Consider the following 72089-nt stretch of genomic DNA (forward strand, 5'->3'; position numbering starts at 1 on the left):
AAGATAAATGTCACCCATGCACTGCAGCAAGTTGTGCTATCCACTAGGCTGAGAAAGAAAACATGACTCCAGGCCTACCTGTGTAGCCTGACTCTTGCAGCTTTTAAATATGCAAGCCCACCTGTTAAAATATCAATTTTAGATGTGAAAGAGCCCTTCTTTTAAACATGAAATAGGCCACTCACAATAGGCCTTATAGCCAATAAAGCAGTGTGCCCAGTATTTAAAAGTGGTACATGCACAACTTTAATGTTGACATACCTCTACAGTGATTAGACTGCAAAAGCTACTTTCACTTTGAAAGGATGTATCTGTCCTATGAAAAAACAAAGTTCAAATAAAATAATAATTCTTCTCTGTCTGGTTTTGGACAAGCTACCAAAATAATGCAAACACTATTTTTAATGTTTATTAAATCTCCAATTGAAATGTTAGACTTTGTCTGCCTGAACCTCCAATAGGCTAATTAGCATTAGCCTGCCAGCAGCTGGCCTGTCAGTGCTTCCCCTTGATGAAGTGTGAAAACTGTTCTCAGAGCAGAAACAATGGTCTAGGCTTTTTAGGCAGGAAGACCTGATTGTGAGGTATATGACACACAGCAGCTCAGAAAAAGCAGATTGGCAGGGTTCAGGGTAAGACCTGCCCAATCATTGTTAAGTGTAAACTGAAACCCGGAGAAGTGAAGTCTTTCATCTTGTGAGCTCCCTGTAGCAAAATTGTCACCAGCCCAGGCGGAGGTGCTCCTAAAACTATTTTGGAGTAGTTGAGGAGGAGGAGTTGAGTCCTTATTTAGAATAGTGCACAGTTGGATAGTTTGCAGTAAGGCAAACAGGAAGTGCTGCAAAAGTGGGAAAGTTTGTCCTTGGGAATATTTTCCTCATTGGGGAGGGAACAACAATCACCACCACCAAAAGCTAGAAAGTGTCCAGGGGTCACCCCCACCAACCTACAAAAGTGGCACCTCGCCCACTGCTCATCAGAACACTTCTGTTGTTCTATATCCATAATGGGTAAGGATTGTTCAGACTTAGTATTCCCCAGCTGGGAGAAAGAACAGATTGAAAAAGCAGTCCTTTCTCTTTGACTGATGTAGTATCACTCTTGGTTATATTGCATCATCCCGCAGGAGCATTAGCCACATCAACAACAGAAAATGAAGTTTTGTGTGAGTCGCTCAAAGCAGTGGTAAGGAACCATATAAGGCTCCCCTTTTTGTCTGTTGGGCTAGAGATTGAGTGGCACTGATTACATTCTTGATTTTGTCTTGCAGTTCCAAACAGTTTTTTTATACCCTTAGGTGAAGATCCCAGTGATCTAGCAGCCTTTAGCTCTTTAGAGGATTCTGGAGTCATATCTTGCAACAGATCAGCACTGGGTAGATTTCGTGGGGCTAATGGCTTCATAAATGAAGGGTACATAGTTACAAATCATAGCCCATGAATAAGGGAGAATGCAGCAAATAGAATAATGCAGAAGGTAGGGGAGGCACATTCAGTCAATGGTCACTGTGGATGCTGGGCAGCACACCCACACCATTAACTTTCCACTTCCGGTATCCATGGGAGCACAGCTGCAGCCAGTTTGACTTGGCTTACTTAATGACGTATTTCGAGCAGTGGCGTCTGTCTCTTGAATCACAGCCAACCCACCAGCTGTGATAGTCGCCTTATCAGGTCACTTTAGAAATTCATCTGGCAGCATGCACTACATTCATTTAATTACTTTAAGTACATTAAACACTTTATAGTCTTTCTAATTTATGGAAGGAAAAGTATGGAAAAGCACTTTACTATGATATTTATTGCTGAGACTTTTTGTTCACATATAGTCAAGATAGTTATCTAAAGGATGAAAATTCTCACATGCATTTTAGCATCCCTGCAGTAGTTTTAATATATGTAGAAATAGCAGTAAGCATGATTAAATCAGAAGATGCATTTGCCATAAAGTTACTTTGCAATCATCACGACTGATAGATTGCACATTCTTTCTTTTAATGCTATCAGGTTACATAATACTAGAAAAGCGCTGGCAACTGAATCATCGATATTGGTCCATCATCCCTCACTGAATTTACTGCAGTTTATTCCTACAACAAAACTCAATAAATGTAAGGGCAGATTTACAAGAAAGTGACGCATCTGTACAGATGCGTCACTTTCCCTGCACCACCATTAGAAACCGTTGTGCCACCATAGATGCGCCATATTTACAATACGGCGCACTATGGCGCAAGGATTGACAGATGCATCAGAAATTCTGACTCATCTGTTGGCGGAAAAGTCACGCATTGCTGGAGTCGTGTCGCAAGCACGCCGCAATTCCAGCAATGCGTGTTGAGGCCTATTCCCACTACACTGCATCACTACTTACGCCTGCTTGAAGCAGGCATAAGGTTTTATGCAGTGGCGTCCTAAAAGTGGCGCAGTGAAATCTTGTAGATTTCACGGAGTCACTTTTACGAGGTCTTCCTGCATAGGAACGCCCACCCTGCATACATTATACCTGACGCAGGTATAATGTGATGCAGGGCTTTACAACGTGACACATCTCCCTAGATGCGTCACATTGTAAATAGGCCGCATTGTTTGCGCCGCTGTTGCATCAAAAAGTGACGCAACTGCAGCGCAAAAGTCACGCAAGGGGCTTGTAAATCTGCCCCTGCGTATGTTTAAAACATGGGACGGTTTTAAATGTATCTCTTCAGCAGGAGATGCGCACAGAGGTGTGGTAATCTTTATTGCAAAGAGTTTTGCTAGACAGACTCAGACTTGGCAACATGATAACGAAGGTCAGTGGGGCTGGACTAGTTGCACTATCACTTCCACCTATCTGAGGATCAGTAGCTCTGGGCTAGTTGCACTTTCGCTTCCACCTGTCGCACCCTAGTGAGCTTCTAGGCCCCGACTGAGGATAACCCAGATTCATTCCTCTTCTTTTCCAATCAAATTTTATAAACTCCAGGAGCAATAAATATAGGTGGAGATTTAAATTTTCTACAAAACCCTACTGTAGACACTACACCTTTTTGTTAGAGAGAAGTTAAACTTAAAATAGTTAGAGTAATCAGTCAATATTAGGAAGACTTGCTAGTGGATCCCTAAAGAGCACGGTTTCCCAATAAACAAGAGTATACCTGTGCCCCGACAAGATTTCGGTCAGCCACTCATATCAACTTTTTCTTGACCACCACTGCAGTCAAATTCGATCATATGATAGTATTACCGAATGATTTTAGGATCATTTTTCTTTGAAATTACAAATAAAGGGGTTTCGTAGATCTTCGACTCCTAGAAGATTCGTTTTTAGTAAAGCACATTTAGAAAATAAAATGTGAGAAAAAGAGAAAAAGGTAGATATTTCTGAATTTTCTTGCCAGAAATCAGGGTACTGCTTCCCTAGAAATGATTTTGGTGGCTTTTAAAGTCTACTTACGATCATTAATACTATCTAAGGCAGTGTTTCCCAAACTAGGGTCCGAGGACCCCCAGGGGTCCGTGGCACATTCCCAGGGGGTCCGCAGTCAGCAGTTTTAAAAGCACTGCAATGTTCCTTGTAAAATTAGCAGTTTTCGAGCAACTATAAAAGTGTCAAGAAAATGCCAGTGATAAATGTACCTGCTGGAGAGAGATGAGAGTTTTGTCTAGTGGCAGCTTTGACTTATCTAATGTGACACAGAGGGTTAATATGCCTACTGCAAAGAACGTATACAATGCATTTTAAAAAACAGTATTTTATGTGCATAGGTCAGTGGGCTGCTGATTTTGTCACAGAGATTCTTTTGTCACTGTGCAATTCATAAGGAACAATCGTAATCTAGCACAGTGTCCTATAAACTGTCAAAGAGCTGCTTGCAAACTGCATGGTAAATGTTAGCAACATATGTTTATTCCCAGTCTATCATTATCCTGATGCTGCTATGTTCCCACTTCCTGCACATGAACAATTTTGTAATGCCTTTTTGTCACTTCTATGTGTGCTGCCTAATGCAGCACACATGGAAGTTACAAAACGTCATTTTTTATTAAAGATTGTTTATGTGCAGGAAGTGTCACCATCCTGAACATAAACAATCAAAGATGTTTTGCTTTTTCCGTTGGAAAAAGCAAAAACGAGGAGAAATAAGGCATTTCTCCTCATTTCGCCAAGTTAAGACCAGGTTTTTCATGGTCTTAATTCTGGTGCTGTCTCCTATTTAGGCTGACCTTGTAAATAGAGGGCAGCGTCAAAATCAATAGGTGTTGGAGTGAAACGCCCACTGCAACTCCCACTGCCCACCTTTTGCACGCCAAGCATTGCGTGAAAGGGGTCCTTATTTACAAGGCAGCGTTAAGCCACAATAAGTGGCTTAACTGTGCCTAGTAAATAAGGCAAAGCCCCTATTGCCACAGGAACATCGCAAAAAGTGACGTTCCCATGGTGATATGGACTTGTAAATATGCCCCTAAAATCCTTAGTAATTTGAGAATTTGTTTTGTGTGCACACGTTTGATTATTTTTTTCAAATTACTGTTTTAATGTTTGAAATTTAAATCCTACAAATTGCTTGGGGGTCCCCTGCTTCCAGTGGTGACTCGATGGGGGTCCTCAGGAGTCAAAAGTTTGGGAACCACTGATCTAAGGATATTAGAATTAGAAAGAGCCAGAGAGCAGCAATATTAAATCTAGAAACTTGGCCTAGAAGAACCTATAAAATAGTTTTGTGGCATGATGCTAAAGAAAATCGAACAGTTTTCCAAAAAGCTAAACCCACTCTGCATGAATACTAGTTTGCTGTGAATTACTGGAGTAATTCCTCTTAACTTCAAAACATATGAGAAAAGCAATTAAGTTGGCAGATTTATGACCTGACAGGCTTGTGAAATGTCAATTGGAAGGCTATCAGTAAGTCTAAAACCTGGAACTTGTTTCACTATATCAGAGCAAATAAATATACTTTTCCTGGAACATTTTAAGCAAATATATAGCCATGGCCCGGAAGTACCTTAAAACAAATTGAATGAGTTTTTCGAGCGGTAATCTGTTTCCAGACTAGCGCAATAGAATATAGCACTCATAATAGCATCTTTTACAACGCAGGAATTACATCAGGGGTTTACTAGTTTGTCCACCAGGACGGCGTGTGGTCCTGATAGTTCCCCTGCTGAGCTTTTAAAACATTTTCTACTTCTAAATAGTTATCTTTTCACCTCTTTACATTTATTTTGTCTGGAGGTACTATTTCTGCCTCCTTTACTGCTGCGGTCATTGTAAACTTCTTGAAAAAGAGCAAAATATCTGCAAGATCTCAACTCATATCGTTCTATCACTCTTTTAAACTCCGATTGTAAGATCTTTATTTAGCACCTGATTTAGATCTTGGGGGGGCTCCCGTCATCCCTCCTTGGTGGTGGTTACAAGTACTCCGTCAACTGATGGAGTGCCATCCGCCATATTTCGATGTGGGCTGGTTGAACCGCCATCCGCATCAACAGACTGTTTTACCATTGTGCTAGTGGCGCAACTCCGTCGACGTAGCAGACTCCTTTGCTGGCTAATAGTACTCTGTCTCTTTCAGAATGCGCAAACCTGCAGAAAGTTACCCCAACCCTTAGGGTAATTCTATGGAAGTAAATTTCTGCTTTGTTTTGTGAATCTTGTCCTTTGTGTTCAGTTCTCTTGTTTCTTTGTAGAGAAAATATTGTTGATTTACAGGGGATTACTTATTTTGTCCCCCACCTAACACTCCATTTTTACATATTCAATTTTTTCTTTTTCTCACCATTCAGCAATCCATATTCTTGTTGACACTCACTCACATGTTCATGCAGTCACACACTTTCTTTTTAAAGATAACCTTCAATAGCCGAAGGCATGCAGAAAGTTGCAAATCTCTGCTTTGCCATGGGTTCAGTTTCTCCGTGCTTTAAAACAGTTTTTTTGCCACCTCTTTTGTAGTATCCCTCAATGGAGTAACTCACCATGCCAATAATAGGCCACAAGTCTTCTTTATCCAGTTAAATGCTAGAACAGGTAATAATGCTCTAGCTTCAGTGTTTATTCAAGGATAACAACTTTTTTACCACTATCAGACATAGATTAGGCATTCAAGGCATGGAATATTAAATGATCTATGTTGAGATATTGACATGGGAGACTGTCACCCACATATTTTAAATCACTCTCCTACCTTGACGCAGTATATCATTCAAGTTTCATTTACTGCTTGGCTTCGTACGTATTCAAGGGGAAGGCGCCTGGAACAGTGCTCGATGGGGTACACCATTTAGGTCCAACTTGTTTCATCACACCGTAGAATCCAAGAGGTCTTCACAGTGCCATCACTTTACCTAATGCATGTCGGCAACTCCTTATTCCAATCTTGTGTATTTTGTTTGATCAGTTTACAATTATGGTGATGACTTCTAACTCGTGCGCAATCTGGGTTGGCTGCAGGAGGAATATCCTGAACATTCTTAGCTATATTGTAGGAAACAGATTTCTCAATGGCCATTTCTGGGGATTGTTCACAAACCTGAGAATTGTTTCACAGTTCTAACTCCCTAATGAGAAATTAACTGAAGTAAAATGTTACATCATGTGCCTATTCTGACACTCCTACAGTGTTTTATTCATCAAAAATTGCACAGGGCCAGGAAAGGACATTTTTGAGGCCCAGAGTTATTAAAATTTTGTGTCAGGGTCGTGTCACTTTTTTGGTGCAGCCCTGATGCAAAATCTATTTTGGGATTTACAAAGCCATGCAAAGCATCATTTTCGCAGCCTTGTGTTGCCATACGTCATCGTTGGAGCATGGGCATTTCCTTGCATCCACCCATGTATTTAGATGCAAACCCATATTAACAAAGATTTGTAAACCTGGGTTTGCACCAAAATGGTTCACCTACCCAATGCTGGCATAATGAAATAACTATATTTCTCCTTGTGTTTTCCTCTTTGCATGTTTTCTGCATTTTGTAGCACAAGTGCAAGGAGGAAACAGCCTCAAAGGATAGTTTTTGAGAAGACAGGTATGACTTCCTGCACAAAAACTATCCTGACCTCAACTCAGGCACCCTTGCGACATGATTCACGGGTGTCTACATTGGCGCTAGGTAGCCACAAGTGCCCCAGCCCTAGGAGAGCGCAGAACTGCATCAGATCGTTGTAAATATGGTGCAGTTCTGCTCTCTTCCTTTCACGTAACGCAATGCAGCAACTTCACTTGCTGTGCTGTATTGCATGAAATCACTGTAAATCCGGGCCTTGATGTTTTTGAAAAAAGAAAGTTTTTGATGTCAAGAATAGAGTGCTTCTCGACACCAGTTAATAATTCTATATGAAGTACCCTTTAACTTATGGGAAGAAGGTTCTCTTCTCACCTTCCCTTTCTCTCTGTGCACATCATGTAGATAAATTGATGTATTGTGAATGTGTCTAGTGTTTTATCAATTTTCAACAACTGTGTGTTTAAAATCATGCTGAATGCTGAATGATTACTAGAATTTCTCCTTCTTAATATTTGTTCAATACAGCCACTACATCATAATGTTTTGGCAATCAATAATGTATTTCTTGGAAAGTGTGAAAAATGACTGAGTCATTTCATACTTTGGGAGTGCAGATTGTGCAGCTACATTCTTTGACAAGATGTACATTTTATCCATGGTCATTGGGCAAGCCTTTTACTACAATATAGTATTCATTGCCTCCCCCCAATGTGCCTTGCAGGGCAAACCCCTTCTATATATAAAAATATTCCTAATAACATCATGTGAGCAAACACTGGATACAGCTAAAACACGCACAAGCAAAATCCATCAAGATGATGGTTTTTGTTGTGGGACAAAATTAATCAATTGTGCCTGGTCATTCAATTCTCTCACCTTAATCATTGCCACTATCTTAGACTGCAGATGTACACATGCAGAGTTCTTTTTCACTAGGATTCATGATTCTGCTTTGAATAAGTGTTTTTCACTTTCAATCCACCAGGAAGCAGTGCCTGTATCCGGTATAGTTAAAAATAGGAGCTACTGAGAAAGCTCTTGTGCTGTCAAAGATCAACTATTCCAAGTGCCTGTTTCTTAGTCTCTGAAAGCACCTGAAGCATTGCCTTTAGATATTTTTTACTGAGCCTGCATGTCTGTTTATTAGGTGCCCACTGCTGGGGCAATTTCATGTATATCCTTAAATTTCCCCAATTTTCGTCCAGTTTGGAAGTCATTGTGCTTAGGAGTATCCATACTGTATGTTAAGATTTCTAGCGACAAGGCTCTTCATCCAGAGGAAATATATCAATATGCTCCAAACAGAGCCATGTGCACTTTGGTACTTCTTCTGAAAATTTCAGTGCCAACAGAGACCTTTCTAGCTGCTGATCCTTTGTTGCATTGACCCCCAGATTGTGGAATGCTATTCTACTTGTTCTTCTAAGAACAGTGATGGCCCGATTACGGCTTTGGTGGTGCGGCATCGGGTCTGCCGCCACACCGCATAAGCCGTGGTCAGACCACCCGCCAGATTAGGGGTTTCCTCCTGTCTGGCAGGCTGGATTTTTGCGTTCCCATGGTGGTGTCTCCGAAAATGGACACCGCAATGGGAATGCCAAAAACTTTTCCTGCACGACATGGAGTGATAAGTCCATGCCGTGAAGGAACTGGGGTGCCCCCTGTGCACATCCCCTAGCGGAGGAGGCGCAGGTGCCCCTTGCAGGGCTCCCTTTCTTTCCTTTCCACCACAGTGTTCATGGAGTAAGAACCTCCATGACAATGCCGGCAGATGGGAAACTCGTAATATACTTGGCGGGACAGCGGCAGTTTCGCCAAGCATGTTGCAGCCTCCTGACCGCAGCAACACCGCCAGGGAAAAGCCTCCCTTCTCGTTATAGGATGGTCAGGGGACCGCCACCACAGAGCCCCTAAGACTCTGTGGACCGCTAGACTCATAATCGTGCCCATAGAATAATTTGAAATTTAAGAAAGAAGCTCAAACACTTCCTCTATCCAAAGTAGTGACCAGACACATTTCTCGTCTCATCAGTCGTGTTGGTTTTCTTAACCCCTTCGATGCGTGTGACGGAGCGGTTCCGTCATGCGCGTCGGTCGCGCTGTGTGCATGACGGAACCGCTCCGTCACGGCCCCGCCCGCACACGGAACCTTCAGCACGGCTAATTTCTAATTTTAATGGTCATTAAGCCTATGCTTTTTTCTGTGATTTTAAATTATCATCACATTCTCCACCTAGTGAAAACTGCCGATATCGCCAGATTTCAAGCGATAGCTTCTGCTAAAAAAATCGGCACAAACGAGAGTGACAACTAACGCTAATTATATGCAGAGTAGGTGTTCTCGTGCAAAAATAACTCGAAAACACCACTTCCCGATATTTTCAATGACCAGCTAAATCTGCGATGCGATACAAAAACAGGCGAAAAGCTGCGTTAGCAATAAGAATTTAAAACCTGCCTTTTACTGGTGTAAAGCAGGACGACTACATACAGTATAAAAGGGAGCCCAGCCCAGAGCCACATCTGAAGACCAACACATGTCATAGAGCTACTGATCATACAGCTCCGACACCCAAGAATGCCACAACACCCACCACCACCACCCCCAGGACCTCCCACCTGGACCCCCCCCCCCCCCACTACCACTGAGGCAGCGCAGAACAGGACAGCGGACCTTCCCAAAATGGCATGGCCTCTCAGCCACACAATAGCTGAATGTTGGGAGATGTGGCAATCAAGTATGTGTGAAGGATGCAAGTCACCCATCAATAACACTGCACACAATGCCAAGTGTAGCGGTAATGTGCTAGACAGATCTCACTATGCAGAGCACAGACCTCTCCATGTGTATATATACTGCTGGTGTTTGTAGTGTTGTGGACGCAACCATGTTACCTCAGGAAGTGGGAAAGATCTCGGTCATGTAGCTGTGTTGTCCACCCCTGGTAAGCGGAAGCGGAGTCTGCTGGTCCAACAGACACTACTCCAGCGTAGGAGTGTGAATAAATAGGCCAGGACTCTGGGTGTGGTTCACTTCTGGGAAGGCCCACGTGTCTGCCACAGTGGCAGCCCTCACCCTGCCACAAGGCCGCCGCCGTGACTGCCGCCCTCCTCGACACAGGCCCCCTGGAACTGAGTGGCACAGCACCACAGAGTTATGTTTGTGTAGACTACTGCCTTCGATGTACACTGCGGACAGAAGGGCTCACAATTCAGATCGAGTCCAGATGACGCAGTCCAGTAGGCAAGAGGCATTGCTCCCAGTGCGGCCTGCCCGGACCACGCATCATCGCAGACTGCGCACACGCTGAGTTCTTCAGGTGCCACTAACTCAGTGCACCACAAGTCATCTCCATGTAGCCTTATCAAGGCAGAATTCATTAGGCAAAAGACATTGCTACCAGTGCGGCCCGTCCGGACCACGCATCATCGCTGACTGCGCACATGCTGAATGCTTCAGGTGCCACTAACTCTGTGCAGCTCAAGTCAACGCCACGTGGCTGTCTGTCCTTGCTGACCGCTGCCTCCGGCCTACACTGTGGTTAGTAGGGCTGACAATTCAGATAGAGTGGCGATTGCAGATGACGCAGTCCAGTAGGCAACAGGCATTGCATCCAGTGCGGCCCGCCCAGACCACGCATCATCGCTGGCTGCGCACACACTGAGGGCTTCAGGTACCACTAAATCTGTGCAGCTCAAGTCAAAGCCACGTGGCTGTGGGACCTTGCTGACCGCTCCCTCTGGCCTACACTGCGGTCAGCAGGGCTCAGAATTAAAATTGAATCTTGATTCTTTCATTGCACAGTCCAGTAGGCAACTAAGTATAACATCCCTAAAACCTACATAATATCCTTTTAGTATCCTTGCTTCAAGAACTTATTTTATATCAGTTATAGCTTTACTACAGTGACCAAATTTATCTTGCAAGTCCAAAGGAACACTGAATGGCAGTCTACACTGCGGACAGCAGAGCTCACAATTTAAATTGAGACATGATTTTATTAATTCCAGACAGAATTGTACTCTATGTCTCGGATTTTGTCAAGTGGAAGTGACAAAAAGCATTCCTCGATGTCTGTGCTGACTACTACCTGTGATCTACACTGCGGACAGCAGGGCTCACAATAGAAATCGAGTCGTGATTGCAGATGACGCAGTGCAGTAGGCAACAGACATTGCTCCCACTGCTGCCTGCTCGGACCACGCATCATCGCATGCTGCGCACACTCTGAGTGCTTCAGGTGCCACTAAGTCTGTGCAGCTCAAGTCAATGCCACGTGGCTGTGGGCCCTTCCTGACCACTGCCTCCGGCCTACACTGGGGCCAGCAGGTCTCACAATTCAAAATTAGTATCGATGCAAATTGTGTAAGAGACTATAATCGGTTAAGAAGACCAAATGCCCCTAATCTGTGCAGCTAAAGTCAACGCCACGTGGCTGTGGGAGTTTGCTGACCGCTGCCTCCGGGCTACACTGTAGACAGCAGGGCTCACAATTCAAATTCAGTCTTGATTCATTAATTTCAGAGTCCAGTAGGCAACTAACTATAACGTCCCTGAAACCTACATATTTCAACAATGTAGTCCATACATATTTCGTCTTTTGTTCCATACACCCACACTGTAGTCAGCAGAGCTCACAATTTACAGTGAGACATGATTTATTAATTGCAGACAGAATTGTACTCTATGTCCTCGGATTTTGTCAAGAGGAAGTGACAAAAAGCATTTCTCAATGTCTGTGCTGACTACTGCCTTCGATCTACATTGCGTACAGCAGGGCTCACAATTCAGATCGAGTTGCGATTGCAGATGACGCAGTCCAGTAGGCAACAGACATTGCTACCAGTGCGGCCCTCCCAGACCACGCATCATCGCTAGCTGTGCACACGCGGAATGCTTCTGATGCCCCTACCTCAGTGAACCACAACTCGTGGACCCTTTATGATAGAATCTTTTGTGTATGATTTCAAATCTGCTGCCCCTACCTCAGTGTACCACAAGCCATGAACCCTTTACGATAGAATCTTTTGTGTATTACTTCACATCTGGTGCCCCTACCTTAGTGTAGCACAAGTCATGGACCCTTTATGTTTGAATCTCTGTGTGTGATCCGATGATTACTGTTGTACTTGTTGCCAGCACCAACCATTCCCTGAGGGCTGGCTTACACTCACCCCACACGCATCCATCACAGACGTCACTGGACATGTGACCCTGGTAATAAAAAGGGGCAGAGTGCACGTGCCCGTACCCAGTTCCACTATCTTATCTAACTGTGTCTGTGTGTTTATTATGTATGCATGATGCTGCCCCTGGGCCCTACCACATTACATTCTGCTGTGGACAGTGCTTGCAACCATGTTACCTCTTGCAGTGGGGAAAACTTCGGTTAGGTAACTTTGTCTCGGTCATTCTATAAGTACATAGGTAGAGACTGGATCATTAGAGCACTGCAAGGAGAGTGTATAGCAAATTTATAAGTGCTTCGGAATTGGCGGACTGATTGGACAAGTACATATGTTGGTGGAGCTTAACACCCGAGCATGAGCTTGGCTCTAATTGGCTGCCCTCCATGTGCCAAAAATGGAAATTTGGGTTTTGCATGGCCCTGTATTGCTACAGCTACAACACTCCACTGAATGTGCAATAAACATTCATATCCACACAGATATGTCATGTGCACGATCTTTCATTTGTGGAAGTATGGATGAATATAGGGTCAGTGATTCCCCCTACCTTCCATGTTGGCAATGTCTTGGGACTTGGGTCACAGGGTGACACATTGGCGCTTGCAGCCCAGGTGGCGGCATCACTACAACAGGGGCACCCACATCAGTTGATTACTCATACAGCCCAGGACGGAACCACGCCTAGAGCTCCAGAGTCATTGTTCACAGCCACACACAGCACTGGCACAGGTCAGCCCACTCCGCTTACGCATACAGGGAGGGACAACAACTCTACATGGCCCAGATTTTCAATGTAGTTATCTGCTGCTCATAGGTCTAGTTGTCAGTACGCCACAGCCACTCCTTGATGGTTGGTTTACACCCACACCACACCCATCAAGCACAGGAGTCACAGGACATGTGACCCCGCCAATAAAAAGGACCGGGCGCACATGCTCCACGCCATTTCCATTTCAGTCATGGTGGCACCGGATGCACTGCAGCCGGCACAGGCACACTTCCACTGGACAGTGACTTTCAGTGCAGTGAGGTAGGGGCACTGTAAGTGCTGAGCAGGTGTGCAGCCTGTGATGATGGCCCGTCCCGGCGGTCCGGACAGGTTAGGTTTTTTGTGCCCTGCTGGACCGCAGTGTACGCCTGAGCCATCGAACAGCGGGGGCCTACCACCATGTGGCATGGCCTCATTGGTCACAGAGTTAGTGGCACCGCAAGGGCTGAGCAGGTGTGCAACCTGCGATGATGGCGGGTGCACTGGTATGTCTTCTGCCATGGTAAAATCAAGACGCAGCACCATATGTGAGACCTGGTGGCCTGCAGAGCGGGGCTGCATGATGTGAAGGGTGCCCTGTACGCGGGCCCCGGGATTGGGGCTTGCAGCGGCACATGGTGGGCCCTCTTTTCTACACGCAGGTGGCAGAAGGTGAGCAGTGAGGCCTGGGTGCGCAGGGGCGGGCTGACACCTCTGGGCAGTGGGAGTGGATGGTGTGCAACAGCCTGGGGGCGTAGGGGCGGGCAGTTACCTCTGGGCGGTGGGAGTGGATTGGGTGCAACAGCCTGGGTGTGCAGGGGTGGGCAGTCACCTCTGGGCGGTGGGAGTGGATGGTGTGCAGTAGCCTGGGTGCGCACAGGCACCTCTGTGTGGCAGGAGTTGATGGGGTGCAGCAGCCTGAGTGCACAGGGCCGGGCAGACACCTCTGAGCAGCGGGAATGGATGGGGTACAGCAACCTGGGTGCACAGGGGCAGGACAGCGATGAAGGCGTGTACAGTTGTATGTACTCTGCCATTACTAATTCTATACTATGTTTCAGGTGAGTGATCTTGAAGGCTGCAGTATGTCCCGGCATGTGGTTGGAGGCACACCGATGGCGGAAAGGTGAGGTGTGGGGGTTTTGTCCGCATTGTCGTCCCTCACTCTCCCTCTCCATCTCTTCCTTTCTCTCTCTCACACTCTTTCTCTCTCTCTTCCTTTCTCTCACTCTTTTTTCCTCTCTCTCACACTGTTTCTCTCTTTCTCTTTCTCTTTCTCTTCCTCTCTCTCTCACTCATTTTCTCTCTTCCTCTCTTCCTCTCTCACTCTCTTTCTCTCTTTCTCTCTCTCTCTCTCTCCTTTGATGGGCGCATGACGGACAATCTTATCTTGCTTTTTGTCTTGCATGCTGTGATTCACAGATTGTAGACCCCCCGACACGGGCTTCCCGGATGACTTGAGTTCCACTGAGTTAGTGCCACCAGAGCTGAGAGGGTGCACAGACTGCGATGATGCGTGGCCTTCATACACCATCCTGGCATTCAAGAAGACCCGATTTCAATTGTGAGCTCGGCTAGACCGCGTGTATGCCACGGCTGAGGAGGTTGCTTCAGCACGTGGTGGGCCCTTTTGGACACACGCCTGTGGCGGAAGGTGAGCAGAGAGGCTTGTTTGTGCAGCAGCGGGCAGTTACCTCTGGGCAGTGGGAGTGGATGGTGTGCAGCAGCCTGGGTACGCAGGGGCAGGCAGACACCTCTGGGAAGCGGGAGTGGATGGGGTACACCAGCCTGGGTGTGCAGGGGTGAGCAGACACATCTGGGCTGTAGGAGTGGATGGGGTGCAGCAGCCTGGGTGTGCAGGGGCAGGACAGCGATGAAGGCGTGTGCAGTTGTATCTACTCTGCCATTACTGATTCTATACTATGTTTCAGATGAGTGCGTTTGAGGGCTGCAGTATATACCGGCACATGGTTGGAAACACACCGGTGGCGGAAAGGTGAGCTGTGAGGGTTTTGTCCACAGTGTCAGCACTCACTCTCCCTCTCCATCTCTTCCTTTCTCTCACACTCTTTATCTCTTTCTCTCTCTCTTCATCTCTCTTTCTCACACTTTCTTCCTCTCTCACACACTGTTTCTCTCTTTCTCTCTCCTCTTCTCTCTCACTCTTTCTCTCTCTTCCTCTTTCTCTCAGTCTCTCTGTCTTTCTCTCTCTCTCTCCCCTTTGATGAGCGCATGACTCACAATCTTATCTTGCTTTTTGTCTTGCAGGCTGTGATTCACAGATTGTCGACCCCCCCCGACACGGGCCTCCTGCCACATGGCGATGACTTGAGTTCCACTTAGTTAGTGCCACCAGAGATGAGTCAGTGTGCAGCCTGCGATGATGCGTGGCCTTGATACACCATCCTGGCAATCAAGACCCAATCTGAATTGTGACCTCAGCTGGACTGCGTGTATGCCACGACTGAGAAGGTTGCTTCGGCATGTGGTGGACCCTCTGGACACACGCCGGTGGCGGAAGGTGAGCAGAGAGGCTTGTTTGCGCAGCGGCAAGCAGTCACCTCTGAGTGGTGGGAGTCAAAAGTATGCAGCAGCCTGGGTGCGCAGGAGCAGACAGACACCTTTGGGCAGTGGGAGTGGATGGGGTGCAGCAGCCTGGGTGCGCAGGAGTGGACAGACACCTCTGGCCAGTGGGAGTGGATGGGGTGCAGCAGCCTGGGTGCGCAGGGGTTGGCAGAAACCTCTGGGCGGCGGGAGTGGATGAGGTGCAGCAGCCTGGGTGCGCAGGGGCAGGACAGCGATTTAGGTGTGTGCAGTTGTATGTACTCTGCCATTACTGATTCTATACTATGTTTCAGATGAGTCAGCTTGAGGGCTGCACTATGTTCAGGCACGTGGTGGGAGACACACGGTTGGCGGAAAGGTGAGCTGTAAGGGGTTTGTCCACAGTGTCGGCACTCACTCTCCCTCTCCATCTCTTCCTTTCTCTCCCTCACACTCTTTCTCTCTCTCTTCCTCTATCTCTCACTCTCTCTCTCTTCCTCTCTCTCACACTGTTTCACTCTTCATCTCTCTCTTCCTCTCTCACTCTTTCTCTCTTTCTCTCTCTCTTCCTCTCTCTCTCACACTGTTTCTCTCTTTCTCTCTTCCTCTCTCGCGCACACTTTCTTTCTTTCTCTCTCTCTTCCTCTCTCACTCATTCTCTCTTTCTCTCTCTATCTCTCCTTTGATGGGCGCATGACGTACAATCTTATCTTGCTTTTTGTCTTGCAGGCTGTGATTCACAGATTGTCAAGGAATGACACGCCATGGCTGTACCTACGTTTATTTTGTTGTTTTGTTTTAAAAAAAGGTTTTATATGTAAATCCATAGATGACTGAGATTCTCATTTGTCGAACCTCACATGCATCTTTTTTTATTATAATTGTGCGACATCACCCAATTTGTTATGTTCCAGATTTCAGAAGAAATGTCACATTTGTTTTTCAGGGGGGCCAAGGGGGGATGGCGGACAAGGGCCTGGTGGCGGAGGGTGTCAGGGCACTGTTGGATGTCTGAGCTGCAAGATCGTTGGCTCCATTGCATCTGTTGTCATTCAGGTGTAGCTGTGGGTTGGGCTCCCTCTAATGTTGCAGGTTGTAGTCCGACTTTACACCAGGTCAGAGCACGCCTAAACTTCCTGGGGCTAACGCACCATATTGCCTGTTTTGTACTCTCTTCGCCGATCTTGCTGGTGGTTGAGAAAGTTGCAAAGTGGTGTGTTTGCTGCTTTTTGCACGGGAACACCTACTCTGCATCTCATTAGCAATATTTGCTGGGGTCATCCGTGATGATGCTTTTTGAGGCTGCTATCGTCGGTAAACTGGTGATATGGGCTGTTTGCACCAGCTTGTGAATGGTGCGCTAAATTTATCACAATTTTGGCTGCGATAAAGTGCTGTTAACTTGGTGATGTGTCCTTGAGAATATGCTTCTCGGTGTTTTAAAGACCTGAGAAGTACTTGAGTGCCGTGCTGAGAGCCACGCACCCAGTGAGTTCCCACTAGGGGGCCATGCTGAGAGCCATGCACTCTTCGTATTCACACTAGGGGGCTGCGCTGAGAGCCGCGCACCCTTTGTATTCACACTAGGGGGTAGCTCTAGGGTCCCGACTCCAAACTTTTTTGAAAAATAAAAAGCGTTCACTTTCATTAATTTACATTCGCCTCGGAGACCCCAACCCCCGAAGCATGCCCACATCTACATTTTTTTTTACAAGGGGAGGGGTGCTGCATGGCCCTCCTCCCAGGCCACTTCTGGCCCCGGGGACCCATCTCCTGGGGCCTGCCTCTCTGTTGGTGACCGTGGGGGGAGCCCCAATGCCCCATGGTCCCGCCGGCTCCCCGCCTCCTGTGGGTGACGGCATTCCTTTTGGGCAACGGGACCTGCTAACATACAGCTCCCCTTGCGCAAAAGCAATCCTGCTTTGCTTCATTGAACTGAGAGCAGATTTTCCTCCTCTCTCTTCAACGAAGCAACCAGGGTTTGCTATGACAGTGTGAAGCAATTAAGTTGGCAGATTTATTACCTGACAGGCTTGTGAAATGTCAATGGAAAGGCTATCAATAAGTCTAAAACCTGGAACTTGTTTCACTATATCAGAGCAAATAAATATACTTTTTCTGGAACATTTTAAGCAAATATATAGCCATGGCCCGGAAGTACCTTAAAACGAATTGAATGAGTTTTTCGAGCGGTAATCTGTTTCCAGACTAGCGCAAGAGAATATAGCACTCATAATAGCATCTTTTACAACGCTAGAATTACATCAGGGGTTTACTAGTTTGCCCACCAGAACGGCGTGTGGTCCTGATAGTTCCCCTGCTGAGCTTTTAAAACATTTTCTACTGCTAAATAGTTATCGTTTCACCTCTTTACATTTATTTTGTCGGGAGGTACTATTTCTGCCTCCTTTACTGCTGCGGTCATTGTAAACTTCTTGAGAAAGAGCAAAATATCTGCAAGATCTCAACTCATATCGTTCTATCACTCTTTTAAACTCCGATTGTAAGATCTTTATTTAGCACCTGATTTAGATCTTGGGGTGGCTCCCGTCATCCCTCCTTGGTGGTGGTTACAAGTACTCCGTCAACTGATGGAGTGCCATCCGCCATATTGGGCTGGTTGAACCGCCATCCGCATCAACAGACTGTTTACCATTGTGCTAGTGGCACAACTCCGTCGACGTATCAAAGACTCCTTTGCTGGCTAATAGTACTCTGTCTCTTTCAGAATGCGCAAACCTGCAGAAAGTTACCCCAACCCTTAGGGTAATTCTATGGAAGTAAATTTCTGCTTTGTTTTGTGAATCTTGTCCTTTGTGTTCAGTTCTCTTGTTTCTTTGTAGAGAAAATATTGTTGATTTAGAGGGGATCACTTATTTCGTCCCCCACCCAACACTCCATTTTTACATATTCAATTTTTTCTTTTTCTCACCATTCAGCAATCCATATTCTTGTTGACACTCACTCACATGTTCATGCAGTCACACACTATCGTTTTAAAGATAACCTTCAATAGCTGAAGGCATGCAGAAAGTAACAAATCTCTGCTTTGCCATGGGTTTAGTTTCTCCGTGCTTTAAAACTGTTTTTTTTGCCACCTCTTTTGTAGTATCCCTCAATGGAGTAACTCGCCATGCCAATAATAGGCCACACGTCTTCTTTATCCAGTTAAATGCTAGAACAGGTAATAATGCTCTAGCTTCAGTGTTTATTAAAGGATAACAACTTTTTTTACCACTATCAGACACAGATTAGGCATTCAAGGCATGGAATATTAAATGATCTATGTTGAGATATTGAGATGGGAGACTGTCACCCACATATTTTAAATCACTCTCCTACCTTGACACAGTAGATCATTCAAGTTTCATTTACTGCTTGGCTTCGTACGTATTCAAGGGGAAGGCGCCTGGAACAGTGCTCGATGGGGTACACCATTTAGGTCCAACTTGTTTCATCACACCGTAGAATCCAAGAGGTCTTCACAGTGCCATCACTTTACCTAATGCATGTCGGCAACTCCTTATTCCAATATTGTGTATTTTGCTTGATCAGTTTACAATTATGCTGATGACTTCTAACTCGTGGGCAATCTAGTTTGGCGGCAGGAGGAATATCCTGAACATTCTTAGCTATATTGTAGGAAACAGATTTCTCAATGGCCATTTCTGGGGAATGTACACAAACCTGAGAATTGTTTCACAGTTCTAACTCCCTAATGAGAAATTAACTGAAGTAAAATTATACATCATGTGCCTATTTTGACACTCCTACAGTGTTTTATTCATCAAAAATGGCACGGGGGCCAGGAAAGGACGTTTTTAAGGCCCAGACTTATTAAAATTTTGTTTCAGGGTCGTGTCACTTTTTTGGTGCAGCCCTGATGCAAAATCTATTTTGGGATTTACAAAGCCATGTAAAGCATCATTTTCGCAGCCTTGTGTTGCCATACGTCATCGTTGGAGCATGGGCATTTCCTTGCATCCACCCATGTATTTAGATGCAAACCCATATTAACAAAGATTTGTAAACCTGGGTTTGCACCAAAATGGTTCACCTACCCAATGCTGGCATAATGAAATAACTATATTTCTCCTTGTGTTTTCCTCTTTGCATGTTTTCTGCATTTTGTAGCACAAGTGCAAGGAGGAAACAGCCTCAAAGGATAGTTTTTGAGAAGACAGGTATGACTTCCTGCACAAAAACTATCCTGACCTCAACTCAGGCACCCTTGCGACATGATTCACGGGTGTCTACATTGGCGCTAGGTAGCCACAAGTGCACCAGCCCTAGGAGAGAGCAGAACTGCATCAGATCGTTGTAAATATGGTGCAGTTCTGCTCTCTTCCTTTCACGTAACGCAATGCAGCAACTTCACTTGCTGTGCTGGATTGCATGAAATCACTGTAAATCTGGGCCTTGATGTTTTTGAAAAAGAAAGTTTTTGATGTCAAGAATAGAGTGCTTCTTGACATCAGTTAATAATTCTATATGAAGTACCCTTCAACTTATGGGAAGAAGGTTCTCTTCTCACCTTCCCTTTCTCTCTGTGCACAGCATGTAGCTAAATTGATGTATTGTGAATGTGTCTAGTGTTTTATCAATTTTCAACAACTGTGTGTTTAAAATCATGCTGAATGCTGAATGATTACTAGAATTTCTCCTTCTTAATATTTGTTCAATACAGACACTACATCATAATGTTTTGGCAATCAATAATGTATTTCTTGGAAAGTGTGAAAAATGACTGAGTCATTTCATACTTTGGGAGTGCAGATTGTGCAGCTACATTCTTTGACAAGATATACATTTTATCCATGGTCATTGGGCAAGCCTTTTACTACAATATAGTATTCATTGCTGATGATGGTTTTTGTAGTGGGACAAATTTAATCAATTGTGCCTGGTCATTCAATTCTCTCACCTTAATCATTGCCACTATCTTAGACTGCAGATGTACACATGCAGAGTTCTTTTTCACTAGGATTCATGACTCTGCCTTGAATACGTTTTTTTCACTTTCAATCCACCAGGAAGCAGTGCCTGTATCTGGTATAGTTAAAAATAGGAGCTGCTGAGAAAGCTCTTGTGCTGTCAAAGATCAACTATTCCAAGTGCCTGTTTCTTAGTCTCTGAAAGCACCTTTAGATATTTTTAATGAGCCTGCATGCCTGTTTATTAGGTGCCCACTGCTTGGGCAATTTCATGTATATCCTTAAATTTCCCCAATTTTCGTCCAGTTTGGAAGTCATTGTGCTTAGGAGTATCCATACTGTATGTTAAGATTTCTATCGACAAGGCTCTTCATCCAGAGGAAATATATCAATATGCTCCAAACAGAGCCATGTGCACTTTGGTACTTCTTCTGAAAATATCAGTGCCAACAGAGACCTTTCTAGCTGCTGATCCTTTGTTGCTTTGACCCCCAGATTGTGGAATGCTATTCTACTTATTCTGCTAAGAACACTGATGCCCTGATTACGGCTTTGGTGGTGCGGCATCGGGTCTGCCGCCATACCGCATAAGCCGTGGTCAGACCGCCCGCCAGATTAGGAGTTTCCTCCTGTCTAGCGGGCTGGATTTTTGCATTCCTATGGTGGTGTCTCCGAAAATGGGCACCGCAATGGGAATGCCAAAAACATTTCCTGCACGGCATGGAGTGATAAGTCCATGCCATGAAGGAACTGGGGTGCCCCCCTGTGCACATCCCCTAGCGGAGGAGGCGCAGGTGCCCCTTGCAGGGCTCACTTTCTTTCCTTTCTACCACAGTGTTCATGGAGTAAGAACCTCCATGACACTGCCGGCGGATGGGAAACTCGTAATATACTTGGCAGGACAGCGGCAGTTTCGCCAAGCATATTGCAGCCTCCTGACCGCAGCAACACTGCCAGGGAAAAGCCTCCCTTCTCGTTATAGGATGGTCAGGGGACCGCCACCACAGTGCCCCTAAGACTCTGTGGACCGCCAGACTCATAATCATGCCCATAGAATAATTTGAAATTTAAGAAAGAAGCTCAGACACTTCCTCTATCCAAAGTAGCGACCAGACACATTTCTCGTCTCATCAGTCGTGTTGGTTTTCTTAATACAATGGAGCCTTTGGGTGAATGAACACTAAAGAAAAAAAGATAACATAACAATGTAACGTCATAATATATAGCCTAACATAACATAATAACAAAACATAACATGGCACAACTTGACATAACATAACATTGACTTTTAAGAATATAATAGTAATTATTTTTTCTAGTTATGCTTTGCTACAGTTTAATGGACTATGGTCCCAATATACAATAAAGATTTAAACAAAAAGTTTGGCTGGCTGACAACATAACATGTCATAAGATGTGCTCTTCCCTTTGCTCCTATGTGCAGCGATGGAAAAAACACTTATAGCTAAGGCGAATGAGTCGAAATACAATTGATATACTCATAAATACTGACATTCTCAACTGAGATGCAATTACAAGAATAGGAATTCAGTTGTTCTGTGTGCCGCACTTTATAACTTCTTCTTACAGAGCAGATGGTTCAAATAAATGCAGAGGTAGAGTGAGATAAACAGAAAAAATCGGAACTATGTCTTTCCTTACATGTTATTATTATTCACAGGCTAATTACAAAAGAAAGGGAATGTAATACAGAATATCTATGCACTGCATATGAATGTGTTGACAGGAGGATTACAGCCAGCTAATCACTTGAAGATTAAGAAGAATGTAACTCTCAAATACAACATTTGGATATTTTTGAAAGGACTAGAAACCCAGTTTAAATATACACAAAATAGTACAAATATTAATCAGGATAGTGAAACCGAAATATGCAGGGCAATAGTATGATTCCACATCAGTATGGTATGATCAGACACTTATTGTAGATTTTTAAACCCATAGCAGGAATGAGGGACAAAAGACGTGTAATACAAATGTAATACATTTAATTCTTCCTATTCTTAAAGAGTAGGAGCATGCAGTGACGTGCTATAGTGCCAAAAATAAATATTTTAAGATAGGACAGAAGTTAGTAATGAACTCCTCTCTCCTCCAGAAATACTCATAGATACATATATTTCAATGCACTCAACTCAGATCCCATTTATAAAAACATGCTCCTCTTCTCAAAATGTGTCTCCCAAAGATCATCGCCTTGGTCCTGGAAATGTCAATTTCAAGAGCGTTCAGTTTATGGTAACTTTCAAATTCATCTAAGATGTGATAATGAAAGGCAGTTGGCTGTCCCAGTGTACTTTTACGATTGTAAAGAATACTTAGTACTGCAATGTCTCTTTATCATCTATACCTTAAAAACAATCTTTGGCAGCCAAGACATATTATTAACTTCCTTTAATGGGTATTCTTTTTTAATTTTAAATTGCTGAGCAACCAAATACCTAAATATTTACATACTTTAACAGTCCTCAATTTAGTGTAACAAATGTACCACTAATAACTCAAGTTCATTTTGAACATTTTCATGGAAGTCATTACTTTAGTCTTCCGAAGAATTTGGGCCCTATTATAATGATGCTTGGAAAGCATCTGAGGCTATCTGAGCCTCATTGCAGTTTTGATGTCACTGACCATGTCATGAATGATGTAATATGTGACATCATCAGCAGTGCATTGCGGGTGCGCAAGTTATAGTTAGCTGTACTTACTATAACGGGTGAATTTCTATAGTTTTGTACGAGTGAAATGTCCAACTAACTATAACGTCCCTGGAACCTATGTTTTTTTCAGTGAATTGCTAACGTTTTTTAAATGCTAATCTCTAGCTATAACGTGCCTGAAACCTATGGCTTTTTTTCAGTGAATTTCAAAGGTTTTATAAGTGCTAATTTCTAATTCTAATGGTCATTAAGCCTATGCTTTTTTCTGTGATTATAAATTATCATCACATTCTCAACCTGGTGAAAACTGCCGATATCGCCAGATTTCCAGCGATAGCTTCTGCTAAAAAAATTGCCACAAGCGAGAGTGACAACTAATGCTAATTATATGCAGAGTAGGCATTCCCGTGCAAAAATAACTCGAAAACACCACTTCCCGATATTTTCAATGAACAGCTAAATCTGCGATGCGATACAAAAACAAGCGAAAAGCTGCGTTAGCAATAAGAATTTAACACCTGCCTTTTACTGGTGTAAAGCAGGACGACTACCTACAGTATAAAAGGGAGCCCAGCCCAGAGCCACATCTGAAGACCAATACATGTCACAGAGCTACTGATCATACAGCTCCGACACCCAAGAAGGCCCAGAGCCACATCTGAAGACCAATACATGTCATAGAGCTACTGATCATACAGCTCCGACACCCAAGAAGGCCACAAAGCCCACCACCACCACCCCCAGGACCTCTCACCCGGACCACCCCCCCCACTACCACCGAGGCAGCACAGAACAGGACAGTGGACCTTCCCAAAATGGCATGGCCCCTCAGCCACACAATAGCTGAATGTTGGGAGATGTGGCAATCAAGTATGTGTGAAGGATGCAAGTCACCCATCAATAACAATTCACACAATGCCAAGTGTAGAGGTAATGTGCTAGACAGAACTCACTATGCAGAGCACAGACCTCTCTATGTGTATATATACTGCTGGTGTTTGTAGTGTTGTGTTCAGTGGTCGCAAACATGTTACCTCAGGAAGTGGGAAAGATCTCGGTCATGTAGCTGTGTTGTCACCCCCCGATAAGCAGAAGCGGAGTCGGCTGGTCCAACGTACGCCACTGCAGCGTAGGAGTGTGAATAAATAGGCCAGGACTCTGGGTGTGGTTCACTTCTGGGAAGGCCAACTTGTCTGCCACAGCGGCAGCCCTCACCCTGCCACAAGGCCGCCGCCGTGACTGCCGCCCTCCTCGACACAGGCCCCCTGGACCGAGTGGCACAGCACCACAGAGTTATGTCTGTATAGACTACTGCCTTCGATGTACACTGCGGACAGAAGGGCTCACAATTCAGATCGAGTCGTGAGTCCAGATGATGCAGTCCAGTAGGCAAGAGACATTGCTCCCAGTGCGGCCTGCCCGGACCACGCATCATCGCAGACTGCGCACACGCTGAGTTCTTCAGGTGCCACTAACTCAGTGCACCACAAGTCATCTCCATGTAGCCTTATCAAGGCAGAATTCATTAGGAAAAAGACATTGCTACCAGTGCGGCCCATCCGGACCACCCATCATCGCTGACTGCGCACATGCTGAATGCTTCAGGTGCCACTAACTCTGTGCAGCTCAAGTCGACGCCACGTGGCTGTCTGTCCTTGCTGACCGCTGCCTCCGGCCTACACTGCGGTTAGCAGGGCTGACAATTCAGATAGAGTCGCGATTGCAGATGACGCAGTCCAGTAGGCAACAGGCATTGCATCCAGTGCGCCCCGCCCAGACCACGCATCATCGCTGGCTGCGCACCCACTGAGTGCTTCAGGTACTACTAAATCTGTGCAGCTCAAGTCAAAGCCACGTGGCTGTGGGACCTTGCTGACCGCTCCCTCTGGCCTACACTGCGGTCAGCAGGGCTCACAATTAAAATTGAATCTTGATTCTTTCATTGCAGAGTCCAGTAGGCAACTAAGTATAACGTCCCTAAAACCTACATAATATCCTTTTAGTATCCTTGCTTCAAGAACTTATTTTGTATCAGTTATAGCTTTACTACAGTGACCAAATTCATCTTGCAAGTCCAAAGGAACACTGAATGGCAGTCTACACTGCCGACAGCAGAGCTCACAATTTAAATTGAGACATGATTTTATTAATTCCAAACAGAATTGTAGTCTATGTCTCGGATTTTGTCAAGTGGACGTGACAAAAAGCATTCCTCGATGTCTGCGCTGACTACTACCTTCGATCTACACTGCGGACAGCAGAGCTCACAATTGAAATCGAGTCGTGATTGCAGATGACGCAGTGCAGTAGGCAACAGACATTGCTCCCACTGCTGCCTGCCCGGACCACGCATCATCGCTGGCTGCGCACACACTGAGTGCTTCAGGTACTACTAAATCTGTGCAGCTCAAGTCAAAGCCACGTGGCTGTGGGACCTTGCTGACCGCTCCCTCTGGCCTACACTGCGGTCAGCAGGGCTCACAATTAAAATTGAATCTTGATTCTTTCATTGCAGAGTCCAGTAGGCAACTAAGTATAACGTCCCTAAAACCTACATAATATCCTTTTAGTATCCTTGCTTCAAGAACTTATTTTATATCAGTTATAGCTTTACTACAGTGACCAAATTCATCTTGCAAGTCCAAAGGAACACTGAATGGCAGTCTACACTGCCGACAGCAGAGCTCACAATTTAAATTGAGACATGATTTTATTAATTCCAAACAGAATTGTAGTCTATGTCTCGGATTTTGTCAAGTGGACGTGACAAAAAGCATTCCTGGATGTCTGCGCTGACTACTACCTTCGATCTACACTGTGGACAGCAGAGCTCACAATTGAAATCGAGTCGTGATTGCAGATGACGCAGTGCAGTAGGCAACAGACATTGCTCCCACTGCTGCCTGCCCGGACCACGCATCATCGCACGCTGCGCACACTCTGAGTGCTTCAGGTGCCACTAAGTCTGTGCAGCTCAAGTCAATGCCACGTGGCTGTGGGCCCTTCCTGACCACTGCCTCTGGCCTACACTGCGGCCAGCAGGGCTCACAATTCAAAATTAGTATTGATGCAAATTGTGTAAGAGACTATAATTGGTTAAGAAGACCAAATGCTCCTAATCTGTGCAGCTAAAGTCAACGCCATGTGGCTGTGGGCCTTTGCTGACCGCTGCCTCCGGGCTACACTGTAGACAGCAGGGCTCACAATTCAAATTCAGTCTTGATTCATTAATTTCAGAGTCCAGTAGGCAACTAACTATAACGTCCCTGAAACCTACATATTTCAACAATGTAGTCCATACATATTTCGTGTTTTGTTCCATACACCCACACTGCAGTCAGCAGAGCTCACAATTTACAGTGAGACATGATTTATTAATTGCAGACAGATTTGTACTCTATGTCCTCGGATTTTGTCGAGAGGAAGTGACAAAAAGCATTCTTCAATGTCTGTGCTGACCACTGCCTTCGATCTACATTGCGTACAGCAGGGCTCACAATTCAGATCGAGTTGCGATTGCAGATGACGCAGTCCAGTAGGCAACAGACATTGCTACCAGTGCGGCCCTCCCAGACCACGCATCACGCGGAATGCTTCTGATGCCCCTACCTCAGTGCACCACAACTCGTGGACCCTTTATGATAGAATCTTTTGTGTATGATTTCAAATCTGCTGCCACTACCTCAGTGTACCACAAGTCATGAACCCTTTACGATAGAATCTTTTGTGTATTATTTCACATCTGGTGCCCCTACTTTAGTGCAGCACAAGTCATGGACCCTTTATGATTGAATCTCTGTGTGTGATCCGATGATTACTGTTGTACTTGTTGCCAGAACCAACCATTCCCTGAGGGCCGGCTTACACTCACCCCACACGCATCCAGCACAGACGTCACTGGACATGTGACCCTGGTAATAAAAAGGGACAGAGTGCACGTGCCCGTACCCAGTTCCACTATCTATCTAACTGTGTCCGTGTGTTCATTATGCATGCATGATGCTGCCCCTGGGCCCTACCACATTACATTCTGCTGTGGACATCGCTTGTAACCATGTTACCTCTTGCAGTGGGGAAAACTTCGGTTAGGTAACTTTGTCTCGGTCATTCTATAAGTACATAGGTAGAGACTGGATCATTAGAGCACTGCAAGGAGAGTGTATAGCGAATTTATAAGTGCTTTGGAATTGGCGGACTGATTGGACAAGTACATATGTTGGCGGAGCCTAACACCCGAGCATGAGCTTGGCTCTAATTGGCTGCCCTCCATGTGCCAAAAACAGAAATTTGGGTTTTGCATGGCCCTGTATTGCTACAGCTACAACACTCGACAGACTGTGCAATAAACATTCATATCCACACAGATATGTCATGTGCACGATCTTTCATTTGTGGAAGTATTGATGAATGTAGGGTCAGTGATTCCCCCTACCTTCCATGTTGGTGATGTTTTGGGACTTGGGTCACAGGGTGACACATTGGCGCTCATGGCCCAGGTGGCCGCAGCACTACAACAGGGGCACCCGCATCAGTTGAGTACTCATACAGCCCAGGACAGAACCACGCCTAGAGCTCCAGAGACATTGTTCACAGCCACACACAGCACTGGCATACGCCAGGCCAGCATACTCCGCTTACGCATCCAGGGAGGGACAACAACTCTACATGGCCCAGATTTTCATTGTAGTGATCTGCTGCTCACAGGTCTAGTTGTCAGTACGCCACAGCCACTCCTTGACGGTTGGTTTACACCCACACCACACCCATCAAGCACAGGAGTCACAGGACATGTGACCCCGCCAATAAAAAGGACCAGGCGCACGTGCTCCACGCCATTTCCATTTCAGACAAGGTGGCACCGGATGCACTGCAGCCGGCATAGGCACACCGCCACTGGACGGTGACTTTCAGTGCAGTGAGGTGGGGGCACTGTAAGTGCTGAGCGGGTGTGCAGCCTGCGATGATGCCCCGTCCCGGCGGTCCGGACAGGTCAGGTTTTTTGTGCCCTGCTGGACCGCAGTGTACGCCTGAACCATCGAACAGTGGGGGCCTACCGCCATGTGGCGTGGCCTCACTGGTCACAGAGTTAGTGGCAACGCAAGGGCTGAGCAGGTGTGCAACCTGCGATGATGGCGGGTGCACTGGTATGTCTTCTGCAATGGTAAAATCAAGACGCAGAACCAAATGTGAGACCTGGTGGCCTGCATAGCAGGGCTGCATGATGTGGAGGGTGCCCTGTATGCGGGCCCCGGGATTGGGGCTTGCAGCGGCACATGGTTAGTCCTCTTTTCTACACGCAGGTGGCGAAAGGTGAGCAGTGAGGCCTGGGTGCGCAGGGGCGGGCAGACACCTCTGGGCAGTGGGAGTGGATGGTGTGCAACAGCCTGGGTGCGTAGGGGCGGGCAGTCACCTCTGGGCGGTGGGTGTGGATGGTGTGCAGTTGCCTGGGTGCGCACAGGCACCTCTGGGTGGCAGAAGTGGATGGGGTGCAGCAGCCTGAGTGCACAGGGCCGGGCAGACACCTCTGATCAGTGGGAATGGATGGGGTACAGCAACCTGGGTGCACAGGGGCAGGACAGCGATGAAGGCGTGTACAGTTGTATGTACTCTGCCATTACTAATTCTATACTATGTTTCAGTGATCTTGAAGGCTGCAGTATGTCCAGGCACGTGGTTGGAGACACACCGGTGGCGGAAAGGTGAGCTGTGGGGGTTTTGTCTGCAGGGTCAGCACTCACTCTCCCTCTCCATCTCTTCCTTTCTCTCTCACACACTCTTTCTCTCTCTCTTCCTTTCTCTCACTCTTTCTTCCTCTCTCTCAAACTGTTTCTCTCTTTCACTTTCTCTCCCTCTCACTCATTCTCTCTCTTCCTCTCTCTCTCTCACTCTCTCTGTCTTTCTCTCTGTCTTCCTCTCTCTCTTCCTCTCTCTTCCTCTTTCTCTATTTCTCTCTCTCTCTCCTTTGATGGGCGCATGACGGACAATCTTATCTTGCTTTTTGTCTTGCATGCTGTGATTCACAGATTGTAGACCCCCCCGACACGGGCTTCCCGCCACATGGCGATGACTTGAGTTCCACTGAGTTAGTGCCACCAGAGCTGAGAGGGTGTGCAGACTGCGATGATGCGTGGCCTTCATACACCATCCTGGCATTCAAGACCCGATTTCAATTGTGAGCTCGGCTAGACTGCATGTATGCCCCGGCTGAGGAGGTTGCTTCAGCACGTGGTGGGCTCTTTTGGACACACGCCTGTGTTGGAAGGTGAGCAGAGAGACTTGTTTGTGCAGCAGCGGGCAGTCACCTCTGGGCAGTGGGAGTGGATGGTGTGCAGCAGCCTGGTTACGCAGGGGCGGGCAGACACCTCTGGGCAGTGGGAGTGGATGGGGTACATCAGCCTGGGTGTGCAGGGGCGAGCAGACACCTCTGGGCGGTGGGAGTGGATGGGGTGCAGCAGCCTGGGTGCACAGGGGCGGGCAGTCACCTCTGGGCGGTGGGTGTGGATTGGGTGCAACAGCCTTGGTGTGCAAGGGCGGGCAGTCACCTCTGGGCGGTGGGAGTGGATGGTGTGCAGTAGCCTGGGTGCGCACAGGCACCTCTGGGTGGCAGGAGTGGATGGGGTGCAGCAGCCTGAGTGCACAGGGCCAGGCAGACACCTCTGATCAGTGGGAATGGATGGGGTACAGCAACCTGGGTGCACAGGGGCAGGACAGCGATGAAGGCGTGTACAGCTGTATGTACTCTGCCATTACTAATTCTATACTATGTTTCAGTGATCTTGAAGGCTGCAGTATGTCCCGGCACGTGGTTGGAGACACACCGGTGGCGGAAAGGTGAGCTGTGGGGGTTTTGTCTGCAGTGTCAGCACTCACTCTCCCTCTCCATCTCTTCCTTTCTCTCTCTCACACTCTTTCTCTCTCTCTTCCTTTCTCTCACTCTTTCTTCCTCTCTCTCAAACTGTTTCTCTCTTTCTCTTTCTCTTCCTCTCTCACTCATTCTCTCTCTTCCTCTCTCTCTCTCACTCTCTCTGTCTTTCTCTCTGTCTTCCTCTCTCTCTTCCTCTCTCTTCCTCTTTCTCTATTTCTCTCTCTCTCTCTCTCCTTTGATGGGCGCATGACGGACAATCTTATCTTGCTTTTTGTCTTGCATGCTGTGATTCACAGATTGTAGACCCCCCCGACACGGGCTTCCCGCCACATGGCGATGACTTGAGTTCCACTGAGTTAGTGCCACCAGAGCTGAGAGGGTGTGCAGACTGCGATGATGCGTGGCCTTCATACACCATCCTGGCATTCAAGACCCGATTTCAATTGTGAGCTCGGCTAGACCGCGTGTACGCCCCGGCTGAGGAGGTTGCTTCAGCACGTGGTGGGCTCTTTTGGACACACGCCTGTGGTGGAAGGTGAGCAGAGAGGCTTGTTTGTGCAGCAGCGGGCAGTCACCTCTGGGCAGTGGGAGTGGATGGTGTGCAGCAGCCTGGGTACGCAGGGGCGGGCAGACACCTCTGGGCAGTGGGAGTGGATGGGGTACATCAGCCTGGGTGTGCAGGGGCGAGCAGACACCTCTGGGCGGTGGGAGTGGATGGGGTGCAGCAGCCTGGGTGCGCAGGGGCAGGACAGCGATGAAGGCGTCTGCAGTTGTATGTACTCTGCAATTACTGATTCTATACTATGTTTCAGATGAGTGCGTTTGAGGGCTGCAGTATGTACCGGCACATGGTTGGAGACACACCGGTGGCGGAAAGGTGAGCTGTGAGGGTTTTGTCCACAGTGTCAGCACTCACTCTCCCTCTCCATCTCTTCCTTTCTCTCACACTCTTTATCTCTTTCTTTCTCTCTTCATCTCTCTCTCTCACTCTTTCTTCCTCTCTCACACACTGTTTCTCTCTTTGTCTCTCCTCTTCTCTCTCACTCTTTCTCTCTCTTCCTCTTTCTCTCAGTCTCTCTGTCTTTCTCTCTCTCTCTCCCCTTTGATGGGCGCATGACTCACAATCTTATCTTGCTTTTTGTCTTGCAGGCTGTGATTCACAGATTATCGACCCCCCCCGACACGGGCCTCCTGCCACATGGCGATGACTTGAGTTCCACTGAGTTAGTGCCACCAGAGATGAGTCAGTGTGCAGCCTGCGATGATGCGTGGCCTTGATACACCATCCTGGCAATCAAGACCCGATCTGAATTGTGAGCTCAGCTGGACTGCGTGTATGCCACGACTGAGGAGGTTGCATCGGCATGTGGTGGACCCTCTTGGACAAACGCCGGTGGCGGAAGGTGAGCAGAGAGGCTTGTTTGCGCAGCAGCAATCAGTCACCTCTGAGTGGTGGGAGTCAATAGTATGCAGCAGCCTGGGTGCGCAGGAGCAGGCAGACACCTTTGGGCAGTGGGAGTGGATGGGGTGCAGCAGCCTGGGTGCACAGGGGTGGGCAGAAACCTCTGGGCGGTGGGAGTGGATGAGGTGCAGCAGTCTGGGTGCGCTGGGGCAGGACAGCGATTTAGGTGTGTGCAGTTGTATGTACTCTGCCATTACTGATTCTATACTATGTTTCAGATGAGTGAGCTTGAGGGCTGCACTATGTCCAGGCAAGTGGTTGGAGACACACGGTTGGCGGAAAGGTGAGCTGTAAGGGGTTTGTCCACAGTGTCGGCACTCACTCTCCCTCTCCATCTTTTCCTTTCTCCCCCTCACACTCTTTCTCTCTCTCTTCCTCTATCTCTCACTCTCTCACTCTTCCTCTCTCTCACACTGTTTCTCTCTTCCTCTCGCTCTTCCTCTCTCACTCTTTCTCTCTCTCTTCCTCTCTCTCTCACACTGTTTCTCTCTTTCTCTCTTCCTCCCTCTCACACACTTTCTTTCTTTATCTCTCTCTTCCTCTCTCTCACTCTGTCTCTCTTTCCCTCTCTATCTCTCCTTTGATGGGGGCATGACGCACAATCTTATCTTGCTTTTTGTCTTGCAGGCTGTGATTCTCAGATTGTCAAGGAATGACACGCCATGGCTGTACCTACTTTTATTTTGTTGTTTTGTTTAAATAAAATGTTTTATATGTAAATCCATAGATGACTGAGATTCTCATTTGTCGAACCTCACATGCATCTTTTTTATTATAATTGTGCAACATCACCCGATTTGTTACGTTCCAGATTTCGGAAGAAATGTCACATTTGTTTGTCAGGGGTGGCCAAGGGGAGATGGCGGACAAGGGTCTGGTGGCGGAGGGTGTCAGGGCACTGTTGGATGTCTGAGCTGCACGATCGTTGGCTCCATTGCATCTGTTGTCGTTCAGGTGTGGCTGTAGGATGGGCTCCCTCTAATGTTACAGGCTGCAGTCCGACTTTACACCAAGTCAGAGCACGCCTAAACTTCCTGGGCCTAATGCACCATATTGCCTGTTTTGTACTCTCTTCGCCGATCTTGCTGGTGGTTGAGAAAGTTGCAAAGTGGTGTGTTTGCTGCTTTTTGCATGGGAACACTTACTCTGCATCTCATAAGCAATATTTGCCGGGGTCATCCGTGATGATGCTTTTTGAGGTTGCTATCACCGGTAAACTGGTGATATGGGCTGTTTGCACCAGCTTGTGAATGGTGCGCTAAATTTATCACAATTTTGGCTGTGATAAAGTGCTGTTAACTCGGCGATGTGTCCTTGAGAATATGCTTCTCGGTGTTTTAAAGACCTGAGAAGTACTCGAGTGCCGCGCTGAGAGCCACGCACCCAGTGCGTTCACACTAGGTAAGCGTTCACTTTCATTAATTTACATTCGCCTCGGGGACCTCATCCCCCGAAGCATGCCCACATCTACATTTCTTTTTTTTTACAAGGGGAGGGGTGCTGCATGGCCCCCCTCCCAGGCCACTTCTGGCCCCGGGGACCCAATCTTCTGGGGCCTGGCCTCTCTGTTGGTGACCGTGGGGGGAGCCCCAATGCCCCCATGGTCCCGCCGGCTCCCCACCTCCTGTGGGAGCCGGCATTCCTTTTGGGCAACTGGACCTTCTAACATACAGATCCCCTTGCACAAAAGCAATCCTGCTTTGCTTCATTGAACTGAGAGCAGGTTTTCCTCCTCTCGCTTCAACGAAGCAACCAGGGTTTGCTATGGCAGTGTGCAAAACATGCTTCAACCCTCTCATGCCAAACAACAACGTCCCGGGGGTGAGCTCCCCAGGACATTGCAAGAGCCAGCCCTGGGGCGTGGCGGTCCCCAGGGACATCAAGGGCTCCAGCAGGGGAGCCGCGCAGCCCCCTCCCTCTATTTTCAAAATCCCGTAGAGGTGGTGTTCCCCGGGGCTTCGGGAGCCCACAAAGCCCCCCTGCATATTTAATTAAAGTCCCGGGGAGTGGCGATCCCCGGAGCTTGGTGGGGGCCTTGGACGCCCCTCAGAAATGACAAAACAAGCCCCGGGGAGGTGGCGGTCCATGGGACTGCGGGAGGGCTATGTGCCCTCCCGCTCCTAATTTACATAGCCCCAGGGAGGTGGCAGTCCCTGGGGCTGTGGAGGCCCTGCAGGCCCCCGCAATATAATTATAGGATTGCCCCCGGAACCTGGCCCACCCGGGGGTTCATTTAAATGAAGTGGGGCAGCCCCCACTTCATTTTTTCTTTTGTGCGGATTCACGCACTCAGCGCGCATTCTGATGTTTTTATTTTCTTCTGACTCGGTTCTACCAAGTCACAAGATAGCTGCCAATACTTCCTGGTTTGGAGTGTTGGCAGCCAATCAGAGTGAAGCGTGTGGTAGGGAGGGTGCGTGAACCCACCGCTGCCCCAGATATCGAAACTTTTATTTTTTGAATTTCTCAGCAACTACTGAATGAATTTACACTATTTAAAGAAAAGTTGCTTTCTGAATCAAGCACTACCTTTTTGCCAAATTTGGTGTAATTCCGTTCAACAGTTCGGGCTGTAGCCTTGGCTAAAGATTCCTATGGGAAATTGATTTCTTGACTCTTATTTTTTGAACTTCTCAGCAAATACTGAACGGATTTACACCATTTTAAAAAAAGGTGGCTTTCTGAACCAAGAGCTACCTTTCTACCAAATTTGGTATAATTCCATTCAGCAGTTCGAGCTGTAGCCTGTCTCAAAAAATTTCCTATGGAAATTTACACACAAAAACGAGTTTTGGGACCCCCCTTTCTTCTCAGCCCCCGCTTGATAAATCATCCCCAAACTTTCAGGATAGGAGCTGACCTGGATAGACTTTTTTTGGGGGGAGAATTTTGCGAAGATTCGTCAAACAACGCCAAAGTTAATTAGGAAATCAAAAATCCTACTGCCAGTAGGTAATTATATATATATACATATATATATATATATATATATATATATATATATATATATATATATATATATATATAACAGTTCTGTGAAGAAAAACGCACTCTCGGAGGTCAATCGTTATTTAATAAACATTCGCTACGCGTTTCGACACAAACTAGTGTCTTGCTCACACTAGTTTGTGTCAAAACGCGTAGCGAATGTTTATTAAATAACGATTGACCTCCGAGAGTGCGTTTTTCTTCACAGAACTGTTATTGGATTATCCGGCTTTGGGTTCGCCGGACAACGCACCACCTGACAAGGGCTTTATCCCGGAAGAACCCGAATGTGACTTTTTTATATATATATATATATTACCTACTGGCGGTCGCCAGTAGGTAGTTATAGTTAGGACCACGTTTCCATAGGAAAACCTCAACATTCTATTTTGAATAACTTTGGCGCCGGTCGATGAATCCTCGCGAATTTCTCAAAATAGGTGGGGCGCTACGCTCCGCTCCTACCCTGAAAGTCTCGGGGGGATCCGTCAAGCGGGGGCTGAGATAAAAGGGGGGTCCCAAAACGCGTTTTTCCCATGCATTTTTCCATAGGACCTTTAGAACGAGCTACAGCCCGAACGGCTGAACAGAATTACTCAAAATGTGGCAGAGAGGTAGTCCCTAGGTCAAGGAAGTGCCTTTTGTAGGTTTGGTGTAAATCTGTTCAGTAGATTCTGAGAAAATAGCCTTTAAATCAATATATATATCTGAGCCCGCTTACGGTACGCTTACCGTACGCTTACGGTAAGCGTACGGTGGCGTGCGCGAGCGCGATTCTGATTGGCTCTTAGATCTTAGTAAACATTCGAATCGGTCGAAACCAGGAAGCGGCGGCCGCCATTTTGTGTATTTCCCTCTGAAAAAAAAGAGTGAAAACAAGGAAAGGGGGCAATGAGGAGAGTTACAGACCCCCTAACATTTGTAAGGGGGTCAAAGAAGGACAGAAAAGTACAAAAAAAACATTTATTGATTTTAAAAAAAATCACGGGGTACGCGTACGGTAAGCTTACGGTAAGCGTACGGTAAAAAAAATAAAAAAAAATAAATGAAAAGCAGATTTAAGAGTTTAGATATTAGGGGGCTCTAAAAAGAGCCGTTGTGTTTATGAAGTGATTTTTAAGTGGTACCTACAAGTAAGTACCGATGCAGAGTCTAAGGTTCAAGAGGAAGACTCTGTTCCCTTCATCATTGAAGTGCACACCATCTCCTCTATAAATGTCTTGCATGTCATAACGCAAGTTGTTGTGGTAAATGGAAAACCATAGGTTTCACACACGTTATAGTTAGGAATTAGCATTTAAAAAACCTTGCAAATTCACTGAAAAAACCATAGGTTTCATACATGTTATAGTTAGCGGAAATTTTACTGATAAAAAACCAATGAAATTGCCCCGTTATAGTTAGTGATGGCAACTATAACTCACGCGACCGCAATCTTCTGCTGATGACATATGTGTCTTTATAAAAAAAAATATTTGTAATATATGTATAGCTAAAAATGTATGGAAGAAGACATGGGCAAATAAGTGTCTAAATACAGTATTAGCATCAGCAGAGGATTGCGGTCGCGTGAGTTATAGTTGCCATCACTAACTATAACGGGGCAATTTCATTGGTTTTTTATCAGTAAAATTTCCGCTAACTATAACATGTATGAAACCTATGGTTTTTTCAGTGAATATATATATACATATATATATATATATATACATATATATATATATATATATATATATATATATATATATATATATATATATATATATTATCTACTGGCGGTCGCCAGTAGATAGTTATAGTTAGGACCGTGTTTCCATAGGAAATCCGCAACATTCTATTTGGAATAACTTTGGCACCGGTTGATGAATCCTCGCGAAATTTTCAAAATAGTTGAGGCGCTCCGCTCCACTCCTACCCTGAAAGTCTCGGGGGGATTCATCAAGCGGGGGCTGAGAAAAAAGGGGGGTCCCAAAACGCGTTTTCCCCATGCATTTTCCCATAGGACCTTTAGTCCGAGCTACAGCCCGAACGGCTGAACAGAATTACTTGAAATTTGGCAGAGAGGTAGTCCTCAGGTCAGAGATGTGCCTTTTGCAGGTCTGGTGTAAGTCTGTTCAGTAGGTCCTGAGAAAATAGCATTTAAATCAATATATATATCTGTAAGCGCGCTCGTGCGCTTACGGTAAGCTTACCGTACGCGTACGGTGCCGTGCGCGAGCTCAATTCTGATTGGTGGTTACATGACTGTAAACATTCGAATCGGTCGAAATAAGAAAGTGTCGGCCGCCATTTTCTGTCTCTCGCACTGAAAAACAAAGGTGGATAACGTGAAAAGGGGGCAACGGAGAGAGTTGCAGACCCCCTAGCGTTTGTCAGGGGGTCCACGAAGGACCAAAAAGTACGAAAAATACATTTAATAATTTTAAAAAAAATCGCGGAGTGCGCGTACGGTAAGCTTACCGTACGCGCACGGCAAAAAAAAAAAAAAAAAAAAACGAAATAACAATCACATTTATTAAATAAATTGAAGGACCCGCAAGGGCAAAAAAAAATTGTTACTGTGTAAAAAAAGGCGAGGCGCGCACGGTATGAACTGCGCACCGAGTGCCCACAGCGCGCGCACGGTGCGCAAAGCGCACCGTGCGCGCTGGGTGTGCGCAGGGTGAAAAACCAGAAAAAAAATAAAAAATAAATACATAACTTAGCATTTAAAAAACCGTACAAATTCACTGAAAAAACCATAGGTTTCACACACGTTATAGTTAGGAATTAGCATTTAAAAAACCTTGCAAATTCACTTAAAAAACCATAGGTTACAAACATGTTATAGTTAGCTGTACATTTCACTCGTAAAAAACCAATGAAATTCCACGTTATAGTTAGATCAGGTAACTATAACTTGCGCGACCGCAATCCACAATGTGTCATTTCAGATGTCATCATTGATGTGATGAGTGATGTCACTGACCATGTCATGAGTGATGTAATATGTGACGTCATCAGCAGTTTATTTGTGGGCGCGCAAGTTATAGTTACCTGATCTAACTATAACGTGGAATTTCATTGGTTTTTTACGAGTGAAATGTACAGCTAACTATAACATGTTTGTAACCTATGGTTTTTTAAGTGAATATATATATATATATATATATATATATATATGTGTGTGTGTGTATTCACTGAAAAAAACATAGGTTTCAGGCACATTATAGTTAGGAATTAGCATTTACAAAACCTTAGAAATTCACTGAAAAAACCATAGGTTTCAGGGGCGTTACAGTTAGCCGGACATTTCCCTCATACAAAACCCTAGAAATTCCCCCATTATAGTTAGTTCAGCTAGTGCCCCTGCAATGCACTGATGATGACGTCACATATTACATCACTCATGACATGGTCAGTGACATCACTGATGACATCACTGATGACATCTCAAATGACATCACTGATAACATCACTGATGACATCATCCAGTGTCTGTGTGTTTCTATAAACTTTAAATATGTTTATTATATATAGGGAAAGGCAAATTGAAGAATGAGTGAGTGTATAAGTGTGTGAATGGATGATTTTGTAGGTGCGTGACTGACTCTATAAGTGAGTCATTAAACGTATCTTACTGAATGCATGGGTTAATGACTAAACTGTGTGAATGACTGTATGTGTCTGTCTGTTGGTGTGTAAGCGGATGCATGGTTTTGTGAATAGGTACATGAATGCCTATATAAGTTATTGATTGGTTGTCTGAGTGTCTGAGTATCTGTATGGGTACCTGAGTGTTTCTGTTGTGGGATGTGTGTGACTCTGTGCATAGATATGTCAGTGGGTGGTTCACTGGTTGCATGGTTTCAACACTAGGTCTGTAATGGACTGTATGGGTGGGTGAATATCTGTATGGTTGTGTTAGTGTGTGAATATATATTTCATTAGTACATGTGTAATTTACTACATATGTGAACAGCAGTATATATGTATATATGTATGTTGGAGTACAGAAATGACTATAACTGAGAGTGTGTGATAGTGTGAGTGGCTGTATGGATGAGTGTGTGCTTGTATCATTGATTGTATAAGACTTACCCTGGGCGTTATACTACGCTTCACCCACGTAGTGTACGTAGCGCTGCCTGCTTCGCAGTTTTCGAAGTAGGCGAAGCAGGCAGCGCTACGCACACACCAGGGTGAAGCGTAGCTGCCTGCCACCCGCCACCCGCCTCCCGCCCTCCCTCCTTTTAAAATAATATCATGCATGATAAAATAATTAAATGTAAAGACTTAACTGCAGCACGGCGTCTCCGGGGCTCCCTCTTCCTCATTTCCAACTTCTCGTGACAAATGCGCATGTGCGGAAACCCACGCATGCGCATTTCTCGCAAGAAGACACACCTTCCTGCACAAAAGCAATCAGTAAACACATTTTTCTCCTTCAATGTATGCTGAACATTTTAGCATGCATTGAAGGTTAAAAAAATGAGGAGAAATGAAAACAATTTTCCTTGTTGTGCTTTGCTACACCAATTGGAGAATGGTGCAGCATTCACACACATGTCGAGATTTATTATTTTTGATAAATCTGGAGATGTGTCTTCCTCTATAATGTTTCTGTGCGATCACGCACAACAACACTTATAGAACACCCTTTCAACGCAAAGTGATGTGTATGATGAGGTCGTATTTACATTGAGAAAAAAAAGGTACACAGAGTGCTTTTTCCTGTATTTGTAAATATAAAAGACTGTCTTGCGGTATAACTATGTTGCAAAAAGTTACATATTTCTTCTTGGAAAATTACTTGTAAAGGATAGGAGGTAAGCACCGATGTTTGTCTGCAAAGATGCTCAAAGAAGAATGATTGAAATGATTGCAGTCCTTCAATACGTAGAATGGGAAATATTATAAACCACTCAAATCTGTTTTTTGGAGGTCATATGATATCCTATGACAGAGAGATTCCAAAACTACATAGGTATAAACAGGGTGTTTTGAAAAATGTATTACAACTTTGTACCTTCTTGCAGATGTGCCCATTGTCCATATTAATACTTAGTTAAACTTACCTTCACAGTATTAAAAATAAAAAATAGTACACTTTTTTTTCTGTTTTTTTTTGTAATGTAAATTGTAGTAAATTGCTTATTTTAGAATTAGGATCTGTGAAATAAAAGAAAACATATTTATTACATGTAATATTACATTTTTAAGAACACAGCATATTTAAACAAAATATTTTGTTTGCCTTTTTTGCTGTTCTCAGAATATATTGAATTTCACTAGAAATAGTGATTTCAATCGTACTCATCACACAACAGCGGGCAAAAAAAAAGACAATCAAAAAGATTGTTTAAAAAAACCCAACATGCTATTCTCAGTAAAATACCAGAAAATACAAATCACACATATATGAAATGCTTATGGCTAACAACATTTTATAACTTTAACTTATAAAAACTGTAAATGTTGTCGCTTTAAAATATTCACCAAGTCAATGAGTAAGAAAAAGTCCACAATTCAAACATATACCTTTCCATGAGGCCAAATGGTATTTTTGCACTGTTTTTTATATAAATTGTCCAATGGTAATCCTAATAAATTAAAATAATCAACTCCTCAGAGAGTGAATAATCTTCCTAAAACTTTGGCTTTAAAAATATTAGGTAGGAATTTCGTAATTCACTAGGCAAACGTTGTTTAAAAACCAACTGGGCATCATTACAAAGTGTCCAGCCTTTGTCACATTTTAGATAGGCAGTGTGATGTCCAGATGTTGTGGAAGGACCATCATGGAAGATTATTGCAATTGCTACAAAAGTCCTTCCTCATATTGATAGTTGTGTTGCTACAAATTGCTTTATTAAAGTATTCAATTTTTTTCCATCAGCTGTACAACATTGCATTATTAAAATTATATATTGTCCATATTTTTTTAAAAATAATGTGGATAACATTTCTGATATACATTGGCTACACTCCATGTTTTGATTTGCACCTTTAACTAATTAATTGAAAGACACTGATTTACAGTCCGGTAATGTTAAATATAGGAATCTTTCAATGTGTACATTAGTGCTAGATGTATACATGCAATTTTCACAATGATGTTCCCATTTGTAACAAAGGCCAAAAATATTTTCTATTTCTACACCTTCATTTTCAAAAATGGTAAGCATATACATTACAAATTCCTGAGCAGAATGCAACAAGGAACAAAATCTTTTTTGCCAATTCTGCATAATTTGTTCTTGCAAACCTTCAAGATAAAAAACAACATTGACCACTACATTAGCATAGCAGTTGACACTGAACTATTTTCAAACTGATAACCAACAATCTCTTCAATAGTGTCCTTTTTCTTTTTACTTGCAATCACAACATTATCTTGTTCTTTTCCGTTCTCTACACCTTCAGTACAGATATTCTCAAACCTTCTTTTTCGACCAACCACACGCTTTTCAAATACAGAATATTGACCTAAATTAGGAGCATACACCCTCCTTAACCTATTATACTCTTTTACACAGTTTGCATCTGCAGTAACCTTTGTGTCATCAAAATCAATCAAAAACAAACCAGATACTGTTCTGACTCGCGACAAAGCAACATATGCCATAACCTCTTTAAACACAGTAGATCCAATGTTCACCAATGCACTGTCTACACTTAATCCTTGAGATTTATGAATAGTCACTGCATATGCCAGAGAAAATGTTTCCTACGGACATATAAATCTTTAACAAGCAAAAAACGAACTGAACAATGACCAATTTCTTTAACTTCTTCAATCTGATCAAATTTAATTTTTAAAAATTCAATTCCTTCTTTTATCTGATAATTAACAAAATCCACCACTTTACCCATTGCTCCATTAACTAAACCTTTTTCTACATCCAAATTACGCCTCAAAATTACCCGACAGTTTACACATGCATATAGAGTCTTTTCTAAACCAGCCGTTTTAGATATCTTTTTTTCTAAAGAATCCAGTTTTGTTTTCAATATTCCCGTCAAAATAATAGTGATTCCTTCATGCTCTATTTTATCGATGGCTTTCATTTTTATAATTTCTTCATTTTCCAGTTTCAATAGATCTTCGTTGAATATAGAACACTCGCGCAGTGTTGGCATTAAGCAGATCACTGATTTATTTTCTGCAATTTTCATGTACACTTTCTCAGGAACTACATTTTGATTTGGAAACAAATTGGAAAGTAATCGACTCTGCAAAGCTTGTTTGCCATGTTCTGTGAGAAGTCCAATTCATATATCTTGAAGAATACTTCCATATTCAGCATCATTTGCCTGTTGCATATTTGTTGTCAGTTCTTTGTATTCAAAATGTGTCCAAATTTTCACGTTACCAACACTTCCGAGAGACTTTCTGGTATCTTCATGTGCAAGTGTTTTAAATACCGGTTGTCCTATTACCGGAGTCAGTTGCAGTAGATCTCCAAAAACTATGATGTGTTTTCCTCCAAATAAAACGTCATACTCTGTTTTAAGAATTTGCTGCATTTTTAAATGCACAAAGGCAAGCATCAAGTTTGAGACCATGCTTACCTCATCAATAATGAGAAGTTTCATTTTCTTCAGGACTCTTGAAACTTCACAACAAGCATCTCCAGATAACTGGTGGTATTCCAATTTTTTCTCATGCTCTACTGGTAGTATTAGTAAACGATGTAAAGTAATTCCTTTAATGTTATGTGCTGCCAACCCAGTTGGAGCAGTGACAACACAAGACAAATGCAACTCAGTTGTTCTCTGCAGATAACTTGAAATTACTTTAATTAAGAAACTTTTTCTTGTTCCAGCTTGACCACTCACATACATTCGGATAGGTTGAAATGATGTACACGAGCGCCCTTTCTTTTCATGAAGTAATCCATTGTCAATCTGTTCTTTCACTTGTTGATATATTTGTTTCTGTTCAACATTTAGTTGTTCTTCAAAGTTTCCTAACTCCATTACATCTTCTTGAGCTTGATGCATTGCTGTTTCCACCTCATTCATGGCAATTGCTGCTTCATTTTCAACAATTGCTTGTCCTAGTGGATCTTGACTCAGTGCAGCAGAACTTTGTCTTGAGAACTGTCTCTAGCAATCTCAGCTGCAATTATAGCTTCTTGATCAATTTCATCATTCAACATTTTCACATAATTTGCAAAAGCACTGCATTGTATGCTATCTTTACAAGCATTAAATGAATCTTCATAGCTCTGAAAATCTCCAAGTAATTCCAGTTGTGAACGCCATGGTTTGAACATTTGCAAAAGCGCTAAATAGTAAAATTCCCTTTTATCAGCAGTGTCGCAACTCAGTTTCCTGTGATTAAATAAATTTCCTTTCCTTTGTTTCACCAAACATCCTTCGGAACCAATCACTGCATATTTTCCATCATTGATGTTCTCTGTAGTATTCCATTTAAAAGTGTAGTTTTGCAGCACTTCATAGAGACACATTTTCTCAAGATGATGACTTCTGTTTGGGTAATATGTGTCCAACATATTCGTATTCAAAATATCTGTACTTTCTGGTTCTTTTTCTGCTAAATATCAATTTCTTGAACAGACTTCAGTACCCGATTTCGCATTGCTGCAAGACCTAGACTCACCCAAATGATTCTTCTACTTTTGGAGTATAGACTTGCAGATGATAACCGATCTGAGCATTGATATGCTCCAATATCACGATGCGATAACATCTTCAAACTGAAACTGTATAATTTCTTACTTAGAGTCTTCTCGTGAGAAATCTCTTCCCACATTTCTTTCAATTCCGTCTTTTCTGATTTAGTAATGTAGGACGTTACACATCGAGCAACAGCAATGGAATTGTCTGCAACATACTGAATATCCATGTTAGCGTTCCACATGGATAAAATAACTGGATTGTAGTCATTTATGTATTCTGACTCTTCGCTTCTTCTTAAGTTGTAGGTATTTTTCGGAGACTTTCTTGTGATGGTATGTTGCATAGCTGACATAAAACTGTTCACTCTTCCTTTGGATAATACAGGATGTGGAAATCCCAAACGACATTTGGTATAGAACTTATCCTTTGACTTGTACTTTCGTCGACAGTATTTTCCACACCTATGGCTTTGGAATCGTAAGACTTGTTGTTTTAAGTTTTTATCTTCTCTGCTATTGGGGACAGCACATGTGGCATAATCTTTAATGAAAGACAAAACAGTATCATCTGAATCTGTTCCAAATTTGGGGGCGTCCTTGATCCATAACAACATATGTATATGAGGAGCACCTCTTGCTTGATAATCCTTTCTCCAAAGGAAATCCACAACTTCTCCAAGAGGAGGATTATTTTTATTGCAGATCAAAGACATCATAGATTCAAATCTATGTTTGAAATATCTGAATACATTAATAGGATCCAAAGAGCACAATTCTCCAGGTGTCTTGTATTCAATATTTTTTATATTGAAATTTGCCTCTCGAAGAAATTCAAGTAAATCATCCCAAGCATACTCAGCACAGCTTAGTGTAACGAACCATGTAGGAGTTCCTAAGTTCCGTAGCATACATTTCAGTTCTCCATGACGACGGTACCAATATTCATTAGTCCCACGCTGACATGCCATCAGATTAATCAACTGAGATTCTAAATGATCATCTCTCTGATGCACTTGATCCATAACATCCTTTGCAGTTACATTTTGCAGATGCATTCCAGTTTTTAAAATGTGATTTACTGCATATGAAAATCCAGACAAGTCACTTTCAAACAGAAAATGAAACATATAAGGGATACATTGTCGAAATCTTGGATCTTCTGCATATAATCTTGTTGTCCGATATTCAGATGCAGGAATCTGCACAGGACGTTCATCATATCGTCCACCTTTTCCTGTTGGAAACAACTGCGGGAAACAACGAGCTTCCAAGCTCTCTTCCCATACACTCATGGGACTTCCTCTTGCTTTTTTCATTTGGAACAACTCAATCGTATTCCCCATCACCTCTTTGGAATGAAGTGGATGTACACTGTAATGTTCATAGATTTCTTCACATCTGGACATGTCCACTTTTTCAATTTGTCCACTTAATGTTTCATTATCTTCTGCTAAATCTATTTCTTCTGCTCCTACAAACACATTTCTATAGTACTCATTATTTTTTATCAGATACAATGATGCCTTTTGCACTTTTCTAACATCCACTAACTCTTGCCAGATTTTCTTATTCTTAGTAGGAACACCATTAACTAGAATAACTAGTGGTTGATTTTCTGCATGGTCTACACCAATAGTTTCAATGTTATTCTTTAAATCTAAGGGTAAATACACAACTCTTCCTTTCAATCCTCTTTGTAACTCTGATGGAGGCAATTTACCTGTTTTAGGCTCCATACGAACAATAGCCTGAAACGGGTGCACACATTGAATGAGAATAGACTCATAGGTGTTTAAATCTATCAGCTCTGGAGGAATAGCAACCAACTCTAGATTATTATGAACAGCTCTAGCAGGCATTTTATTCTCATCTAATTTGTTATAACAATATTTGCAAATACGCTGTTCAGATCCCAAATCAAAACAATCCTCTACCAACAAATAAGTTGCAAATTCCTTCCACTTATTTTCTGTTTCACTTTTTAAATACAGATTAACACTCCTAGTCTGATTTTCATAGTGACTTCGCCGACAACAAATACAAGAAACATTTGGTCTTTCACCTGAAATTACCTTAAACTTTGTGATTTGATCTTCAAACTTTTTTGTAATCATGGGTTCTACATTGTCTTCAACATTTTGCTCTACTAATGTGTCAGTTTCTGCACTCTCTTGCTGAGGACCAAAGTAACAAAACTCAATATCATCACAAACCTTCTTCACATCTGATACTGACCCACGCAAAAGAGCACTGTTCAACTCATTTAACTTTAGTGCTGGACTTTTTGCATAATACAATCTTCTCACTAACTTTCGCATTTGAGTATGATGTACTGCCAACATCCTGAAATGGTGAAAAACACTTTGACAAACTTTCCTAGAAAGACAAGCCAGAGAATTACCTTGCAAACCAGTATTTTTTCTCACTCTGCAAGGGTCTAGTCCTTGCAACACCTTAATCTTTTGTTTAACACTTTTTTTACTATATGCTCGTAAGAAACTACATAATTTATCGATAGATTCTTGTTGTACACTACAAATACTACTGCAATCCCAAGTGTACACAGAGTGTTTAGGATGTCTCCCTAGAACTTCATCAGCTATCACTTCTTCTGCATTTCTTTCAACCAATTTCTCTTTGTCAATTGGACAACCATTTCTAACCTCATAACCTCGACCACTGGTGTCAAGTGCATGTAATAAATTATTACTCTGTAAATAACTCTCTCCATTAAAGAAAGGCTCTGAACTTGAACTGTGTTTCCATTCTCCCCAAAAAAATCACAAAAATGTGTTCTATTAATTACTCTTTTCCTCCTACTTTTGACCTTCATTAAATGGATTGGTTTATCTAGTGATCGAATTCTGTTTAATACTAAAATAAATAGTTTCCTTTTTACTTCAAAAGCCTTTTCAACAATGGTTTCAATATGCTTCTTCTTTTTATAAAATAGAGCTCACTTTTTATATTTCTTCACATCTTTCAGCAAATTATGTACTACTCTCTTGTAAAATATTTTTTTGCGTATTTCCTTATACTGATTTTGCCTTCTTTTACCATACTTCATCTCCTTTCACTGTCCATTTGCTTTTTTTCTTTTCCTATTATTTTGAATATTTTTTCTAGTTGAAGCATTCCTAGAGGTTTCAGCATTCTGTACATTCTGTCTGGTCCTACAAACATTTTTAATAAATTGCTTTGTGATCTTACCAGAAGATATTTTCTTTTTAGTCACATTATGTTGTTCATTCAATACTTGTGGTTGATTTTTCTTCAAGTAACTGTCCTTTCTCTGTTCTTTTCTTTTTCTTTTTTTTTCCATCATGATTTCTCTATTTTAATGGTGAAAAACAGTATCTGTAAAAAATATTCACAAATAAATGTATATTAATAACTTTATAATTTATACTTTTCTATTACTATACAAACACATTTTATATAAATATTGACTAAGAAATTATAGCCCTGAAGCACAAGTGTGACGATGGTTAAAACACTACATGCATAGTGCATACTACTTGAAGCATACTACTTTCAAGCCTGCCTCACTGAAGGACTACATGCTAACTGACTGAATGATTACAGTACTATAAGGAGAGACACTGAGTGAACTCACAGTTGTTTGAATTTTACTTCATTGAATAGATCACTACATGCTACTGAAAGACTCACTATGGGTCTGCAACAGCAGTCACAGTGTGTTTTCTGGAGTGTATGCATAGTAACTGTGGAAAAGTCGGCCTGATGCACAAGTGTAAAACTGGTTAGACCACTATATATACAGTGGATAGTTACTTCAAACAGTCCTTGTCAAAAGGGCTGCTTGACTGCATGAGTACCTGAATACTGACTGAAACTTTAGAGTAATGCAAGGATAGTACCTAAATGAATCTTTTAAGGGTTTGGGTTTTTGTGCAGTAAAGATTACTACATGGTGCCGGATGAGTCACTAGAGGAGAGTAAGGGGATTGACAGGGTGTCTGCTGGAAGTGTATGGATACTGACTGGCGAATTGAAGGTGTGAAAGACAATTGTGTACGTGGTTAGAGGCCTACATGCATAGTGGATAGGCGTTTGAATCAATCCATGTGCTAAGGCCTGCCTCACTCCATTAGTACTTGGGTACTGACTGAATGTTTAGAGTATTGCAAGGAGAGTGCCTGCATGAATTTATAAAATCACTGGAGAAGTGCAAAGGGAGTGACAGGGGTGCCGATTACGATCCTGTAAAAAATTTCCCCGTACGACTCGTATCCGGTCTTTTTACCGTACGAATCATACAAGTGCCGTACAAACTGCCAAGTACGATTCGCATGGGAAAAACTCCATACGAATCGCATTGGGATTATTCCCCACACGTCCTCGGGTCGGAAAATGTGTCCAACACATCCTCGGACGATTTACCGTACAAATGTGAAAAGTGAAGTCCGACCGCGCTAGTACGATCCATCCTGTGCGTCCGATGTTACAACCGGATGGAAAAAACACCGTCCACACCTAACTCCCATAGCAACCATGGAGACATGTGCCCGCATACGTGCCCAAAACTCCCCCAGCCCTCCTATGTACGAGTTGAATCCCCACCCGTGTATGTAAACCCGTGTATGTACGAGACCTACCCCCACCCGTGAATGTACACCCGTGAATGTACACCCTGTATGTACACCCGTTTATGTACGAGACGTACCCCCACCCATGAATGTACACCCGTGTATGTACACCCATGTAGGTACAGCCCGTACCCCCACCCGCGTATGTATGGGGCATACCCCCACCCCAACCGTGTATGTACGACCCGTACCCTCACCCGCGTACGTATGAAGCATACCCCCACCCCAACAGTGTATGTACGACCCGTACCCTCACCCACGTACGTATGGAGCGTACCCCCACCCCAACCTTGTATGTACGACCCGTACCCTCACCCGGGTATTTATGGAGCGTACCCCCACCCCAACCATGTATGTACGGCCCGTACCCTCACCCGCGTACGTATGGAGCGTACCCCCACCCCAACCTTGTATGTATGACCCGTACCCTCACCCACGTATGGATGGAGCGTACCCCCACCCCAACCGTGTATGTACGGCCCGTACCCTCACCCGCGTATGGATGGAGCATACCCCCACCCCAACCGCGTATGTACGGACCGTACCCCCACCCCAACCGTGTATGTACGACCCGTACCCTCACCCGCGTATGTATGGAGCGTACCCCCACCCCAACCGTGTATTTACGGACCGTACCCCCACCCCAACCGTGTATGTACGACCCGTACCCTCACCCGCGTATGCATGGAGCGTACCCCCACCCCAACCATGTATGTACAACCCGTACCCTCACCTGCGTACGTATGGAGCGTACCCCCATCCCAACCGTGTATGTACGACCCGTACCCTCACCCGCGTACGTATGGAGCATACCCCCACCCCAACATTCTAAGTACGGAGCGCACCCCAGGCCCCAACACCAGCACCTTCACCCAACATCGCGCATGTACGAGTCGTACCAAGCCAGACACAAGGACAGCACTGTACAACTAAATAGCCGAAGTACACACCGTACACACGCTAAAAACGCACGTACACAACCAGGACAAAGCAAAACAACACAAGAATACACTATTCGAATGGCACAAAGCCACAAAACATGTCCAACAAGCACAAATACAACACATTCACTGACCTGCAACTGCCAAAATCCCAAACAGAGGCCCAAAACACAACCACTCCTTATAACACACCCACCCAAAGTTCAAACACAGCCACACCCACCAATGAACCAATAAAAAGGGCCCACAGACACAAACCATGAGCCTTTGCAACAGACTCACTGCTGCCAGACCCCACAGACAACCTACAGCACCATACTTGAACCTTTACTACACCTTACACTTGCACACCTTCACACACCCACCTTCACAAACACCCCCTCATCACATTCACACACACACCTGCACAACCACACCCACAACCATCCACACCCACACCCCCCACAACCATCCACACCCACACCCCTCACCATGCCCACTAACAAGAATCCAAAGTTCACTAGCCAAGAGTTGGAGGTCCTTGTCGACGAAATCCTCAGAGTCGAGCCACACCTCTTTGGAACATTGGTCAGACAGACCTGCATGTCCGAAAAAACAGCCATGTGGCAGAGGATTGTCGATGCTGTGAATGCTGTTGCGGCCACCAGAAGGACCAGGCATGAATGCCAAGCCAGGTGGTACGATCTGTGGAGGAGAGTCTGAGCCAAAATGACCGATGACCACAACCAGGCCAACATCACTGGAGGAGGGCCGCCCCGCAGACCCGTACAATACCATCCCTGGGAGGAGAGGGTGATGGCCATACTGCCGGTGGTGTCAGTGGACGGATTAGAAGGACTCCGAGACCCGGGTGAGTACACAAACAACTCACCTCACATGGGGGGAACGTCATCCACAACCAAACTCACAATCAGGCACGCAACCACCCCAAGCTATCGCATGACTCAACCACACTCCATGAACACACACATGCCACTGGCGCCACCATGCCCCATGCACCCAGCTGGACAATGCCAAGTCACAGGCCACAGAAAACACCAACACAAGACACGGTAAGCCGGATGGCGGGAGTGTGGGCCCCAAAAATCACATAGTGCAACTCAGAAGCAGACAACAATGCCCTCTGCCCATATGGCCTAGGTCACAGCCAGACAAACAGTGTGTCCCCACACATGAAAGACTTGCCAGCAAATGGCGGACGCCTTGCATTAAGACATGGGGGTGACGGCACGTTTTTGTACATGACAGCAGCTAATGAACAGCAAACACTGTGAAAGAGTGGCAGCACACACCACCACAGCAGCAGCGCAGACACAGACACTACACCCAATGGGTGCCTGGAGATCAGAAACAAACTCACATGAACAAGCCAAGGGCCATTCAAAGATCTGCAAACAGTGTGTGCCTAGGAAGCTGGGCTGAGGTGACAGAGGGTGACACACAGAGGGAGGGAGAGGGGGAGAGAGAGGGAGGGAGACACAGGGAGACGGACAGAGGGAGGAGGCTGACACAGGGAGGGAGGGAGAGGGGGACAGAGAGGGAGTGAGAAAGGGACACACAGGGAGACCAATTCAGCCTTGGGGGGTGTGGGAATGTCTGCTCGTCAGCAGGTGGACTGCATGCATGTAGACAAGGGTGGGCAGTGCCTGAATCCCCCTCTCTTCTCCATGGCAAAACACTGGGCCATGTCTCAACCTGTGCACAAGCACAACGCCAGCTACCTGCATTATATAAGTGTGTGGAACAACTCCATGTGCCCACGTACAGTGCAACACGGAAGGCGCCAATGCATGGCTCGCCACACCTGCTCACTCCACTGCTGACTGCAGTGACAATTGACACAGCAAGTAAGACTGTGCCACACATAGGTAAAGTCTCAAAAGCCGTGGCCAAGGGACATACCCATGCACAAGTGCACTGTGAGTGGAATGCAAGACATATCCAAATTCCCAGAGGAAATGTGCCAACTTAGAAACGAATGAAACATGGATGTTGCATGGAACAAAATTAACATTGTCTCTCTCACACACAGGTCAACGTCGTGGATCACCCCCCAACACTGGGGGGGAAGACTCACAGGACCCGGCTCGGCGGGATGACAGACCCACCGGCAGCGACGACTCTCACCACTCTGTGGACGACCCCGACCAACCTGGCCCCTCTGGTGTCCAACCACCTGCAGCACCTGCGTCAGGTACAACTGGGCCAACCACCACCCCCACTCCTGCCACATCCCAGGAGACACCCAGGATCCCTGCCCCACCACCACAATGCAGCCAGGCTGGCCAGGAGGGACACGGTGTACCGGGCACCCAGGAGGAGGCAGGCGACAACGCCCATGCCACCCCCTCAGGGGTCCCGGAGACCCGATGTGCCCACAAGGGCAAGCCAGGTGCAAGTGGGCAGGGGTGGTGGGAGTGGAGGACGGCATGGCCCAGGTTGTGTCCATCCTCGAGGAGATCAAGACCCAGCAGGCCCAGCAACATGCGAAGCAACATGCCTGTCTACTGCGACACCAAGGGCGGAGGGAGGACAGACAGGCTGAGCTCGTGACGGTGTTCACGGGAATTCACCGTACACTCCGTCGGATAGCCGACAACATGGGCAACCCTCCCTGTGCCACCAGGCGTAGAACATCACCACCCACAGGGAGGGATCAGGAGGAGGAGGAGACATCCGACGGAGCATCCCAAACATCGTCAAGGCCTGCTTCTGAGGGTCCCCGCAGGAGGGCGGGTCGTCCACAGAAAAGACCGTGAGGGTCGGCGCAACAGCACCATCTCCCAGGACACCTGGCCTGGCACCTGGCCCACTGGACCAACAGCAGCACATCAGCAAAAGACATTCTCTGCCACATGGACTTGATGGTCACTGTCTGACCAATGTTGACAAAGACTGTGGCATGGACTCTGAGGATTTCGAATGGCAAGGACACCAACTCCCCTAGTGAACTTTGGATTCCACACACCCGGAAAGCCCCTCATGTCATACCCCCCCCCACGTACCCCAACAAAAATAAAAAGTTACACGATAAAGAGATGATGCCTACATTTTGCATTATTACCTTACATGTGTCTTGTAAAGTCTAACAATGCCTGAGTTCTCATATGACTTCAACCATCCACACCCTGGGGCCTGAGTCTGGCACGGGACACACATGGGTCACAATGTATTAGGCAACACAGACATGGAGCACCATACACACCCGTGATGAGCCCAACCAGCTGAGGGGGTGGCCGCACAACCGTGCCGACAGACATATTGAGTACTGCGACAGCCATGCGCAGAGGTCAGGGATCATGTGGAGTGTCCTGGGGGCACTCAGGTATGTGTGGACAGGTGGCAGAACCATGTCCTGCAAGCTTGAGTCAGGTGGATGCAGAGAATGGTGGCCTGGCCAACGTTGGATGCATGAGGATGGCACATGTCACAATACCCACACAGTCATGGACATCATGCACAATACACAGTCTAATCCCACACAAACAGCTTGCATCTTGCTACTCGACACATAGACACATAGCCACTATCAGGGAAAACCATGCCAGACATGCCGTATGCACCGTGGCAACACACCAGCATTGACTGAGAATAGGCACCTTGGAGGCATAGGGACACCTTTATTATTCATGTATTCGGGAATGCAGAGGCAACTCGGAGTACACATACACAGGTCATGTGGAGTAACATGTGGGTCCAACACTGGAACCCCCCTTCTGCAGCACAAATGCGTGATAGCCATGGAACTGGCACACAAGTGTCGGCTAACAGCTAAACACCCCCTGCTGCTCACGGAGAGGCTGCCATACACCATTGATCCTCTGATGTGGAAGTCCCACACCATGTCAAGCCAATGCAAACCGTATGTGTCCGAGGGCAGTGTTACACACATTGATGCCATCATCACAATCCACTATCCCATCACAGATGACTGTCAACAAGTCTGACCATCTATTCAGGTGTACCCAGCTACATGTCATGTGTCCCATGGTGATGCGACATGTCTGCAGAGGAACCAAACATCGACAGGGGCAGTGTGCACACATCGTAAACAACTGCCACACCCAATACACCCCAATGCATCCCTTACCCTAAGGAGACTTCTAAACTTGTCCGTGCGTGTAACGCTGAGTCAGCACACGATGACGTGTCCATGGGGAATAGCAGTGCCACAACAATGCAACCAGCAGACGGCATGCGCAAGTACCTGGGGATGAGAGACACACAAGAAGTCAGCCACAAAAAGCACAGCCACTTGCATGTGCATGTACTCGACACATGTAAGGATGCCAACATGCTAGGTCACAATTATGACTAGGGAAATACACTCATCACTGGCACCATCACTCCAGTGACACATCCACACACACCTCTGACTCACGTGGCATACATGCAGATGGACACACACATCGCAACACATGCCACACGGGGACCAATGCGTGCACACTCAGACACTGGTACTCACCACTAAGAAAAGAAGTCGCGTATGAGCCGACTCCGAATGTCCTCTTGTGGAACCACATCCTCCACATCACTAGCTCCATTGCCAAGCCCTTCGTCCTCCACGGGTGGATGGTCCTGATCATCTTGATCCAGGATGAGTGGCACAGCTTTCTCAACTGCCATGTTGTGCAGCATGCAGCAGACCATGAAGATTTTGCAGACCTTCGCCGGGGCATATGGGAGGGCGCCGCCGGTCTTGTGGAGGCATCTGAATCAGCTCGTCAGGAGGCCAAATGTCCTCTCTATCACTCGCCTTGTCCGGCCATGGGCGGTATTGTAGCAGAGCTGGGCCGGCGTGCTGGGGTTGCGGAGAGGTGTGATCAGCCATGGCATGTTGGGATAGCCAGCGTCCCCTACATGGAAACCACATGGACATAAGTAGGACAGGAGAAGCGGTCGTGCTGGAAGTCTACGCAAAATACAGTACAGACAGAGTGTACCCACCAACAACACATGCTCGTTCGTTGCACAGCTGCGTCATCATTTCAGGCACCCTGCTAAGCCTCATGATGTAGGCATCGTGTGCTGATCCTAGAAAATGAGCACAGACATGTGAAATCACCTTGTTGGACAGACACACCACAAGGGCATTGATGGAGTGGTAGTGTTTGCGATCCCTGTACGCTACCTCCTGCGCCTGTGGTGGTACCAATGCCACATGTGTCCCATCTATGGACCCAATGACTTGGGGCATCCCTCCCAGGGCATAGAATCCACGCTTGACCCCAGTCAACAGTTCAGGAGTTGGGAAATGGATGAACTCATCCAGGCGAAGCAACATGGCCTCTAAGAAATCATGCAGCACACGGCTGAACATGCTCTGGGACATGCCACCAACATGAGCTATGGTATATTGAAAGGTACCCGTGGCAAGAAAATGTAGGGCTGCCATTACCTTCAGCTTGGGTGTCAGTGCCGTAGGATACCTGTGCAGCGGTTGCAGGTGTGGTGCCAGCCTTGCCGTCAACTCCTCAATCAACGGTTGGGGGAAGCGGTAGCAGCATATACAGTCATTCTCCCGCATGTCAGCCAAGTCCGGAATTGGTCGGGGAAGAGGCGGCGCTCTGCAGTAATTTGGAAGTGACAAGGAAGAGTGAGTGCACTACAACAACAATTTATTTGTACTGAGCACATGTTAATCTGTCAATACACATATGCTACATACGGAGTCAGGTATGTGCCACATGCCCTGGACACGTATGGCTGCCAGGTGACACTCCTACCAGGACCCAGCTACACACGGAGATTGTGAACCTCCACATGCCATGGCATTGGATTAGCTGTGTCCCAGTGTAAGTGAACAGCCAGACGCAACACAGGAGTGACATACATCAACACATCAGCAGAAGTAGGATGTCGATTGCAGAGACAGGTAGCGGAACACTAGAGCCACAGGTCACATGCCATTACACTAGGACAGCCCACACACCTTGCCAATAAGGTGTACATGTCATGACTCACCACACATACATTGAGAGGATGCAGACATGTCCTTGTTACGCTACTTCGTGTCCCATGCATACATACGCACCTCACATCCGATACCACATGTGGCCTGTTGTGCGTAACAGTGTGCCATGTCCATCTACACACAGACACATGTTGGTTGCTGCAACCGCTGATGCTTTTGAGGGAACACCAACATCAAGCTAATGGGAACACACCACACATACATGACATAGACACATCGTGCACCGTGGGTAGTCACATGTCTGGTGTGGTAACCCCTGTAGCGGGCATCAGGGGACACTTGCGTGTGTTGTTGACTGTGCCATGCCAGTGACGCTCATCCCAAGTGTGCAGTACGACATGCACACATGTCAAAGGAGTCAAGGGCATGCCTGGCACATATTGCACCATCACACATAACATCTGTACACATCTCATCATACATCTATTGCCTTCTCAACTCAGGAGTAATGTGCCACATCACAGCCTTTCACACCTGTGCCCCACACATGTAGTACTGCCCAGACAATGCCTTGATGTCCATCCATGGACAAGTATGTCAGCTCTATTCCTTCCTGTGTGCTGCCTGTCACCACTGTGATGTGTGAAAGGCACCGTACATTCGCTCAGAGGGCCTGTGTACGTTCCCTAACACTATGGAAGTGCTGCCGTATGCGTACCCATAGTGATAGTGAGCGTACGCACGCGTGTACGGTCCGTATCACTATGGGTACCCATACGCGAGCACACCCATAGTGATATTGAGCGTACAGGCGTGTGTACGGTCCGTATCACTAAGGGTACGCATACGCGAGCACACCCATAGTGATAGTGAGCGTACAGGCGTGTGTACGGTCCGTATCACTATGGGTACGCATACGTGAGCACACCCATGGTGATAGTGAGCGTACAGGCGTTTGTACGGTCCGTATCACTATGGGTACGCATACGCGAGCACACCCATAGTGATAGTGAGCGTACAGGCGTGTGTACGGTCCGTATCACTATGGGTACGCATACGCGAGCACACCCATCGTGATAGTGAGCGTACAGGCGTGTGTACGGTCCGTTTCGCTATGGGTACGCATACGCGAGCACACCCATAGTGATAGTGAGCGTACAGGTGTGTGTACGGTCCGTATCACTATGGGTACGCATACGCGAGCACACCCATAGTGATAGTGAGCGACAGGCGTGTGTACGGTCCGTATCACTATGGGTACGCATACGCGAGCACACCCATGGTGATAGTGAGCGTACAGGCGTGTGTAAGGTCCGTATCACTATGGGTACGCATACGCGAGCACACCCATAGTGATAGTGAGCGTACAGGCGTGTGTACGGTCCGTATCACTATGGGTACGCATACGCGAGCACACCCATAGTGATAGTGAGCGTACAGCGTGTAACCTGACATCTTCCCTGCAGGGTCTTTCCAATATGTGGTGCTGAGCTGTGTCTACATTGGCTGGGTGTGTGACGGACTCGTTAGACTTGGGCCATGCATGCTGAGCGATGTCTCCACCTGCATCATTCGTGGCGTCCTTGGTGGTCACTGTACTTGTGTATGTAGACTGTTGTCATGACTTCATGTGGACATGTTTTCTTTTCGGCGCTATGCATGTGTATACTCCCAGCCTCGCACACATGTGGTACATGTACTGCAGGATCTTTGTGCACCTGACTGACATTTGTGGGCATTGGATCTGTGGGTACTCCACCCTTTTCTTTGCAGGGGCACTGCTGTGAGTGTTAGGCACCCACCCCTCCTGTGTCTGGGCACTGCTGGGAGTGTTAGGCACCCACCCCTCCTGTGTCTGGGCACTGCTGGGAGTGTTAGGCACCCACCCCTCCTGTGTCTGGGCACTGCTGGGAGGACTCTGCAGCCACCCCTCCTGTGTCTGGGCACTGTTGGGAGGACTCTGCACACACCCCTCCTGTGTCTGGGCACTGCTGGGAGGACTCTGCACACACCCTTCCTGTGTCTGGGCACTGCTGGGAGTGTTAGGCACCCACCCCTCCTGTGTCTGGGCACTGCTGGGAGGACTCTGCACCCACCCCTCCTGTGTCTGGGCACTGCTGGGAGGACTCTGTACACACCCCTCCTGTGTCTGGGCACTGCTGGGAGGACTCTGCACACACCCCTCCTGTGTCTGGGCACTGCTGGGAGTGTTAGGCACCCACCCCTCCTGTGTCTGGGCACTGCTGGGAGGACTCTGCACCCACCCCTCCTGTGTCTGGGCACTGCTGGGAGGACTCTGCACACATCCCTCCTGTGTCTGGGCACTGCTGGGAGGACTCTGCACACACCCCTCCTGTGTCTGGGCACTGCTGGGAGTGTTAGGCACCCACCCCTCCTGTGTCTGGGCACTGCTGGGAGGACTCTGCACACACCCCTCTTATGACTGGGCACTGCTGGGAGGACTCCTATTTCAGGATATGTACGCTTAGAACATACACGGGTATGGGTTCGCTCCATGCATACGGGGTGGGGGTACAGTCCGTACGTACACTGTTGGCATGGGGGGTACGCTCCATACGTACGCGGGTGAGGGTACGGGTCGTACATACACGGTTGGGGTGGGGGTACGCTCCATACATACGCGGGTGAGGGTACGGGTCGTACATAAACTGTTGGGGTGGGGGTACGCTCCATACGTACGCGGGTGAGGGTACGGGTCGTACATACACGGTTGGGGTGGGGGTACGCTCCATGCATACGGGGTGTGGGTACGGTCCGTACGTACACTGTTGGCATGGGTGGTACGCTCCATGCATACGCGGGTGAGGGTACAGGTCGTACATACACGGTTGGGGTGGGGGTACGCTCCATGCATACGGGGTGGGGGTACGGGTCGTACATACACTGTTGGGGTGGGGGTACGCTCCATACGTACGCGGGTGAGGGTACGGGTCGTACATACATGGTTGGGGTGGGGGTACGCTCCATGCATACGGGGTGGGGGTATGGTCCGTACGTACACTGTTGGCATGGGTGGTACGCTCCATGCATACGTACGCGGGTGAGGGTACGGGTCGTACATACACGGTTGGGGTGGGGGTACGCTCCATGCATACGGGGTGGGGGTACGGTCCGTACGTACACTGTTGGCATGGGTGGTACGCTCCATACGTATGCGGGTGAGGGTACGGGTCGTACATACACGGTTGGGGTGGGGGTACGCTCCATACATACGCGGGTGAGGGTACGGGTCGTACATAAACTGTTGGGGTGGGGGTACGCTCCATACGTACGCGGGTGAGGGTACGGGTTGTACATACACGGTTGGGGTGGGGGTACGCTCCATGCATACGGGGTGGGGGTACGGTCCGTACGTACACTGTTGGCATGGGTGGTACGCTCCATGCATACACGGGTGATGGTACGGGTCGTACATACACAGTTGGGGTGGGGGTACGCTCCATGCATACGGGGTGGGGGTACGGGTCATACATACACTGTTGGGGTGGGGGTACGCTCCATACGTATGTGGGTGAGGGTACGGGTCATACATACACGGTTGGGGTGGGGTACGCTCCATGCATACGGGGTGGGGGTATGGTCCGTACGTACACTGTTGGCATGGGTGGTACGCTCCATGCATACGTGGGTGAGGGTACGGGTCGTACATACACGGTTGGGGTGGGGGTATGCTCCATGCATACAGGGTGGGGGTACGGTCCGTACATACACTGTTGGCATGGGGGTACGCTCCATACATACGTGGGTGAGGGTACGGGTCGTACATACACGGTTGGGGTGGGGGTACGCTCCATACATACGCGGGTGAGGGTGCTGGTCGTACATACACTGTTGGGGTGGGGTGTACGCTCCATGCATACGGGGGTGGGGGTACGGTCCGTACATATCCGTACCCACGCTGTGGAATGCTTGTGCGGGCCATACCCAGGCCTTTGCCACGTGGGTACAGCCGTCCCGCCATTGTTGGAGTGATATAGGTGTGGGCGTGGTACGACTCGTACCCACGCTCTTAAGGCGTGGGTACGGGACGTACCTGTATTGTTGTGTTGCCGGTTCGCGTCGTCAACCACTTCCGTTGTGGCGGACGCTGGCTTTGCTGGACACGCCCCCACCCCCCGTAGTGACCAGGGCCTGGGGGTCAGGTATGTCCAGGGCATGTGTGCTGTGTGCCTTTGGTGGGGGTTTTGTGGCCTGCCCCTGCTCCTGCCCCCCCCCTTTCCCCCCTCCCTTTGTTGTTCTGACCTTCTGCGGCGTCTGCGTCGTAACCTGTAGAGGAGGTCGACTGCTATGAGGGCCGGGATGACACGTAGGTTCGGGTCCATGTCTGTCCGTCGCGTGCAGGTACTCCTTGTTCGCGTCGTCCTGATTTCCTGGCAGTTTTTGGCTGCCGGAAAATATTCTCTGTGCGGGATGACGTCGGTGCGAATCGTACTTCCTGGTTGGTGAATGGCAGGCTGCGTGCGTCCCGACGTCACGTCGGCGCTTTCCCGGATCACATTTGTATGTTTATTTTCGTCGGTCGGGGTTTTGTACTATTCGTACGGAAATAGTATTTCCGTGCGAATCGTACTTCCATGTTTGTATATTGTTACGACCGGGTACGCGTCGGACGGAGAATATGCTCCGTCTGACGGTTCGTACCCGGTTTTTACAGGATCGTAATCGGCACCAGGGTGTTTGCAAGAACTGCATGGATACTGACTGGGATATTGATGGTGTCAAAGACAAGTGTGTAGGTGGTTAGAGACCTACATGCATAGTGGATAGATGTTTGAATCAATCCATGTGCTAAGGCCTGCCTCACTCCATTAGTACTTGGGTACTGACTGAATGTTTTGAGTATTGCAAGGAGAGTGCCTGGATGAATTTATAAGTATTTGATTTTTGGCGCAGTAAATACATTACTACATGGTGCTGAATGAGTCACTGGAGAACTATAAGGGGAGTGACAGGGTGTTTGCTGGAACTGTATGGATACTGACTGGGGAATTGAAAGTGTGAAAGACAAGTGTGTAGGTGGCTAGAGACCTGCATGCATAGTAGATAGACGTTTGAAACAGTCCATGGACTAACACCTGGATCACTGCATAACTACCTGGGTACTGACTGATTCATTAGAGTACTGCAAGGAGAGTGCCTGGGTGAATCTTTTTAAGTTTTTGGGTTTTGGCGCAGTGAATAGATTAGTACATAGTGCCAAATGAGTCAGTGGAGGTGTGCAATTGGAGTGACAGGGTGTTTATTGGAGTTTATAGATACTAACTGGGAAATTGAAGGTCTGAAAGACAATTGTGTTGGTGGTTAGAGGCCTCCATGCATAGTGGAAACGCGATTGAATCAATCCATGTGCTAAGGCCTGCCTCACTCCATTAGTACTTGGGTACTGACTGAATGATTAGAGTATTGCAAGCAGAGTGCCTGGGTGAATTTATAAGTGTTTCGGTTTTGGTGCAGTGAATGCATTACTACATGGTGCTGAATAAGTCACTGGAAGAGTGCAAGGGGAGTGACAGGGTGTTTACTGGAAGTACATTGATACTGACTGGGGAATTCAAGCTATTAAAGACAAGTGTATAGTAGGTTAGAAGCCTGCATGCATACTGGATAGACATTTGAAGCAGTCCATGTGGTAATGCATGGTTCACTGCATGAGTACCTGGGTACTGACTGAATCATTAGACTACAGCTAGGAGACTGCCTGGGTGAAACTTTTAAGTTTTTTGGTTTTGGCGCAGTGAATAGATTAGTACATGGTACTGGATCAGTCACTGGAGGAGTGCAAGATGAGTGCCAGGGTGTTTATTGAAGTATATAGATACTGACTAGTTAATTGATGAAGTGAAAGACAAGTGTATAGGTGACTAGAGGCCTGCATGCATAGTGGATAGACGTTTAAACAGTCCATGAGCTAAGACCTCGGACACTGCATGGTTACCTGGGTACTACCTGAATCATTACAGTACTGCAAGGAGAGTGCCTGGGTTAATCTTTTTAAGTTTTTGTGTTTTGGTGCGGTGAATAGATTACTACATAGTGCCAGATGAGTCACTAGAGGTGTGCAAGTGGACTGAAAAGTGTTTACTGGAGTTTATAGATACTGCTGGGAAACTGAAGGTCTGAAAGACAATTGTGTAGGTGGTTAGAGGCCTCCATGGATAGTGGATACGCATTTGAATCAATCCATGTGCTAAGGCCTGCCTAACTCCATTACTACTTGCATATTAACTAAATGTATGCAGTATTGCACGGAGAGTTCCTGGGTGAATTTAGAAGTGTTTAGGTTTTGGCGCAGTAAATGGATTACTACATGATGCTGAATGAGTCACTAAAAGAGTGTAAGAGGAGTAACAGGGTGTTTGTAGGAACTGTATGAATACTGTCTGGGGTATTGAAGATGTGAAAGACAAATGTGTAGGTGGTTAGAGGACTGCATGCATAGTGGATTTGCGTTTGAATCAATCCATGTGCTAAAGCCTGCCTCACTCCATTACTACTTGGATATTAACTAAATGTGATTCTAGACAAGCAACACTATCCATTGGAGTTTACCAACCTCATTCACTACTCTGGAAGGGGTAAGGGGACTGCACACAATCTACACATTTCAGTACTGCACTTTAGTGTCAAAGCCTGACTCATTTTATGAATGCATAAGCAATGACTGGCTTCTAATGCTACTAAAACTTGACAACATGACAGGTTTTAAAACAGTTATCTGTCAGCAAATACACAATGTTACTAAATGCTTCTCTCACAATGGTTACCCAAATGCACACAGACTCACAGTGTGATTCTAGACAAGCAACACTATCCCTTGGAGTTTACCAAAACTCATTCACTACTCTGGAAAGGGTAAGGGGACTGCACACAATCTACATATTTCAGTTGCGCACTTTAGTGTGAAAGCCTGACTAATTTTGTGAAAACATAAGCAATCACTAGCTTCTATTAGTACTAAAAGTTGACAACATGACAGGATTTTAAGCCATTATCTATCAGCAAATACACAATGTAACCAAATGCTTCTCTCACAATGGTTGCCCAAATACACACAGACTCACAGTGTGATTCTAGACAAGCAACACTATCCCTTGGACTTTACCAAAACACATTCACTACTCTGGAATGAGTAAGGGGACTGCACACAATCTACATATTTCAGTACTGTACTTTAGTGTGAAAGCCTGACTCATTTTATCAATGCCTAAGCAAAGACTGGCTTCTAATGCTACTTAAACTTGACAATAGGACAGGTTTTAAAACAGTTATCTGTCAGCAAATACATGATGTTACCAAAAGCTTCTCTCACAATGGTTACCCAAATGCACACAGACTCACGGTGTGATTTCAGACAAGCAACACTATCCCTTGGAGTTTACGAAAAGTCATTCACTACTCTGGAAGGAGTAAGGGGACTGCACACAATCTACATATTTCAGTACTGTACTTTAGTGTCAAAGCCTGACTCATTTTATCAATGCATAAGCAAAGACTGGCTTCTAATGCTACTAAAACTTGACAACATGACAGATTTTAAAACAGTTATTTGTCAGCAAATACACGATGTTACCAAATGCTTCTCTCACAATGGTTACCCAAATGCACACAGACTCACAGTGTGATTCTAGACAAGCAACACTATCGCTTGGACATTACCAAAACACATTCACTACTCTGGAAGGAGTAAGGGGACTGCACACGATCTACATATTTCAGTACTGTACTTTAGTGTCAAAGCCTGACTCATTTTATCAATGCATAAACAAAGACTGGCTTCCAATGCTACTAAAACTTGACAACATGTCAGATTTTAAAACAGTTATCTGTCAGCAAATACACGATGTTACCAAATGCTTCTCTCACAATGCTTACCCAATGCACACAGACTCACAGTATGATTCTAGACAAGCAACACCATCCCTAGGAGTTCACCAAAAGTCATTCACTACTCTGGAAGGGGTAAGGTGACTGCACACATTCTACATATTTCAATACTGCACACTACTGTGAACGCCTGACTCATTTTGCAATTGCATAAGCAATGACTGGCCTCTAATGCTACTCAAACTTGACATCAAACCACATTTTAAAGCAGTAATCTGCAAGCAAATACATGATGTTACCAAATGCTTTTCTCACAATAATTGCCCAAATGCACACAGACTCACAGTGTGATTGTAGACAGCCAACTATACCTTGTACAAAATTCATTTACTAGTCTACAAGATGTAAGGTGACTGCACACATTGCAGAAAATCTTGTACTACACATTAGTACCAAAATGTTTCTCTCAAAATGATTCCTAAATGCACACAGACTCACTGTGTGATTCTAGACAAATAACACTATCCCTTACACTGTTCCAAAACACATTTCTTAATCTAGAAGGAGTACTATATTTTAGTGTAGAAACGTGACTCATTTGCAAATACATAAACAATGACTTGTTTCTAATTCTACCAACAAAAAAAACAGCACAGTTATCTGTATGCAAACACATGAAAAACACAAATGCTTATCACAGAATGGTGTCTACATGCACACACACTGACAATAAGTTTGTAGACAAAAAAAAGTACTCAATGCACTTTAGCAAGAGAAATACAATACTCTGATTAAAATCAAAATACACCAGATACATCCCCTCACAATTAAATAACTCACCTCTCAAGTTGTTTTGTAGATTAAGAAGTATGTCAGTCACACACCAGATTTTCTTATACTGAATCTCTGCACTATGCACCTGTCAGCAAAACCAAAGAATTGCAAAGTGTCCCTCTCATTTTGCACACATATACATGTAAACATCAAATCACATTCCTTCCCACATTAATTCAAAAGCTATTGGTTAAACAATTCAACCCTTTCTAAATGACATAAATTTGTACCCTACCCCCAATCTACCTTCTGCCTGTTACCATAGAAACAGTTCATGTAACACTGTACTGAGCACACAAGTTCAGCACACAATGTTGCTAATCTAAACAGCAAGTGTGCTTGACTTTTCAACATATCAGCTTATCATATATAATGTTCTTTTCAATCAGTTTTTGTTAACCAATAAGAATCATGCGTTTAAAAATCAGAAACATGCACCCTAGTTTTCAGTGTAGAAGGTTGTCAAACAACCAATGATTTCTTGTCTTTTTTCAAAACTGCATCTTAGCCACCATTTTAGAAAAATCTTAATTTTCAAACTGCCATTTCATTTACAGAGACAATCTGAGTGCATCCAGACATGCCATCAAGATGCTTAGAGTGTGGATTGTGGGACACAGCTATATTTTCTGGAGCCAAAGGTATGCAGAAAACAAAGGCATTCACAAAGACCTAGGTTTGCCAAAGGTAGACATTAAATGGATTGGACAGAGAGGGTTAAAGTGGCACCAATTGATGCCATTGGTAAAATCCTTTATGCATCTCACACACCCTGACCTCATAATAGTGCACTGTGGTGGCAATGACCTAGGCACTTTGACTGGGGTAGGTCTGGAAATGCTTATGAAGGACATCTTTGCAGAATTGATTTCACTTTTTCCCAAAACTGCCTTTGTGTATTCTAACATATGCCAAAGGCAGAAATGGAACTGGCCCAATCCTTTTTGTCCACAGATTGAGAAAGCTAGGAAACATGTGAATAAATCTGTTTCTGCTTTTCTCCGAGACTATAGAATGGGGTCCATTTACAATAACAATCTGCGCTTTCATATGCAAGAGATGTATAGGAGAGATGGAGTACACTTTACTGATGAAGGAAACAGTCTTCCTCAACAACTTTAGACTCTGTATAGGTACTTACTTATAAGTACTAAAAACTCTCAATGAACACAACGGCTCTTTTTAGAGCCACTCAAGAATAAAACACTTAAGCTTGATGTTTATCTCCAAACAATTTCAGTTTTTTTTCCTTGGAGTCATGCACCCAACGCGCTAGGAACCGCGCAGCCAATGCAAGAAAAATCGTGCACCGAACGCGTTAGGATGCGCGACTCCTAATTTTACTGTAAAAAAAGAAATAGCCCCTATCACTAATTTTTATTATCCCCGGGGACTCCATCCCCCGGGGCTTAGAAAAAACATTGGGGACCGTGGGGGGAGCCCCAACGCCCCCATGGTCCCAGCCGGCTCCCCGCGTCCTTCGGGAGCCGGCATTGCTTTTCCACATGGGGAGCTGCTGACATGCAGGTAGCGGTCCCCGGGGCTGGGGGGCTCCCTTGGCCCCCCAATAATTTTTTCCGCATTTTGCCCCTGGGATTTGGCACCCCGGGGGCTAATTATTAAGGAAGCGCAAAAGCCTGTGCTTTGTTTTTTTTTGTACGGCCGGATCCGCACACCCTGCGTGCATTTTGCTGTTTAAAAAAAAAAAAAAGGGGTCTGGGAGTCCTTCTGGGACCCCCAAAGCAACTCTAGAGTGTCAGAGTATTTCTACCCTGCCCCGTTTATATCTTTCACACACTTATTTCCCTTACTTCTTCAGCCTCGCTTCTACCGAGGCACAAAATGGCTGCCAACAGTTCCTGGTTTCGAATGTTGACAGACACTTGACAGCCAATTAGCATTCAGCGCGTGATCAGGCGGGTGCGCGCACAGTTCGCCGAGGGTGCGCTCGGGGTGCGCATAGGGTGCGCGGATCCTTCGAGGCCATAGATATATATGTACTTTTAACTCTAATTTTCTCAGGAACTACTGAACGGATTTACACCATTTAAGCAAAAGGCATGAATCTGAACTGAGGGCTACCTTTTTTCCAAATTTGGTGTAATTCCATTCCGCAGTTCGGGCTGTAGCTGCGTCAAAAGGTCCTATGGGAAATTGTATGGGGAAAACGCGTTTTGGGACCCCCTCTTTTTTCTCGGCCCTCGCTTGACAAATCACCCCGAAACTTTCAGGATAGGAGCGGACCGGAGCTGGCCAAAACTCTGGAAAATTTAGCGAAGATTCGTCAACCGGTGCCAGACTTATTGGGAATAGAATGTTGCGGATTTCCTATGGAAAATATATAAAAATCAATTATTATTAAGGAAAGCCAAGTGTAAAGGTTAAAAATGAGAGGTGACACCTAAGTACCTAAGTCTCATGTGTAGGAACGACTTTCAACTCGTTGACTCGGGTCATCATGCAGTGTTTTTAAAGAGTTTGCGAACAGATATAGTCATGGTGGCATAGTGAAGGAGAACACGATGGTTATAATTCGCAATTCCCCGTTTTACCTTAGCGGTCAGTTGTTTGTGAATTGCTCAAAAGCGAGGTCTTATTGGAAACAAATCTACATCTTTTGTCTCACATCCATGTCCGGCATTAATGAGCTTTCATTCCAGAATGTGATGCCAACACACAACATCCTGTCCTGACCTGTTGTGGTGCACATTAAATCAATTGGATTGGAATGAAAGCTCACTCATTGCTATCAATGGTAAGTAAAGTTAAGAGGTGTTAGGATGCTTGATCGGTCAGGTGTTTATTATGTTCAAACTTGACTGTCTTGCACCACTGTTTACACCCCTGACTAGCATGGGCGCTGTGACCAACTTTCAGGCAGTCAAGAACTGACCCTGGGTGGGACACACAACAAGCATGCTGATTTCTTAAATAAGTACTTATCTCGGTTTTGCAGAGTCCTCCCCAAACCATTTCCATTGTGTTCTTTTGCAATATTCCAGTGTGAATTGTACTCAAAGTTGTCCCTTTACTGTGTATATAATGCAACTGGTGGGCTCAGATATTCCAACAGTCACAGAGCATTGAGGGGCATCTAACATACATATAACCTCTTTCACCACTCAATGTGCCTCATTGCATTTGTGTTACATAAAATGGCAATGTCAGTGTTGTCAGGAACAGGAATTTGTCAACTGATCAAAATGCTGTTTTTAGATTGATGACGCAATTGCAGTATTACCGCTGGCGTTGTGAGGAGGGAGACAGCACTTCACTGCATGGTTTCTCCCCTATGGTGCTTGCGACTGTGTGTGTGTGTATGTACCTGGGAAAGAACTAGAAAATTCACAGAGCTGTACAGCATCTACGTGCTATACCCGGATAGGCTCTGTCTGGGGTTAGTGCTGAATGGGAAATTGATAGGTTATGGCATGCAACTAAGATTGTTGCAACCAGTGGGCCCAGTGCCGTTTTGCCTGGCAACAGAAGAGAGGTGTTTTGCTGCCAATTAAGTTCTGTGATTATACTGAATATGGAGCTGCCTACATTATTATTATACAAAATCTCTTTATTGATGTCATAAGTACACTTTCCCAATTGCTTTATTAAAATTCTTGCTTTCTTATTTTTGCTTCAAAGTGCACCATTTGCCCACTCTTTTTTCAAACGTTTCTTGGGGGAGAACCCCCAAACCCCACTTATGCTGGTCGGGCTCACTTGCTACATTTGCTCACCACGGTGCACTCAGACACAACTTTAATCACCCAGCGGCTTTCAAATGTCACCAGCTGCCACTGGATGGGTTGCGAGGTGGTTGCAGTCCACCAGGTCTCTGTCTCGTGTTGGTACTTTGGCAAAGTCCTTAGTGCCAGAAAACTCCATTCTGGGCTGTGTTCTGGGGAAAAAGTACTGAAAATGCATGAAAGTAAAACTCCCTGTTTTGACTACCTGGGGACGCTGGAACTCAGCGCACTTGTTCTTTGCCATTGCCGTGAGGGGAATGGCCATATAAACACTTACCTGCCATGAGGGGAACGGCCAACAAGTCCTTCTCGCCACTGGGGAGACTACATCACCCAGCAGCCCCCACAGCGGTGCCTGCCATGACGTCTCCCCCCGCGCCTGGAGGCACATAAAAGACCAGCCAACCTCCCGCAGCGCGGGACGCTGGAACTCAGAGCACTTGTACTTTGCCATTGCCATGAGGGGAACGGCCATATAAACACTTACCTGCCGTGAGGGGAACAGCCATCAACGCCATAATTTACCTGCCATGAGGGGAACGGCCATCAACGCCATCATTTGCCTGCCGTGAGGGGAACGGCCAACAAGTCCTTCTCGCCACTGGGCTGCCTACATCCCCGCAGTGGTGCCTGCCGTGATGTCTCCACCCGCGCCTGGAGGTGCATAAAAGACCAGCCAGCCTCCCACAGCGTGGGACGCAGGAACTCAGCGCACTTGTACTGTGCCATTGCCGTGAGGGGAACGGCCATATAAACACTTACCTGCCTTGAGGGGAACGGCCATCGGTGCCATCATTTGCCTGCCATGAGGGGAATGGCCATCGATGCAATAATTTGCCTGCCGTGAGGGTAACGGCCAACAAGTCCTTCTCGCCACTGGGGTGACTAAATCCCCCAGCAGCCCCGCAGCGGTGCCTGCCGTGACATCTCTTCCCGCGCCTGGGGGCGCATAAAAGACCAGCCAGCCTCCCGCAGCGCTGGACGCAAGCGGGCGTGCCCGGGCGAAGCCCGAGCCAAGGGCGGGCCCATCTGCGCCCATCAGAGGCCGAAGGAGGCCGGGTAGGGCCACATTATTTTCAGCTTCCACATCAGAGGCCCCCTTTGATAAGCGCACAACCTTAAAAGGTACTGTTTGAACTTTCTGTGTGTCGTTATTTACATCATTGACCCTACTGACTTAATTTATTGATTGTGGCATAAAGGAAGGAGGGAAAGCAAATCGTCTCAAAACTAAAAGTGGGACAAGGGGTAGTTGGCACGTTGGATGCGTTTTTGCTAAGGGCAGAATCCGCTCTCATTCATGAAGTAGAGTTAACTGAGTGCAGATTGTCTTTGGATCTCCATACTCAACCGGTCTGTACTACTTTGTGTACCTTAGGTTCACAGGGAAGTTTGGGTGACTGTGAACTTCAACCTCAAACCAGTGGGCCACATTCATCAAACCCAATGCCTAACAATGGCACGGCACAGATATTTGAAGAGGCTAGGCCAAATGTTGTAACGAGAGGCCAGAGACTTAAGAATAAGGGTGGAGGGAAAGTGGTGCCGCAGCAAAGGAAAAAAAAGGAGCAGGCAGCAATTAAACCACCAAAACAGAATCATTTCTCGTCTGAGTGAAGAGCGCAAACAGTTAGTTAATGAACCTAACTCAGAAGTCAACTTGTGCACAGTTCAAGTAGAGGAGGTATCCACAATGACTGTGCCAACAGGGAAGGGGGGGCTTACTGGGCTGAATTGGAAGCATTATTATCAGTACATTTAAATCCCATCTTACAAAAGTTGACTGATATAGAGAATAGGCTACACTGTTTAGAAGAGAAAACTAATAGCGCACCACTGCCATTAAGAGATCGAACACATAGGCCAATTAGGACTATGGATGGGGCCGCTGGAGGGGATGCGCAGACCTTGATTCCCCCACCAAAAGTGATGTTACAGGATGGGATAGATCAAAGGAGGGCTCATTTGTACGATAGTGAGCCCTCATCGCAGAGCCATGATCTACTCCCAAAAGATGGACATGCCACAGACTCTTTAAACTCGTAGTCGGTTGGTCAGGTATATGCTAAACCAGATAATAGACAGCAAAGCCAAAGAACTTCTGTGAGATGGCAGATAGATGATTTAATTACAAGTGGCACTGATATTAACTTGCACCTTCCCCCACAAACTACACCTTACATTATTGTGTTAGCCAATGTTCCCCCGATGTCATCTGGCCAGAGGGAACACTAGTCTTCTCTGAGAAATAAGGCACTGCACTTTGTAAATATAAAAACAGGGTTTGATAACAGGCTCTTATTCTCAGAATTTAAGATGGCTCGCAGGATTGGGTGGGTAGGTGCAATTAACAAGAACCTGGCAGGGGATTGTGTTGTGCTGACCTTTAGATCCCCAGGCCTGGTAAAATCAATATTAGGCATGACGGTCAACCAATTGGTGAATAAGCACACAATTTCTGTATTACCACTGGGTTTCTTTTATCCACCACCCAAATCTGTAATTTATAACATGGAAGAATGGAAGAATAGAGACGTCCGATGATGAATCAGTACCTTCAGCCCCAACTATGGTTTCATAGAAATCGATTTGCGCCACTAAGCGATTTAGCAGAACTAGATTGACCATCCATTTAAGGGGGAAGGACGGAGGAGGATTCATATGATTCTTTCAATGATTCTGTCAACATCCCCATTACAACTGGGAATCTAAGGGAACCTTCATTAAGGACAGCCCATGGGTATGATAAATGTTCTCTATCTCAGCTACACAGCACAAGCCCGAGTACGGTAGGGCCAGGTTCATCAAACCCAATGCCTAACAATGGCACGGCACAGATATTTGAAGAGGCTAGGCCAAATGTTGTAACGAGAGGCCAGAGACTTAAGAATAAGGGTGGAGGGAAAGTGGTGCCGCAGCAAAGGAAAAAAAAGGAGCAGGCAGCAATTAAACCACCAAAACAGAATCATTTCTCGTCTGAGTGAAGAGCGCAAACAGTTAGTTAATGAACCTAACTCAGAAGTCAACTTGTGCACAGTTCAAGTAGAGGAGGTATCCACAATGACTGTGCCAACAGGGAAGGGGGGGCTTACTGGGCTGAATTGGAAGCATTATTATCAGTACATTTAAATCCCATCTTACAAAAGTTGACTGATATAGAGAATAGGCTACACTGTTTAGAAGAGAAAACTAATAGCGCACCACTGCCATTAAGAGATCGAACACATAGGCCAATTAGGACTATGGATGGGGCCGCTGGAGGGGATGCGCAGACCTTGATTCCCCCACCAAAAGTGATGTTACAGGATGGGATAGATCAAAGGAGGGCTCATTTGTACGATAGTGAGCCCTCATCGCAGAGCCATGATCTACTCCCAAAAGATGGACATGCCACAGACTCTTTAAACTCGTAGTCGGTTGGTCAGGTATATGCTAAACCAGATAATAGACAGCAAAGCCAAAGTACTTCTGTGAGATGGCAGATAGATGATTTAATTACAAGTGGCACTGATATTAACTTGCACCTTCCCCCACAAACTACACCTTACATTATTGTGTTAGCCAATGTTCCCCCGATGTCATCTGGCCAGAGGGAACACTAGTCTTCTCTGAGAAATAAGGCACTGCACTTTGTAAATATAAAAACAGGGTTTGATAACAGGCTCTTATTCTCAGAATTTAAGATGGCTCGCAGGATTGGGTGGGTAGGTGCAATTAACAAGAACCTGGCAGGGGATTGTGTTGTGCTGACCTTTAGATCCCCAGGCCTGGTAAAATCAATATTAGGCATGACGGTCAACCAATTGGTGAATAAGCACACAATTTCTGTATTACCACTGGGTTTCTTTTATCCACCACCCAAATCTGTAATTTATAACATGGAAGAATGGAAGAATAGAGACGTCCGATGATGAATCAGTACCTTCAGCCCCAACTATGGTTTCATAGAAATCGATTTGCGCCACTAAGCGATTTAGCAGAACTAGATTGACCATCCATTTAAGGGGGAAGGACGGAGGAGGATTCATATGATTCTTTCAATGATTCTGTCAACATCCCCATTACAACTGGGAATCTAAGGGAACCTTCATTAAGGACAGCCCATGGGTATGATAAATGTTCTCTATCTCAGCTACACAGCACAAGCCCGAGTACGGTAGGGCCAGGTTCAACCATCTTTGTTACCCGATCAGATTTCTAGCAGTCCCGAGGTGAACGCCGTGCAAGTGTCAAACTCTCATCAAAACTGCCGCCTGCTTCGTTTGCTGTCTTGGAACGTTGCAGGGATTACATCAAAGTTAACAGATGAGGCATGGGTTCGGTATGTAAATTTATTTGATATTATCTGTACCCAGGAAGTGTGGAGCAGAAAGGATGTCAACATAGATGGATACTCTTCCTTAAATGTCCTTGTAGAACCTTCCTCATCTGGGAGGGCAAAGGGTGGATTGGTAACTATGATCTCGGTACAGTATGAGGCGCTTGTAATAGAAAAAGTAATTGACTCCCCTTGGTACCAGCTAACTGTGTGCTTTAATCTGATCCACGTAACCCTATTACTAGTCAATTGGTACTACAATATTTTCGACTCTCAAATCACTGGGGTTATAAATTCACTTAAAGAAGAAATTGACAAAATAGCATTAAAATTCTCCCCGTTATGTATCATCTGGGTTGGAGACTTTTATTGCATCTTATGCCAGCACAGTGGTTATAAAGTATGTGGGCTCTTATCTTTTTATGAACAACCTCTAGCTCACTTTAGACATACTCCCCAGGGTGACGCATTAAACTCAATTATTGTAGTAAATGATTTATGTCTGGCTAACAATTTGGTTGATAGCCCAGAGGCGTGTCCTCCGACATTTCGGGGGGGCAGAACCAGTACAATTGACTTCATGTTGATCTCTAGTAGGTACTCCTACCTTATAGATAGTTTCATGGTCGAACCTAACCTGGCCAGTCACCACAATCCTCTAATAGCCTCTTTAAAAGCTACGACACAAAAGGGGAGGGCTGTGGATTGCCCAATAAAATATTATCGTAATCAAGGGGTAAGGTTAGAATGGAGCATGATTGACCATGTCAATTTCGAGGAGAAAATTATCAGGACAAACCTAACTCAAGTGATGACCTGTCTAACTTATCTAGCCCCCCAGACTCCATTATACAGA

General features: G+C 45.7%; 1 long non-coding RNA gene across 1 annotated transcript; it reads left to right on the forward strand.

Moving 5' to 3' along the window:
* Positions 1–29891: 29891 nt before the first annotated feature.
* Positions 29892–31128, forward strand: LOC146862149 (uncharacterized). Its single transcript, XR_014978386.1, has 4 exons — positions 29892–29917; positions 30248–30486; positions 30764–30828; positions 31101–31128. It is a non-coding gene; the product is annotated as an uncharacterized LOC146862149 (long non-coding RNA).
* The last annotated feature ends 40961 nt before the right edge of the window (positions 31129–72089 follow it).

The sequence above is a fragment of the Triturus cristatus genome, chromosome 2_2 (genome assembly GCF_964204655.1).
Source record: "Triturus cristatus chromosome 2_2, aTriCri1.1, whole genome shotgun sequence".
NCBI classification, from domain to species: domain Eukaryota; kingdom Metazoa; phylum Chordata; class Amphibia; order Caudata; family Salamandridae; genus Triturus; species Triturus cristatus.